Source organism: Pelophylax lessonae (genome assembly GCF_965119305.1).
Source record: "Pelophylax lessonae genome assembly, chromosome: 2".
In the NCBI taxonomy this organism is placed as follows: Eukaryota; Metazoa; Chordata; class Amphibia; order Anura; family Ranidae; genus Pelophylax; species Pelophylax lessonae.
The window spans coordinates 345,296,430-345,368,518 of NC_138769.1; the positions used below are offsets into that span (position 1 = coordinate 345,296,430).

General features: G+C 43.7%; 2 protein-coding genes across 2 annotated transcripts; one reads left to right on the forward strand and one right to left on the reverse strand.

The window, feature by feature from the left end:
• Window positions 1–9,061: 9,061 nt before the first annotated feature.
• Window positions 9,062–21,260, reverse strand: SNIP1 (Smad nuclear interacting protein 1). The gene is made up of 4 exons (XM_082246943.1): window positions 20,950–21,260; window positions 17,463–17,571; window positions 11,511–12,067; window positions 9,062–9,372 (listed from the first exon to the last, which is right to left on the reverse strand). The coding sequence occupies exons 1-4, from the start codon at window positions 21,123–21,125 to the stop codon at window positions 9,099–9,101; spliced, it is 1,116 nt and encodes a 371-aa protein (XP_082103069.1). The 5' UTR covers window positions 21,126–21,260; the 3' UTR covers window positions 9,062–9,098.
• Window positions 21,261–21,307: 47 nt separating this feature from the next.
• AIRIM (AFG2 interacting ribosome maturation factor) lies at window positions 21,308–52,613 on the forward strand. Its single transcript, XM_082248398.1, has 5 exons — window positions 21,308–21,408; window positions 36,422–36,694; window positions 44,986–45,165; window positions 49,087–49,208; window positions 52,473–52,613. The coding sequence occupies exons 2-5, from the start codon at window positions 36,423–36,425 to the stop codon at window positions 52,523–52,525; spliced, it is 627 nt and encodes a 208-aa protein (XP_082104524.1). The 5' UTR covers window positions 21,308–21,408; window position 36,422; the 3' UTR covers window positions 52,526–52,613.
• The last annotated feature ends 19,476 nt before the right edge of the window (window positions 52,614–72,089 follow it).

Sequence of the window (72,089 nt, forward strand, 5' to 3'; positions counted from 1 at the left end):
AAAAAAACGGATGAAAAATGGATGAAAAAGGAAGGAAAAAGGAAGGAAAACGGATGAAAAACTGATACATTTTGACGTGACTGAACTGATGAACTGAACGCACTGTATGTGTGAAAGAGGCCTAAGGCACCTCTCACACACTCCGTCCGTTGGACGGAGTCTGTTTTTCTCAGCGGGAGATCTCCCGCTGAGTAGCAGGAGGACAGATGTGTCTCCGCGCTGTGTGCGGAGACACAGCTGTCAGTTCCCCATGCATCTCTATGGGGGAAATCGGATTGGGATGCCATCCGATCCGCTGGACGGATGGAAAATAGGGTTTCCATCCGTCCAGATTTGACGGATCGGATGTCAGCGGACATGTCTCCGCTGCCATCCGATGCCCCATAGGAATGCATGGGGGGACCGCTCAGATCCGCCAAAAAAACGGACAGGCGGATCTGAATGGTCCGCCTGTGTGAAAGGGGCCTTAGTGTTATTCAGTCAGCTTTTACCCACAAAGTTTACATGCTTGGTAAAAGTGATTGTAAACGTTTTTTTTTATTTTCTTAAATTGATAAAGATGTAATATTTACCTGCTCTGTGCAATGGTTTTGCTTAGAGTGGCCCCGAACAGCTTCTTCTGGGATTCCCCACTGGCGCTCCCCACTCCTTCCTAATGCCCCCATAGAAAGCTGCTTGCTATGGGGGCACTCGTGCGGCTTGATCCAGAGCCGGGCTGTGTGTATTTATCAGAGATGTATAGTAACGAAGTAGAACTACTTAAGTACTGTACTTAAGTACCGAAATGCGGTATCTGTACTTTCCTAGAGTAGAATTTTTTTCTCCTACTTCTACTTTTACTTCACTACATTTTTTCGATGATTTTGATACTTCTACTCAAGTATTTTTTTTTTGTGCTGCATAGTTACTCGTTACTTTTAAAAAAATTACCACTGCCAGAACAGTAGATGGCAGGTTGCATAAAGCTCAAAAAAATGTGTATAATGTCATTTGTAAATCAGCGCATACGAAAATAAAGGCTGTGTATAATAAAAGCTGCTATACCAAATCTTTCCAATAAAAAGAAAATATGAAACAAACAAATAAATGGTGCTACAGCGCTTAAAGTGCATCAAGAAACTACTAACAAACACAGGTTAATCATTTGAATAAATCATTTGAAATAATAAAAACAATATGATGTTCATACTTTTGACTTCTTTCTTTAATAACTACATAACACAGTACTTGTACTTCTACTTTCAGTACTTGAGTAGAATTTTTTTTTCAAAACTACTGGTACTTTTTACTTTTAGTACTTAAGTAGCAAATTTTTTGAAAAAACTACTTGCAATACTTAAGTAAAAAAAATGTTGAATACTTTAGTACTTCTACTTAAGTAACTTTTTCTGCGAGCACTTCCACTTCTACTCAAGTAATTTTTTGATCGAGCACTTGTACTTTTACTCAAGTAGAAATTTCGAGTACTTTATACAAGTCTGGTTAAACGGCACGTAAAGCACAGAAATATACAAGTCTGGTATTTATTGACAAACACAAGCGCGACTCAGCCCCACAGCAGCTTCTGATCAGAAAGGGGGCTGTCCACTTAAAATACATTTGACATAAACTTAAAACACATTTCACATGATCATAAAAGGGTCTGCTTTAATAATCCAAAGTTAAAAAAAAAAAACCCTTTTTAGAAAATAATCACCGCTCTAGGTTGGTTTTCACCTGTATCACCTCCACTGCACGCCTTCAGGTGCTTGCCCTGTTCATCACAAGCTTGACAGTAGAAGAGAAAAATCTGGTCGACCGCACATCCAATATTATCACCTTTATTTAGACCAGGGGTGCTCAAACCGTGGCCCTCCAGCTGTTGCGGAACTTCAAGTCCCATGAGCCATTGCAAGCCTGACAGGTACAAGCATGCCTCCCAAAGGCAAAGGCAGACACATGATAGGACTTGTAGTTCCTCAACAGCTGGAGGGCCACATGTTGAGCACCTATGATTTAGAAATATTCAATGAAGATTCTCTGCACTACAGCCATGGCCAAAGGTTTTGGGAATTACACAAATCCTAATTATCACAAAGCCTGCTGCTTCAGTTTTATGATGGCAATTTGCATATACTCCAGAATGTTATGAAGGGTGATTAGATGAATTGCAATTAAAATACAAACATTTCTCTTTGCCATGAAAATTAATGTAACCCTTTAAAAAAAAAAAATTCCACTGCACTTGTGAAGTAGGGCTCAGCCCCCAGGAAAGTCCAGCAAGTGCCTGATGAAGGGGCACGCATGCCTCGAACACTAGCACCACCCCGCTTCCACCGGATGTGATGAGGGAGAAGCTGTGACGACGACAGGACACCAGGAAGTGCCAGAAGCCACTGACACAGCCAGGACCCAGGGCTCTCTACACCTCTCCTGCCTCCCCTGCAGTGGATCGGATGATTTGCAGTAAAGCCTACTTTCCTATCACTCATGTGAGTGCATTACCTTTTATGCCAATAAAGGATTGTTTTAATACTACACTCAGGTGGGCGCTGCTCTGTTCTCTCTCTTTTATTTATCTACCATGCACAGAGTCCCCTCCTAACTCTGATAGAGCCGGCGGCCACCCAGCCATCCATCTCTACATAGACTCTACTCCATGGACTTTTGTATCTGTATATACACCTGAAACATTTATCATTATTGTGTTTTTTATCAATATTTTTTGATTCCCTAAATCTGCTTTTATATCTATTGTTTACATTCGTTTTTATATTTTTCCCCTCACACTGTGGGTTTAATAGCGCTGGTCCAGCATCTGTCATATATTTCGGTGCCAGGACTTCGCCTACAGTTGGTTCAGCTGCAGGACCGGGGCACCACCAGTGCAGAGCTTGCTCAGGAATGGCAGCAGGCAGGTGTGATTTCATCTGGACGCACAGTGTGGTGAAGCCGTTTGGAGGATAGCCTGCTGTCAAGAAGGCCAGCAAAGAGACCACTTTTCTCTAGGAAAAACATCCAGGATAGACTGATTTTCTACAAAAGTTACAGAGATTAGACTGCTGAGGACTGGGGTAAAGTAATTTTGTCTGATGAATCCCCTTTCTGATTGTGTGGGGCATCTGGAAAAAACCTTGTCCAGAGAAGAAAAGGTGAGTAATACCATCAGCCCCGTCATGCCAACAGTAAAACACCCTGAGACTATTTATGTGTGGGGTTCCTTCTCAGCCAAGGGAGTGGGCTTACTCACAATTTTGCCTAAGAACATCGCCATGAATAAAGAAAGGTACAAAAACCTCCTCCGCGAGTAACTTCTCCCAATTATCCAAGAACAGTTTGGTGATGAGCAATGCCTTTTCCAGCATGATGGAGCACCTTCCCATAAGGCAAAAGTAATAACTAAGTGGCTTGGGGAACAAAACATTGACATTTTGGGTCCATGGCCAGGAAACTCCCTAGACCTTAATCCCATTGAGAATTTGTGGTCAATCCTCAAGAGGCAGGTGAACAAACAAAAAACCCCACACATTTTGACAAAGTCCAAGCATCGATTATGCAAGAATGGGCCATCATCAGTCAGTCAGGATGTGGCCCACTAGCTGATTGACAGTATGCCAGGGTGAATTGCAGAGGTCTTGAAAAAGAAGGATCAACACTGCAAATATTGACTGTTTGCATAAACTTTAGGAAATTGTCAATAAAAGCTTTTGACACTTATGAAATGCTTGTAATTATACTTCAGTATACCATAGTAACATCTGACAAGCAGCAGACTGTGAAAATTAAAGTTTGCGCAGCGCTTTACAATATGAGGGAAGACAATACAGTTACAATACAATTCAATACAGGAGGATTTAGAGGGCCCTGCTCGTTAGAGCTTTTAAATGTGATTTCATCCATGACAGTTTTCAAATCATGCTGGGTTTTCTACCGTGTTTCCCCGAAAATAAGACAGGGTCTTATATTAATATAGATAAATTAAAGATAGACAGCGCAGTGCTTGTGCTGTGTCATTTAGCCCTCTCTATGTTCTAAAAACCTGTAATAAAAAAATAAAATGTTAAAAAAAAAAAGTTCTCTCCCCCTCTCAGCTCAGAAGTCAGCAATTATGACATTCTGCAATCCCAAAAATAAACCTTGGATAAAGTCATTGTAAAATTGTGTAATCTATTTTGTAAAAAGATTATGTAATGTGCAGTGTGTCTCCTTTTGTAATTTTATTGTGGAAAATACCTTATTTACAGCACTGCTGGGCACTCATGTGACCCTCCGGAGCTCTACTTTCCATCTCCGAATACTGCAGATGGAGGGGCTGAGATCAAGGATTTCAATAGGGCTTATTTTCAGGGTAGGACTTATATTGCAGCCATCTCTGAAAATCATGCTAGGTCTTATTTTTGGGGTATGGCTTATTTTCAGGGAAACAGGGTACTAGAAATAGCATGTGTATCGGCAATTTGTTTGTAACCTGGTTAATTGCCCTAGTGCTGCTAGGAGAGAAAGGTGTGTGCTATTCAGCTTAGTGTGTCATTGGCTGTCATTAATTAGACCTGCCACCAACAACTGAAACATACATTCTACTGATAGATACATTTTACAATAATAAAACCTATTAATCTACCAGAAAGCATTTCTACCTTACTGTAAAACAAGTAAAGCTTTATTATGGTCCCTGGTGTCAAACAAATTATTAAGGGGTTAGTTCAACTTTACCAAAAAAAAACTGCCTATGCAGATACTGGATGTCTGTAGATATCACAGGAGTGAACTTTCAAACTGAGCTCAGAGCTACTACATCAGGGAAGAGAAAGCGCATGTGAGGGGAGTTGAATCAGAGTAAGATCTTACCCCTGTGATGGTAAACAGTATTAGACCTCACTTAAGCGGAGTACAAACCGGGCAAATGTGGGGAAACGACAGGCAGTTAAGAAAAAAAAAAAAAAGAATGACTGACGTTCAGCCCATGTGTATATCGGTCTGTCGGACATGCGTGCTGGAAGACCAGCATCTGACCAACTCCCGATCAGCGCTCTCAGCCAATGGCTCAGCAGGGGAGTTCGCTGAACAAACCGAGCATGGTTAGTATAGCAGCTCTGACTGGAACAGACAGTTTTTTAAAAAAAAACTAGTAGTGTGTACCCAGCTTTAGCGACACCCTGGGAGTTTTCAGTTCAGGCTTCATCTTCATGAGATACATAAATGGCCTACACCTATAGCAAGGACATTATTCAATTTTGGTTGAAGCTGCAGTTTGTTTTCATCTGCAGACATCCCTAACAGCATAGGCAGTTTATTTTTTTTTTTTTAGAAAAGATAAATTACCCTTTAACCACTTCTGGACAGGAAGGATTTTTCCCCTTAATGACCAGGCCATTTTTTATGATTTGGCACTGCGTTATTTTAACGAAAATTTGCACAGTCGTGCAACACTGTACCGAAATAAAATTGATGTCCTTTTTTCCCCACAAATGGAGCTTTCTTTTCACATGTGCCATTTTTATTGTTTGCGCTATAAACAAAAAAAAAAAAAAAGAGCAACAATTCCGGAAAAAAAAAAAATACAATATTTTTCACATTCTGTTATATAACATTCCCAAAAAAAAATTTAAAAATCAAATGTTTTTTCATCCCTTTAGGCCAATTTGTATTCTGCTACATATTTTTGCGCAAAAGTGATCGCGTTTACAAACTAGGGAAAGATTTGTAATTTTTTTATTAGTAATGGCTGCAATCTGCGATTTTTAGCAGGATTGCGACATTGCAGCAGACAGATTGGAGCCCTAACTGACCTTTTTGACACTTATGGGGGGGGCCAGTGAATTACTACAGTAATCAGTACTAAAAATATATCCTATATAGAAGGATCACAGGCGCTCTGTTATCATTTCAGAGAAGAACAGTCAGCTGTGTTTACAACAGCTTACCGCTCTTCTCTCTCAGCGGAGAGCGATCGTGAGTGGCCAGCGACAGTCGGTGCATCGGCATCCCCGCTGCCTGATGGGGATGGAAGCGCGCCACCGGCGGCACGCACTTGCCCCCCAGCACTACGCGCGCGACCGACGTAGTACTACGTCTGTTTGCGCAGCCTGGTAGGCTGTCGGCAAGTGGTTAAGGATACCATTAGATAAGTGCTTGCATACATGGAATTTGGGAACTGCAATGCAGGCGAAAATGGTGTTTTCGCCATTCTGCCTATAAAGAGTGCTGATTATGGCCCACGGAAATGCACACAATTTTCTCACGATTTTACCATGCCTATCTATGGTGTTTTTCATAGGTCATGCGACTCAAAAACTGCATAAAAAATATAACATGGGTGTGTTATTGCTTTATTTTCAATGCATTTCAACAGGGAGGTGCATTTTTGGTGCAGCAAGCTAAATTTTTAACACCACAATGGAAGCATGGACCAGTGTGAAGACATAAATGGAATTTAAAGGGCTTGCGCTTTTCTTTTTTTTTTTTTTTCCATTCACTAATTGCAAGTGTTAATAAGTGTTTTAAATGGCACAGCGGTTAAAATCTGAACAGAAATACATTTCATTTAAGGCCAGGCTCAAATATTGGTGAATCTTAAAGTGGAAGTTCAGCCAAAACTTAATGTTAAAACGTACTCTCAGCCACATTCTAAACCTAATCTATCTAGCCCTGCAGGGGAGGAAAAAAAAAAAAAAAAAAGTATACATACCCATTCTGAAGCCAATCCAGTCTAGTCTCCAGCAGAGGCTGCTGTGTAGAGAGACAGCCAACAATGGCTGTAAAAATGCCTGGGAAGTAACATCACAAACTGTAGCTGCCGCTAACAGCTCAGCGAGGGACTTGACTGGAGGGATGCAGGAAAGGTAAGTATAGCGATCTTTTTTTTTTTTTTACAGGGCTAGATATATTAGGCTTAGAATGTGGCTGCAAGTAGGTTTTGCTGAGCTTCCACTTTAACAAGGGAGCAAATATAAAACTAACAGACTGCAAACAATAATTTAGGACCAAATATTCAAATATAGACTTGCTCAGTCTGTTTGCTTCCTATCAGATGATCAGTAATTGTTTGCCGGTTCAGCCATTAGTTACATCCAGCTGTGCTTTTGCCCCCAATCTTTTTGTTCCACCTTGGTTTTGGTGGATCTTTATTTATTTATAATTTAGGTTTATTGTTTTGATATATTGCTCTTATGGAAGCTGCAGCTGATCCATGCATGCGTTTGTTTTTAATAACCACGTGGTCACTTCTTGTAGTGGTGAGGTGGAAGGTTTATACTTTTTTATTAAAACTGTATGTTCCTTTTGATTCAATAAAATTTGTACCATTTTTTATCAGGAACACTTTGGTTTCTGTGGTTTTTCCGTTAACCTTTATTATATTGAAAATTTCTCTTAATTGTCCTATTTTTTTTGTATGCAAATATTCAGATTGCTGCAGAAGGCCAGCTATAACTGGTTCTCTTTAGACAGCTGTTTTAATGTGAACTTGTTCAATATATGTCCTGCTTAAGGGCTGCTTCACACTAGATGCAGTTCAGTGTTAATCTGCATCAAAAAAAGTGGATTTTTAATGCAAATTCATGTACATGTAACTGATTCAGAAATCATTAGTTAGGAGCATCTTAAATCCAGCAGCGATAGCTTTGAGTGTAGGAACCATGGGATAAAAATAATTTAAAACCCAGAGCTCTCCTTTGCATTATTTATAATACCATTTATTATATTGCAGCTTATCCATTTTTAGATGGGGTAGCTGAATTTGTTTTCTTTTTTTTTTTAGGGTTTCGTTCCGTTATTTTCACCACATGATCAAAAGAACAAGCTCTCTTGCAAGTATAGCAGTTAGAGTGTGGGGCATGGGCTTGCTGGATGAACACAGACTGTTACTAAATAGGAGGAACACAGGAACTCTGTGTTCATTACTGACAGACCAGCAGTCTGCCATGTTTACAATGGCAGACCGCCGTTCTGTCTCCACAGGAGTGATCGCAGGTGCCTGGCGGACATCGCCGCCGCCGAACCTGCTGATTGGCTCCCCCTGTGGCCAATCAGCGCGTGCACGCCCCCACTAGCTGTCTAACTATGGCAGCTGGTCAGCAAGTGGTTAACTGCAGTGAGAGCTGGAGTTTGACTACAATTTGTCAATGTATCTAAATCTGCTAGTTCATCTAACACTCCCCTCCCCCAGACTGACAATGCTGCTGTCCAAACAAAGGTCCTAAGGAAACAAGACAGTCAACATCTAATAATCTGTAAGCTGCAATATATTGCATTTTTGGTTATAGGTTTGAGAGCCCATTCACACAGGGGTGACACGACTTCCCGGGGCGACCTGTGAAGTCGCGGTGCACAGCACGACATGCACGGACTTCATATCATTGAAGTCAATGCAAGTTGCCCCAAAGTAGTACAGGACCCTTTTTCTAAGTTGGAGCGACTTGCGTCGCTCCTATTAGAACGGTTCCTATGCTAATCAATGGCAGGCGACCCACGGTGACTTGTCAGGCGACCAAGTCGCGCTAGTGTGAATGGGGACTAATACCACTTTAATCCTTGTTTGTGAACTTTTCTGTTGTATGTTGGGATCCTCTACACCAAAGATAAACAGTTCTTTACCAAAACACCATCAATTCACGATCTCAATTTTTTTTTGTGTGTGTGTGTGTGTGTAGATATAAAAAAAAAAAAAATATATATATATATATATATATATATATATATATATATATATATAAAAATAAACATTTATCCATGGATATATTCGCTTAAACAAAATCTTGACTCAGACAGCATTAGCATCATAACCACAAATAAAGAAGTCAAAGCACCTTCTTATAACCACAGTGGTTACAATGGTTTTGTTTAATAAAGTGTCCATTTTTTTTTTCTTTAAATAAAAGACATATTTCAAAAATGCTGAAAACAACACAACGCAATTTTTTATCTGAATGAAAACTTATATACATCTATATTGTCTTTTAGAGACATTAAAATCAATTTCTTTACAATATTCTCAGAGGTTTTTCAGGGTGTCAACACGACAGTTTACCGTTTCAGTTTATTATGAAAAGGAAAAAAAAAAAATTTTTTTTAGAGTAAACAGTTTTTTTTTTTGTTCTGGTGTCTCAATTCGCAGCTCACTAGCTGTCAATACCTTCGTCTTCTTCAACTTCATCCTCATCCTCCTCATTTTGTGGTTTGTCCACTTCTGATGTATCTGAAAACTCATGCAAAACAACATACTCCCTGCTGCTAAATCCAAATTTCAGAACATCTTTTTCTTTTAGCTCATAGTAACGTTGTGCCTCAATTCTCTGGTTGTTTAAGTAAGTGCCATTTCCTGATCCTAGGTCAATGATGTAAGGCCTGACTCTTCTTCCTGGGGTGCCATTGGAACGCGTAAACGCAACCACCCTAAAGAGAAAAAAAAAGAAACATTTAGCTTTCATTTTCTCCTTTTCAATAGAAGTCTTCTCAAATCAATTTTTCTGACTAAAAACAAATATAGGAGGGGAGTATAGGCGCTGTGTTAACCCCTGGACAAAATTAGCAGTTAACCCATGCAGGCACAACCCCACTGCTCAGCTGGTATAAAAACAATAGCCAACAATAGAATTACAGTAAATTTAGTTTAGTTTTTTTTCATTGTATATAAATTTAGCCAAAAAAAAAAAAAAAAAAGAGGCCATTTACAAATGCAACCTACTTAGAGTAGAACTAAAGGCAATTTAATATAATTTATATTTGTTATACACACACACACACACAGATGGCTTGCTCCCTGTGTGATTATGCATAGCGGGCACCATGGACTCGATGTCCGTCGACACCCTTCGATCGCTCACTATGCGTTTCGTCAGATGACTTCCTCATAGGATGTTGCCGGCAGCATCCTATGAGGAAGTCATCTATGACGAAACATGTCAGTATCAGTACCATGGCATTTGGCATCTAAACTTTATTCCTATTGTTTTGTGCGGTTTCCCATGGATGTCTATATGTATAGATGTCATATACAGGGTATATGTAACCTGTTTTAAATAAATCTTTTAAGCGGTTTTACACTATGTTCATGTCATTTGGCTTATCTTCACATGTGAATGTCTGATTGGGAGATCCAGCCATCCCTTGCTCTGGACTACATGGCTATTTGGTTGAACATCCGGTGACACAGCTTCTGTTGGGGAGACCCATGGTGAACATGTAGCCTTTATGACCCATTTGCTGTATAATATTCTAGGTCTACAGTTTCTGGTGACACATTCAACTTTTATTCTGGTGGCGTGGGGATCTACCCACATTTCTGATTACATCATCAGTTTGGACAGTTCACCTTTATTGTTTTCACTCGAGACTTGTTTTATTATGGAATTTTTTCACTATATTTTATAGTTCCTTTTTGGACTTCTTACATGTTCACTAGTGCTGCACTTTATTTGTATACACAGTTGACTGCCCGTGAGGTTAACCCCCTTTTCCAGCCAGTGTCATTATTAAAGTGGCAAATTTTTTTAGCACTGATCACATTATTAGTGTCACTGGTTCCCAAAAGTGTCAGTTAGCATCCGATTTGTCTGCCGCAATATCACAGTTTTGCAATAAATTGCTGATCACCACCATTACTAGTAAAATAAAAATAAATAAAAAATAAATAACTTTTGCGCAAACCAAACAATATCATTGGGATTTTTTTTACTGAAAATATGTAGCAGACCACATTTTGGCCTACATTTATGAAGAGATTTGATTTTTTACAATTTTTTTTATTGGACAGGTTTTTATAGCAGAAAGTAAAAATTGTATTTTATTTTTTTTTCTAAAATCGAGTTAATTTTTGTTCATAGCACAAAAAAAAAAAAAAAAAAAAAAAAAAAAAACGCAGAGATGATCAAATACCACCAAATGAAAGCTCTATTTGTGGGGAAAAAAATGATAGAAAATTTGTTTGTGTACAGCGCTACACAACCGCGCAATTGTCAGTTAAAGTAATGAAATGCCTTATCGAAAAAAAAAAAAAAATGGCCTGTTCATGAAGAGGGTAAATCTTCCGTAGGTCAAGTGATTAAGGAATGCCAAATACTGGTTTTACATGACACAAACCAGATATATGCACATTTGAATTGTTCCTATCCGAATGCATCTTGATCACCACCCGTGTCAGATGTCGATTAAAAAAGAAAAAAAAAAAAATCAGATTTACTTCATTAGTTGCTAACAGCATAACTGCTTCCAGCTCAGTTTGAATTAAAGACACTGACAAAATGGTAGCATGTGTCAAAAAAAGAATTGCTAGTAGCCAAACTGTTTTGCAGAGGAATAAAAGAAATGCAACAACGCTATGCAAGTTCAGCTTAGTCTACGGAGGGAATAATATGCAAAGCATAAAATGTGTAACCAAATTAAAGGCAATATTCATCCTGTAATTCTAACAATAATTTAATATGGATTCTGACAGCAAAGAGGGAAAAAACTCAATGTTTCCTTAGGCTTGTATCACAAAGACATTTGAAAAAAACAAAACTTAATAAAAGCAATCAGAACTCTATTCTCACCGATACTGAAGCACAGCATGTTGCTTGGAGCAAGAAGGATGATCAATTGGTATATCAGCAATACGCCTCTGCCTACCCAGGAGGTATGCACTCTGACGATGAATGTACATGACTGGAAGGGCTTCATCATTTTTAAATGGGTACAGGCGCCACCGTTTCTTAGGAACACGAGCTTCTGGTGGTTCGCTGTATTTTATAACAACTCCTCGGAAAGTATTTGTATCTTCAAGTAATGCCCCGGAAAGTCCAAAGTTTGGTTTTTCTTTTTCTTTAGCTTGCTCTTTATTATCATCAGTATTATCGGCTTCTGGATTTTCAATCTCTCCTCCCTGCTCTTGCCTCTGGCGTCTTTCCCTCCTCCTTTCATTGTGGAACTCCCTTTCCGCCCGCTGCTCTCTTAAATGTTGGTCTTCACGATCCCTTTCCCTATGCCTCGAGTGGTTGTGATGACCCCTGATGCCTGCTTGGTCTCTGTGAGTGTTTCTTCTGTCATCTTTCTCCAACCTCTCTCTGGGTTGCTTGTCATCATGAGTTCTGCGAGTGTGCTTTTCTTTTTCCTTTCAGAATAAAAATAAAAATATCTAAATTGGTTAAAAATTATTTTGTCAGACAAAATTTAAACAAAATAGTTTGAATGATATGGAAACAGTAATTATTAGTTAACTAAGAGTGGCACCAACATAACATCTTCAGCGAAGGCCTAATACACATGGATGTAGGGGCCTGTACAGTGAGGAGTTTGTTCATGTACCTGGCACTGTCCAGAGCACGGTCCAATCAGGTCCATCTAAAAAACGGACAGGCATACCTGTGAAAGGGGACTAAGATGCCTCATTCATGCTGTAAGGGCCCCTGCGCTTTACAGAAGGACAGATACATTTGCAATGGATTTTGTAAATACTGGTAAAAGTGTTTTGTACTGCGGCCTTTACATTCACAGTACAAGTAGAGAGCACAAGAAGTTATTAACCAAAACCATCTGCGGACAAGGCCTGTACCTTTAAAATCACAGTGGAGTAAATTAAAGGTCGAGTTCACTTGATTGAGTGCGATGCATACTAGCTCATTATGTGTTGTCTTTCAGGTGGTTTTTTTTTTTTTTTTTTTAATTCTGAGGTTTACAACCTCTTTAAAAGGCATACTTTTTTTTTTTTTTAACCTTGCTATAGGGGCACTGCTTTTTTTGCTTTTTTAGTTCAATAGACTTCAATAGAGAAGCATGTAGTGTGTTTTTGCCACAATTTGCATTTTTATTCTGCCCAACAAATTGGGCAAAAAAGAAAAAAAAAAAAAAAGCATAAAAAAAAATGCTAAACACAAATCACATATGCAAAACGCACGGCAGAAACGGTTTAAAAGCAAACTGCATAAGTGTGAACTGAGTCTTATGATGGCCATATACGTATCAATTTTCATACGAATATTCATACAAATCTTTGTATATTTACTTGCTTTTACCATTCAGTTTTAAAATGAATGTAATTTCTGACTGAAAATCCCTTTGACCAAGAAGTTTCCTATTCTGCTCCTTTGAATTTTCCCATCACTGTGGTCGAGAACGAACATCGATTTGACCCCACTAACGATTAGAAAATCGAATGAACAGCCTTAAAATTAAAATTTTTTTTGAAGGAAGACATTGTATTTGTATGGCCAGCATAAGTGACAGCAGGTGCAGGTTTCTTTTATCAAGCCACCCGCCTATGACCAGGGAGTCTGTCAAATATATTACAGTTTTGTCTAAACATCGGCAAGTATTTAATTATTTTTTTTCTTTAAATAAAAAAATTTGATCTTCAAGTCTGATGATATTTACCAGACTCAACCTCTAATAGTATTATACACTATCTCCCTTTGGTCTGTTATTCTCAGAGTGGATTAGAGATTTTGCTCCCTAACCATATAGGAGGTTATTTAGATTTACACTGCATATAGATATTTAAGAATAAAATTGCCTTTTTTAAACTTTACATATTAACTAAATTATACACCACACTTTTTTTAAAGGTTATTATCTGATTAATCAGAACAATAAAATCGGCCAACTAATCAATTATGAAAATAGTCATTAGTTGCAGCCCTATCTGTCACACCATGGTCTTTGTATACCCAGACTAGCGTGCTGATCACCATCTCCATCGGGAGCTTCTCATCACTATACGAGCTTCTTATTTTACATGTGAGTGGTCACTTGTCGTTTGCTATATTATGGTCCATTAAAATACTACACTTACAGGCGTTTTTCTGTATTTTTCATGCACTAGCTTAACAGAGTCCACTCATACTCTTGAAAAGACCTTTTGCCCCAAGTGTTCATACTTCATTGGTCGCTTCCCCTATCAAAAAAAGACTACATATTGTCCTCAGTGACACTTTTACGAACTCATTTGACTGGCCCTTTATTATACATTAAATGGTTTCTATCCCGTGTTCCTGCAACTTTTGTTAGGAAGAAGGTTTGAGGGGGAGGGGCTAAAAATTATAGAGGACACTCTCTTCAGAAATAGTAAGATGAATGGGCTTGTCTAATATTTCATGCCATTATTGGTAGAACGGCGACAGACCTTTCCTCGATGCTGGTCCTAATGTCATTTGGTGTTGTCACTGGCAGGTTCTGTAAAAGTGAAAAGCAAGACCTTTTAGGGCTCATATACACTATAGCTTCTAAACTGGAGTTTAGGAGCTTTTGGCATTTTTTTGCCAAAGCTCCTCAACTCCAAAAAAAAGTCTGTGGGGTTTATTTACTAAACTTAGAGAGAGTGAAAAATTGAGTCACAATTCTGCATAGAAACCAATAGGCTTCCAAGTGTTATTGCCAAAGCCTAATTGGACTAGCTGAGGTTAGAAGCTGATTGGTTTCTTTGCAGAAATGTGACTAATTTTGCACTTTCTAGCTTTAGTAAATAAACCCCTATGTGTCCATGTACATACAGGCTTTTACAAGAGTTTAGAAGCTGCTGTGGTTAGAGGGCGCTTCAACCTCCCTCTCCTGAATGCAGAAGAACTGCATTCAGGATAGGAATGTTTTCACTGCTGGCCGCAAAACTCAGCAAGATCGCACCCTAGTCTGTGTGTACATGAGCCCTCAAACTTTGCTTTTTAAAAAGGACCACTTCTTTGGCTCTCAAATCCTTGGCAATATTGTTTTTGTAACCTCTGAAAAAAAATAAAATAAAATACAAATCTGGCTACGTACCCATTTATTTCCATCTCATTAGGAAGGTAGCCACTATTTCTATCTGTATAGTACCAACCAAATCTTGGTTGGTAAAAGTGCTTTCTCAGCTTTTGAATACAATCATTAGAAAACTGCTTTGCATGATATGAAAACAATTTCTCGTTACAATTACCGCAATGCTTTTTAGGGGGGACTAGACCTGGGTGTTTGTGCAGAAGGTGGGGTGGAAAAAGCCTGGGCTGAAGTTTTTACACATGTGCCCTGTAACCAATAGGACAGGGAGTGAGGAAGGCACCCAGCAGAAGTGATAACTAGCTGGATGGGGAAGGCACCCGGCAGAAGTGACAGCTAACCATAGGGGGTGGTGAAGGCACTCGGCAGAAGTGACAGCTGGCCAGAGGGGAGGAAGGAGCAGTGACAGCTGGCGGGCAAGAACCCAGCAGAAGTGACAGCTGGCCGGAGGGGAGGAAGGAGCAGTGACAGCTGGTGGGCAAGAACCCGGCAGAAGTGACAGCTGGCTGGAGGGGAGGAGGAAGACATCTAGAAGAAATGACAGCTGGCCGGAGGGGAGGAGGGGGCAGAGAAGGCTCCCTGTAGAAGGGACAGCTGCCCGGCAGAGAGGGAAAGGGGAACCCCACCGCCCCCCCCCCCCCCGACAACTAAAATATCATCAGTGGTTAAGGACACAGCGGCCCTGATCCTTTAAGAGATAATGGCTGGCATTTGTTTGTTTACATTTCAGCTGTCAGCAGGGGAATCCCACTGACAGCTGAAAGAACCAATTCTGAAGGTATCGGTTTCTGGTATCAGGGCACAAGTACTGATACTCGTGAAATTTCTTAGTATCGGCACCGATACCGATAATGGTATCAGTGCAACCCTGGTAAAAACTGCAGACCACCCAAAGGTTGAACTCACCCAGCAGCAGATTTGATTCTGAACACAGTACTTAGTTCTGCTTGCTGTCCTCTGCCTCTCCTTCCATGGTCAGGACAGGTCCATTACTCCCTATGCTGTATGAACTCAGAATTGTTCCAGCACCAAAAGCATCATCCAGATCCACTGAAAATTATGCCATTGACATCCCAAATTAAGGCCTGGGCTGCACACCAATCCTCAGACTCACTCCTTCAAACTTATGCCCAAAATACTGGTGGAAAACACTGGCATTGCCATTGAGAACACCACTGCTGGTCATTAACATAGCCCCCCAAGAAAGGAGGAGGACAGGGCTAACGAGCCTGGTGCTTCAGAAGGTGGCCCCTCCAAAATCCTTTGCCAAAATCCTGGAAAGAAAGAAATAAGGTCCTACCCTCTGGCTAGGCAGATATGCACCGAGAGGGGAAATGCTGAAAGCCATTCTGTCAGGAAAACAAACAGTTGCGCTGCTCCTGGACACAATCTGAACAGGGGTCGGGAGGAGGAGGCAATCACCTCATGTTGCTGTCCAGGAAGATGAACATTGCATATAATTAGTGGTTTAAACAGAACACCTACAGTCATGTGACAGCACCTAAACACCCCCCCCCCCTACAGGAGCCTAGTAGGATGCTGACATTTGGAATATCCCACCCACTTGAATACATTTGGATACCAGGTCCAAGAAAAGAAAGTTGCATGGTGATAGTCTACCAATATGGCAGCTTGTTTTAGCCACACAGCACTGTAATAGGTAAAGACATGAGTCCAGGCAAATAAAAGTAACTGTTTTGCCCACTGTAAGTACTATAGCATTTACACTATTTATACTTATTTGAGGGATAAAATTACCTGCATCTAGAGCGGTGTTCGTAAACTAAAATTTTCTCAACCAAGTACTAATTTCCTACTGAACACAGCATTTTCACCACAGTGTTAAATACAGACATAAAATGATTTGGGAGAAGAACTGCTTATCTGACAGGACTGCAAGCATGAAACAGGTGCATGTTTTCTAACACTACCTCTGTTAGGAATGCCATAAAGACTCTCCTTAAAGCATTTGGAGTAGTGTCCAAAAATGTATTAAAATTACTATAGATCACACATGCTCAGATCCAGGGCATAACTACAACCTAAAACACTGGTAACCATTAAACAAATAGAAGTTAGCTTTCAATGACAATATCATACAATTACTGATTTCCCAAGTCTATGTTTGAGCACTGAATCTAAGCCCTCAAATGCAAGAACAGAAGAAAAAAAAAAAAAAAGATGACATTTTCCTATAAAACTTAGGGTCCCAATTTCCAAAAGCAGCCCTTCACAAAGTTTCTGTAAAAGAGCTACAGGAGGTTACTGTAAATGTGTCATTTACAGTAACCATCATGATGCTCCTTTGCAACGTACAGCCCCAAGAAAATATTACGGTGAATATTAATGGAATATAATACCCAGCAGATTACTGCTCATCACAGCTGAAATAGCTCATGGGGCATAAAGGGACTGAAGTAGATGGCCTACTGAACCACTGTGCTGACTGTTGTGTTCAACAGGGATGTATCTCACTTATTTACACTTGCCTCCCTCAACCCTCACGACTCACACTTCCTTGTTGGAAGGAGTACCATTGCTACATAATATATATCACCCCAGTGATCACACAAAGTTTTAAGGGCTAGCTTTACACATACCAAAATTACTACATTTGCTTTTACAAAAACACAACTATCACTAAACCAGTGTGGAAAGTGTGTAGTTGTAAATAAAAAAATAACTGTATACATTTTTAGTTCAAGATACACTGTTTTCCCCTTCTACAAGTTTTAATACAGGCCCCTTCATGCTGAATTTACCTGCTTTATTTTTACTGGAACAGGAGGTGGACTTCTACTATCACTTCTGTTTCTCCTCCTTGGAGACTTGCTTCTCCTGACATAACTCTTTTTCTTTTTTATTGGTGACCTAAATATAAAAATAAGATTTAGAATAAAAAAGGATCCCAAATGCCATGAACCCTAAAATACTGACAAGGCAAGCCATAGGTATGATTTATTTTGTAATAATTGTTGCAGGCTCTTCTTCCAGATCCTTGCCCATACCATGGTATAAGCTTTTGGTTAGACCGCTGGAGGAAATGTCAATGGACTACGAATCTCCACACTTAAGTTACACTGACAACTACAAGTCCCTCTGCCACTGTGTACGCTGAGACTTTTAGTTTATTCAATCACAGATCTTTGTGAATGAATGATGTGCAGGCTGCATGCTGTCAGAAAGGAAGAAGGGGGGGGGGGGGGTGGATATGTTTCAGCCAGCCTAGCACCAGGTTACATCCTGAATATAGGTGCAACATGTTCTAAAATCAGAGTCAGCCTTAAACTAAACAAGCTGAAGCGAACAGCTAACTGGTTACTATACATAACTGTTCCAGATTCTGTATGCTTCAGTTTTAGTAAAATTCGCCTAAAGTTTGCATACAGTCTGCTCATCTTTATACACGGTGTGGCGAAGCAGCACCACTGCCACCACTACACACTCTCCACCACTTACTAGATGTTAACCTTATAACTGACAGCTCTAGTAACCAGTGAAGAGGACAATGTGCACAGCCTGATTAAGAAGCTATAGGACAAGCCCCCATCACGTCCGCTCTCTCCTTGCGATTGACAGCTGGCAGTTGGCAGATTCCACAGTTTCCAAAAAGGAAGTGACTGCTCTGGGTCTTCGAAATGGCAACCTCCAGCAGGAAGAAACAGGAGCAACGCTGGCGGAAATTTACAGCGCACTCTTTTTGGTATCAAATTATACATGTGGAATGTATGTTCCAAAGAACATTAAAGGGGTTGTAAAGGCAGAAGATATTTTTTTATCTTAATCTATTCTATGCAATAAGATAAAAAAAAAACCTTCTGTGTGCAGCAGTCCCCCTATTACTTACCTGAGCCCATCTTTATCTAGTGATGTTGCAGGAGTGTCTCAGCTGCCCGAGACGCCCCTCCTTATTGGATCAGACAGCAGCGCGATTGGCTCCCACTGTTGTCAATTAAAGTGCCTCAGCCAATCAGGAGGGGGGGGGGGGGGCAGGGCCCAGATGCAGCTCCATGTCTGAATAGACACCGGGTGCTGTGACCCAGCTGGGGTGCCCCCACAGCAAGCTGCTTGTTGTGGGGGCATTTAACAGGAGGAAGGGGCCAGGAGCAAATTAGAGGGAGAAGAGAAGGACCCGGGCCACTCTGTGCAAAACCAACTGCACAGGGCAGGTAAGTAGAACATGTTTGTAATATTTTTATTATAAAATGAAACTTTAGAAATCACTTTAAAAAAAATAAAAGAACAGGTTTATAATAACCTGCTCTGTAATGGCACAAAACCTCCCCTCTACCGAGCTGGTGCTTATAAATCTTCCTCTCCATCAAGTGCCCCCATTGAAAGCTGATATCTATGGGAGGTACTTGTGTGGGCTCGTTCCCAATCTGCATCCAATTGATACAGACATCAGCCCCATTCCCCTTGTCACAGGGGTTGATCGACAGGAATCAACCCCAACCAATGGCTCCTGCTGCCCCTGCAATGCCTGTGATACCAGGAAGAGAGCTGCTGCAGACGGATCAAACGAGGGCTCAAGTAAAAGGGGAAGGGGGATACTGATGCCTAGACAGCTTTTACCTTTATGCAAGGAATGCATTAAGGTAAAAAAAATATTTTGAGCCACTTTTTTTTTTTATCAAACTGTTATGGGTAAAGTTCCCCTTTAACCACCGGAGGATTTTGCTGTCTTACGTCCAGGCCACTTTTTGCGATTCGGCGCTGTGCGACTTTAACTGACAATTGCACGGCCGTGCGATGCCGTACCCAAACAGAATTTACGTCCTTTTTTCCCACAAACAGAGCTTTCTTTTGATGGTATTTGATCACCTGTGCGATTTTTACTTTTTGTGCTATAAACAAAAAAATAGCGTTTAATTTGAAAAACAACAATATTTTTAACATTTATATGAAATTCCCCCCCCCAAAAAATGTAAAAATCAAATTTTTTTTTAAATTTTTGGCCAATTTGTTTTCTGCTACCTATGCTTGGTAAAAAAAAAAAAAAAAAAATCACAATAAGCGTATTTTGATTGGTTTGCACAAAAGTTATTGCGTTTACTAAGGGAAAGATTTCTGTCATTTTTGGTGTTTTTTTTAAAAAAAAAGTAATGGTGGCAATCTGCGATTTTTTTTGCGGGACTGAGACATTGCGGCGGACAGATCGGACCCTTGACTGACATTTTTGACACTTTTGGGAGTACCAGTGACATTACTACAGTAATCAGTGCTATATATATGCACTGTTACTGTAAAAATTACACTGGCAGGGAAGGGGTTAACTTTATTGGAGAGGGAGAGGTTAATGTATGCCTGGTGCTTACTAACGTGTGTGGGGGGGAGGTGACTGAGTGACACAGGGAAAGATCGCATGTTCAGCTATGCTGAATCCTGCAATCTGTCACTGTTTGTCACTTAGGAGATCCGCCTGCTTTGTTTACACAAGCGGGCGGATCTCCAAACTCAATTCCCCGACGTTCGGGGAAGAGCGGCGGCGATCGCCGCCGCTGCTCCCCTGGCCCAACTCCCGCTGTGACTGAAAACAGCGGGAGCGCCGCCTACAAGGGGAGTCCAGCGACGTAGGTCTACATCGCTGGACGGAATCGAGCAACTTTGCCGCAGTACGGTCAACGTGACCGGTCGGCAAGTGGTTAAAGAGGTTCTTCACTCAAAAAATAAAGTCAACAGCTAAATACTGTAGCTGCTGACTTTTAATAGACAATTCCCTATCCAGGGATCCAGCGCTGTCCTCACTCAAGTCGATTCTTCGGCCGTCTTGAGGTCCAGACTCCGGCATGTTTACTTTGGGAAGGTGGTTGTGTCGCTCTTTGCGGCTTCACGTCACACTGCACTATGCGAATGGTCCTGCAGCCTTCTGGGTTCTATGATGTATCCCAAAAGGCTGCTTAGGGGGTAAACATCCCCTTGTACTGCTAAGGCGATCTGACCAGAAGTGGAAGAGGGTACCTGTCAAAGCCAGGTGTCCGCTCCCTCCTCCTTCACAAAAACAACCTGCCAAAACTTGGAGAAAAGGAGGCAGATGAGTAGAACTTCTCCTTTGGGTGAAGTTTCCCTTTAAGTAACGGTATTCTTTGTATGCGTGGGGTCTAAATCATAGTTATGGTTTACATCCTTTGTTGAAGAATGGTTTAGGTTTACCGTTTGTGTCTAACCTTCCGAGCCCTGAACATTCCGCGATGGTGTAATACTACAGACAAGTAGCCTTGGTGTGATAAGCTCCTGTTACAGTCTCACCTGCTCCTCCCCCGGTGCTGTGGTTGGGGGGATTCTTCTCCGCTGCTCCCCGAGCTGGAACTCCGCCGTGCCCGGTGAGGCCTAGGCGGGCTCACCCTCTCCTTCTTTACCGAGACCGTCTCCGGGCTGTGCGGCCTCCTCTTCCTGTGCCTCTCCTCCTCCTTCAGCTCTTTCATAGCTCTTTTACAATCCCGGGAACACTTCTAATAAGACCACTAAACGCTTTCTCAGATACCAAGCGAACTCCACAAACGGCTTGGCCTCCGGAAGCGGCAAAGCATGCCGGGGAGTGACGCAATCTTAGAGCAGACAACAACTTCCGGGTGTGCGCAAGGCACGGAGGTGATCATGTGACCCGCGCAGGGCGGAAGTCCTTGTGTCAGGTGACTTATTTTCTGTACGACGATCAGCGTGAAGGTGTTGTGAGTGAGGCTGGAATGTGTGGAGCATCTGTTGCATGTGAGTTGGGGAAATGGAATTAGGGTTGCCACCTCATCCCTTTAAACCACGACACATATTAATTAAACAGGTTCTGAGGCTAATATAATGCACACGAGGCACCAAGTGAGTTTAATTACCATCTTACTCAGCCAGAGTCTGTGTAATTATAATGTGTCCAGGTTTTTTTTTTCTTTTAAATTTTATTGGAATTTTAATTTAACCGGTTGCCGACCGCCGCACGACTATATACTGCGGCGGTCAGCCCCGGTGTTGTAAAATTTTGTCGGACCCGTGAAAAAATCGGACCTCGTCACTTCCGGTGATAGAGCATCACAAAACAGCGGGTGGGAGTCGTCCGTGCGCTTGCGCAGAAGACATTTTTCGAGGTTTGGCAAAATTATAACTATGTGTTATAAGTTTACCAAACCAGGATAATGTCTTATGCGCATGCGCACTTGAGACTCCCATCACCGGAAGTGACGAGGTCCAATTTTTTCACGGGTCCGAGAAAATTTTAGAACACCGGCCAGGCAGAGTGACGTATGGATACGTCACTCGCCTGTCACTGACTTGAGAGCCAATTGCGGGCGGGCACGCGCCCGCCGCGGCTCGTTCACAGACAAGTCAGTGCGTGTGACCGGCGGACTCGATGTCCGCCGGTCACACTACGATCGCTCCGGGGAAGGGAGAAAGGTGGAGCGGCTCCCCTGTGTAAAAATGAAGATCAGACGGTTCTACTATGTAGGACCGTTGATCTTTGTTTTTACACCAATACCCATGTCCTTATACAGTTAGAATCACGCCCCTAGGACACACTTAACCCCTCCCTCTCCAATAAAGTTAACCCCTTCCCTGCCAGTGTCATTTTACAGTAACAGTGCATATATATAGCACTGATTACTGCAGTAATGTCACTGGTAACCCCAAAAGTGTCAAAAATGTCAGTCAAGGGTCCGATCTGTCCGCCGCAATGTCGCAGTACCGAAAAAAAAATTGCAGATCGCCGCCATTACGCGTTAAAAAAAAAAAACACCAAAAATGACAAAGATCTTTCCCTTTGTTAGTAAACGCGATAACTTTTGCGCAAACCAATCAGAATACGCTTTTTGCGATTTTTTTTTTTTTACCAAACATATGTAGCATAAAACAAATTGGCCGAAAATGTTAAAAAATTTAGATTTTTACATTTTTTTGGGGGAATTTCATATAGAAAAATGTGAAAAATATTGTTATTTTTTGCAAAATTGACGCTCTTTTTTTGTTTATAGCGCATGATCAAAAAATCGCACAGGTGATCAAATACCACCAAAAGAAAGCTCTGTTTGTGGGAAAAAAAGGACGTCAAATTCGTTTAGGTACAACGTCGCACGACCGCGCAACTGTCCGTTAAAGTCACGCAGTAAAAAATCGCAAAAAACCCCCTGGTCTTTTAGCAGCCAAATCCTCCGGGGCTTAAGTGGTTAACAATTTCAACAATAAAATCTGCTTTCAGATTATGTGTCCTGGTTTAAAAGGATGAGGTGGCAACTCTAACTGGAATAGATGTGTAGGTTTATTAGATAGCAGTGGTGGAGCGTTGTACCATGTTAGCTAGTGCAGAAAGTTTGGATATGCTTTATTGGCACAAATTCTAATTTAAAGCAGAGTTCCACCCAAAAGTGGAACTTCCGCTCTTTTGTTACCCCCCCCCCCCCTGGTGCCACATTTGGCACCTTTCTGGGGGAGGGGGGAACAGTTACCTGGTTCTGACAGGTACCCTTTCCCTCGGAAGCTTGGCCCCCCTCCTCCGCCGCCGAGCCAGTAGGAATGCTCAGCGCGTTTCGCGCATGCACAGTAGGGACCCGCCCGTGAAACCGCAAAGCTTCACTGCCGGTGTTTAGTGAAAAAAACCTACCCGTGAGAAATGCCTACCCTCGTCACTTCCGGTTCACCTACGTCAGCACCTAAGTCATTGAACAGCTGAGGGCCTGACAAGTGCGCATGCTCGGAGGGTATGGATTTATCACAGTAGTGTGCGTAACGATACACTTGCGGCGGTTACATTAAAACAGCTCGGCTGCAACATGAGTCATCTCCGCTCCTTACCCTGTCACTTCCCTGATCTCGGCTAATAAATATAAAAGCGGATCACGGAGCCGAGATCTCCGTCATTTACATGTCATACACCCGCCACCGCTTTTATATTTATTAGCCGAGATCAGGGATGTGACAGGGATAGGAGCGGAGATGACTCATGTTGCAGAGGAGCTGTTTTAATTTACCCGCCGCAAATGTAACGTTACACACACTACCGTGATAAATCCATACCATCCGAGCATGCGCACTTGTCAGTTCCTCTGCTGTTCAATGATGTATCCGCGGCTTTGAGCATGCGCACTGCTACGCTGCTCAGATGTTTCTGACAGGAAGTGACAAGGGTAGGCATTTCTCATGGGGTAGGTTATTCTCACGGAACACCGGGTTCCCTTACCGGCAACAGTGGCGGCAGCACCCGACATCCGATGGAAACATCAGCTGTGGTGCCGACATCGCTGGACTCCAGGACAGGTAAGTGTCCTAATAATAAAAGTCAGCAGCTACAGTATGTGTAGCGGCTGACTTTTAATTTTTGGAGGGGGTGGTGGTACTCTGCTTTAACCACTTCTGGACTGTAAGGATTTACCCCCTTAATGACCAGGCCTTGTTTTTTGCGATTCGCCAATGTGTTATTTTAACTGACAATTGCGCGGTCGTGCGACACTGTACTGAAATAAAATTGATGTCCTTTTTTCCCCACAAATAGAGATTTATTTTGCTGGTATTTGATCACCTCTGCAATTTTTATTTTTTGCACTATAAACAAAAAAAAAAATTCTGAAAAAAAAAAACAATATTTTTTACATTCTGCTATATAACATTCCAAAAAAAAAAAATTCATCCTTTTAGACCAATTTGTTTTCTGCTACATATTTTTGGTAAAAAAAATCGCAATAAGCGTATTCTGATAAGTTTGCACAAAAGTTATCGCGTCTACAAACTAGGGTAAAGATTTATGTCATATTTATTTATTTTTTTTTACTAGTAATGGTGGCGATCTGCAATTTTTAGCGGGACTGCAACATTGCGGCGGACAGATCGGACCCCTAACTGGCATTTTTGACACTTTTGACGAGTGACATTACTACAGTAATGAGTGCTAAAAATATGCACTGTTACTGTAATAATGACAATGGCAGGGAAGGGGTTAACACCAGGGGCGATCAAAGGGTTAAGTGTGAGCCTAGGGGAGTGTTTTCTAACTGTATGGGGGTTGGGCTTTTGAAATGATCATAGAGACCTGTGATCCTATATAGGAGGATCACAGGCGCTCTGTGATCATTTCGGAGAGAACAACGGTCAGCTGTGTTTATAACAGCTGCCAGTCCTTCTCTCTCTCTCTGCGGGGAGCGATCGTGCACCCGAGCCAATCTGCAGCAGTAAAATTGTGGCGGGCAGTCGGCAAGTGGTTTACCAGGGTTAGTTCTAAAAGAACAACTTATACGTTGCCCCAAACTTGTGCCGCGTTTTTGGCGGTACAGAAGTCCCATTATGTATGTAATCAAAGGGATTTGTATATATACACTCATACAGCTGCAGCTTTAGCCAGTTATTGATTGATTTGTAGAGGCTGGGGCTGCGTTACTGTATGATCTACCTCTTGGGCTACTTTCACACTGGCCGTTTAGACTGGCGCAAATGCATTTAGGTGTGACTGCCAGCCCCGTTCACTGTAAGGACAGGTCGCTGGCAGCTGTGAATATTTGCGGCTGCCCTCACAGCCAGTAATTGCCTGCCGTGATCAGTGGCTGTGCAGAAAGCTGCGAATAGCTGTGGTCACCAGCGTGTCATTACAGTGGTTGCTGTGCAGTATGGTCTTGGTAAAATTGGCGCAGTAGTGGTGCATCAATCTCAGCACATCACATTTTTTTTTTTTAATGAACTGTATTGAGATGTCACACAGACATCTCCTAAAGTTCAATTGCTGGCTGTGCGGTGTGAGGCAGTGGATGGCCTTACACTGCGCTCCACTGAAAAAATGTACTGCTCACAGTGCATTTTTTTAGTGCACACCAACGCAGTACAGTGGTGTGAACAGGGCAGATAGACAAGGCATTTTGGCTCACACTGGAGTGCCATGGGATCCAACTTGTGAGAGCACAAGTCGCATGACATGTCAAATTAAATGCTGTCCCAACTGATCTGACTTTAGAAAAGGTTCCTGCACTAATTTGGTCCAACTTTGATAGGACTTCAATGCTGTAGAGTGTAAAAAGCCACATTAAAGGAGATGTACAGCCAAAGCTCGTTTGGCTGTTTATCTCATATGGATTAAAGCAGTGCAACTTGTTTTGCACTCATGTGACCTGTTTTTAGCAGAGAGAGTACTGAAGTCCACTCTCTGCTGACGTCACAGATGTCAGTCCAGACACCGCGTCATCACCAGGTTGGATCGGAAGTCACACGACTTTCATGTAGGAGCAGTGTGAAACTGGGCTTACTCCTGAAATGAGAAATGTGCCTGAATTTCCACTGTGTGGCCCTCTTGTGACTGTGTACAAGAGTTTTAAAATGACATGCCTATGTAAGGCCCCATTCACACAACCATAAAATAATGCATTTACAACCCTTTTTTTTTCTTATTTATGGATCTAAATGCAGCTCTAAGGTCCTTTCACACGGGCGTTCCATATGTCCATTTTTCCTCCCATCCGGATGAAAACCGGACATATTGCATGTCTATGGGATTGCGGATGTTGGTGGATGACCATCCGCTGACATCCGTTTTGCGTCCATTCCGTTCAGTTCCGTTTTTTGAGACGGAAGAGAACCCTATTTTTCTTCCGTTTAAAAAACGGAACGGACGCAAAAACGGATGTCAGCGGTGTCATCCGCTAACGTCCGCAATCCCATAGACATACATTATGTCAGTCATTTTCATCTGCAAATGGACGGGAACATACGGAACAGACCCTACAAAAGTGTCATCCGTGTCCTTTTAAAAAAAGAAGTGCCTGAGTGTGAAAGGACCCTAATTGTTTTCAATGAAGGTATTCACACAGGTGCATAAAAATGGTGTCAGATCCATAACACAATTCAAAAATCTGCATTTGAGGACATGCATATACACGTATAGCTGAGGTGTAACTAGATCCTTCATGGCCCTGGTCCAAGAAACCATGAAGGGCCCCCATGACCGCTGGGGCCCTTTCCTCTGAACCCGGGGCCCTTTTCTCCCTTCCAAGATTTCTTTACTTTTCTGTGACTTTGGTGCGAACTGAGTGCCATAGACTGCAATGTTAAATCACAGAAGTTGCAAGGAAATCACAAGCAAGTTGCACACATTTGGGGTCGCAACTGTGTGAATCGAGCCCATGTTGTGCAGCTGCCGTCTTGGGGCCCGCCACAGTGGTGGAAGGTCAGAGCCCAGTCACTAGTGCAACCTTTGCAACCCTGGTTGTTCTGCCACTGATGTATACCATTGAAAAAACTAACAGGACATTTGTTACGTATTTAAAAAAAATGATTTATCTACTGATCATTATGCAGGAACTTTTGTTCCTTGTCTTAATGGCCAGTACATTTTTTACTTTTGTGTTATGGCTGTGTGAATCGTACCTAAAGCTGGATACACACTATCCAACTTTTGTGGTTAGATTTCCTTCAGATTTACCTTTTCTATGTAGTGCAAGGGCCTGTCTGACTGCATACAAATTGAAAGTGTTTAGGTTTGACCTCATATTATATGGTTTTGGTAAATCTAAAGGAAAAAATCTAAAGACAATTGTATAGTGTGTATGGCCCATAAGACTATCTGGTCACTGAGTGACATGATTTCAGTGCAGAATAAACAGGGTTTTAGCCTGTTACAACAAGTGGAAAGATAAGAGATACATTGTTCAGATCAACAGGTAATAAAACTTTTACATGGCAGAGTAGAGCTGCACGATTTTGGATAAAATGAGAATCACAATTTTTTTACTTGGCATAAAGATCACAATTCTCGGTGTAACATCATCTTTAACATTATACAAAAAAAAAAAAATGGGCTAACATTACAGTTTAGTTAGTTTTTTCTTTTAAAGTGTATTTTTCCCCAAAAAAATTGTGTTTGAAAGACCGCTACGCAAATACAGTGTGACATAAAATGTTGCAATGATCGCCATTTTATTCTCTGGGTCTCTGCTAAAAAAAAAAAAATATATATAATATTTGGGGGGTTCTAAGCAAATAATGTTTGGGGGTTCTAAGCAATTTTCTAGCAAAAAATACAGTTTTTAACTTGTAAGCAAAAAGTGTCAGAAAAAGGCTTAGGGTCCTTTCACACGAACGATCCGATCAGATCCGCCTGTCAGTTTTTTAGGCGGATGTGATCGGATGCTCCATTCATCCCTATGGGGCAGCCGATGTCAGCAGAGACATGTCCGCTGACACCCGCTGCCATCAGCATCCGATCCGGTCCGTGAAATCCGGACGGATGGAAACCCTATTTCTCTTACGTCCTCCGACAGTCGCCGCCCACTTCATATTCATCACCAATGGGGGTTATGTCCTTTATTCCGTAGGAGTAGCTAGGCAATAGAATATGTTAGTACAAAGACTTTTAACATATCCCACCCCCAGGGGGTGGTCCCCTCAGTACATAACCCTCCACTTCCTGTATCCAACTCAGTTTCATTTGTCTAGCTGTCAGGAGTAGCTGGAAGTTTCTGTGCTGGGGCACCTTGTCTCAGCTCTCTTTCCTTTCTTTGGATTTTATTTCAGTTTTTTCTCTCTTTCTTGTTAGCTGTTATTTTACCAGCGTTAGTTAGTTCTTCGGAAGAAGAGGATCATGCGGGCTGCGTCTCGGGCTGACCCCCCTGGTAGCAGGCTGTGGGTCAGTGGCTTCTCAGCCCGCCATCGAGCGTTCAGTCAGGTATCGCTCCTGAGTTATCTGAACGACCCATCCCTGTTCCGTGCAGGGATGCTAGGTGAGGTGGCTACCTCACTGGTCGCTGTGCGGTTTCTCAACCCACCTTCTGATGCGTCCTGGATGCGACTCTCCCTGCCTCATGTGCAGTGGTTTGTTCGCCTGTGCGGGTCCCCCACGCCATTTAAGAGGTAAGTGCATTTATGTGGGGACCTGTCTGTCTGGGGGGTGTCAGTCTGGGACTGTGTACCTTGCCCTGTGTTCACACTATTACGTTTTCCCTATCTCTCACATTGCATGCTGTGGGCTGCAGGAGGGGGGGCTGGCTGCACTCTGTGTCAGTTTTCTGTCTGTGTGAACGGCTGTGTGCTGTGGGGCTTGAGTTCTCATGCTTGGGGCGCATTACAGCACCGCTGCGGCGGTTTACCATGTTCCTTTTTTGGGCAGATGGTGTGTTTTACTTCTCCCTCATGGGGTGTGGGAGCGGCGTTTTCGGCGCCAAACGGCGCCATTTTGGCTGCGATCGCTCCGGCCGCATGTTTTACATGCATGGCGGCCATTTTCTTGTAGCCTTCATAGGCTTTCATAGAGCGCCCTGTATGCCAGCATTTCCTTTCCTTCAGGAGCACCGCAGGCAGCAGCAGCAGCACCGATCTCTCCAGGTTCATTTATTTTTATTCCCTGTATCCTGCCTTGGTATACTTGTCCCTGTGGGGGTCCCTTGTGTGGGATGCCTAGTGTGAGTGGGCTACGATCGCAGCGCTCTCTTAAAGGGGCGGTCACCCTTTTATTTTTGATGCTACAAGGGCATGGATTCTCAGGAATACTAGTTTCCTGCCAATTTAGTGGGAAGCCAGGGGACTGCGGTTTCCCCCCCCCGGGGGGGGATTTGGCTGCGATTGTGGCTAGCCTTGCGACTCAGATGCAAATGCTGGTGGTTGCTCAATCCTCTAAAGGGCCCAGAGTTTTCAATTTCCTCTGTTTCAGAGGGTGATGGTACTGGGGCTGCTGTGGCAGAGATCTCCTTATCGGGGTCTCGTTCCTCCCTGGACCTTATAGGGTCAGAAATGGAGGCTGAGGTAGAGGGGGTTGATAATTCTCCCCCTGGCTCGTCTGAAGAGCTTGCACTCATGGATGAATTGGTTGCTTCTATCAAGCAAACTCTGCGTTTGGAGGAGGAAACATGTCCTCCAGCTGCCTTGGCGGCTTATGGGACGCAGAAAAGGCGCAAATCATCGCAGATGTTTCCATGCACTGATGATTTTCAGCGCGCTGTGAAAGAACGATGGCGTAATATACGCAAACCTTTTGCTGTACCAAGTAGGTTTAAGCTGCGCTATCCTTTTACGCCCGCTACTGATGGGCGTTGGTGTGTCCCACCTCCGGTGGACCATGCGTTAGCAGTTTTGAACAAGTCCACTGCGATTCCTGCTGAAGACTCCCCGGTGTTCCGGGATGCCACGGACAAGAGGATGGAGTCCCTTGCCCGTCGTACCTATTCTATTATGGGTTCTATGTTAAAAGCTTTAATTGCTTCACTTATGGCGGCCCAGGCGGTCGCGAGCTGGACGCAGGTGCTTAGGCGTGTCCTGGTGGCTGATTCTGCCCCCCAGGCGACTTTGGATATGGTGGATCAAATCCACCAGGGTGTCATGTATTTGTGTGATGCGGACCTGGATATGGTTCCGTTGGCTGCACGTGTACACAGTGTGGCGGTGTTATCTTGCCGCCTGGTTTGGTTGAAGTGTTGGTCTGTGGATCAATCTTCACGTAAGACCTTGGCCAATCTGCCCTTTGATAGATCTCGCCTTTTTGGCGAATCCCTGGATGCCCTAATTAAAGGGGTCACGGGGGGTAAGAGCACGCTCTTACCTCAATCCCACAAGACTGAGACGGCTCCTGGGAAAAAAGAATGCTTTCTTTCGGCCCCCTCAGGGGTCCTTTCATGCCTTTCGGTCACACTTTGGGGCAAGCTGTCCAAGGGTCAAGGCTCCCGCAAGAAGCCGTGGGCAGGTAAGCAAAAGTCCGGCCAATCCGGTTCTGCGGCCCACAACAGTGCGGCCTGATGGGGCGCCCTCGCCCAATTCACAGGAAATCGTTCGATCTGGCTACTAGATCGAGTTTCTCTCTCGGCCGGAGAGCAGATTTTTTCCCTCAAGTCTTCTCTTATCCCCGGAGCGTTTGCGGGACCTGCATCTAGCGGTGCAGGACCTGAGGGCTCAGGGAGTGGTGGTCCCGGTGCCTCATCGGGACAGATTTCGAGGGTTCTATTCCAATCTGCTCACCGTGCCCAGGAAGGAGGGCTAGGTGCGTCCGATTCTGGACTTGAAGGCGCTGCACCGCTTTGTGCGGGTGCGCAAGTTCTGCATGGCATCCCTGCGGTCGGTGGTGGCTGCCCTGGTTCCGGGGGAGTTCATGGCTTCCATCGACTTGAAGGATGCGTATCTTCACATCCCGATTTTCGAGGGTCACCAGAGGTACCTTCGATTCGCCATAGCGGAAGATCATTACCAATTTGTGGCGTTGCCTTTTGGTCTCGCCTCGGCTCCGAGGGTGTTCACCAAAGTGCTGGCACCGGTTCTGGCTTTGTTGAGGGCCCAGGGCATTTCGGTTCTGGGGTATCTGGACGATATTCTGGTTCGGTCTGCGACCAGCCAGAGTCTGGAGAAGGATCTGTCCGTCACGTTGCAGACTATGCAGGAGTTTGGTTGGACGATCAATTTTCCAAAGTCGACATTGTGCCCATCGGTTCGGTTTTCTTACCTGGGTATGATTCTGGACTCTGTCCAGGCGAAGGTCTTCCTGCCGGAAGAAAAACTCGCAGCTCTTCAGGAGGCAGTCAGGTCCCTCAGGAACGTTCCATCTTCGTCCATTAGGACGTGCATGCGGTGTCTGGGATTGATGGTCTCGGCTTTCGAGGCGATTCCCTTCGCCCAGTTTCACACACGGGATCTCCAAGCGGAGATATTGTCCAAGTGGGATGGGCGTCCGCAGTCTCTGGATCTCCAGATGTCATTGAGTTCTCGGACCAGAAGGGCTCTTCTGTGGTGGCTTCAATCCCCCTCTGTATCGGGGGGCGAGTCTTTTCGTCCCCTTTCGTGGACGGTGATCACCACGGACGCCAGCCTGTCGGGCTGGGGTGGTGTTCTGGGCGTTCTGTCCGCCCAGGGTGTTTGGTCGACGGAGGAATCCTCCCTTCCGATCAACGTTCTGGAACTGCGAGCGATACTCCTCTGTCTTCGTCGTTGGACGGACAATCTTCACGGCTACCCGGTTCGGGTGCAGACAGACAATGCCACGGCGGTGGCTTACATCAATCACCAAGGGGGCACCAGGAGTGCCCGGGCGGCTCGAGACGTGGCCGCGATTCTGTCTTGGGCCGAGACGCATGTCCCGGCAATATCGGCAGTTCACATTCCGGGGGAGGAAGTTTGGCAGGCGGATTATCTGAGCCGCCAGACCCTGGACCAGGGGGAATGGTCCCTTCACCCGGCTGTCTTCCAGATGTTGTGCGCGAGGTGGGGTCTTCCGGAGGTAGACCTGTTCGCGTCTCGTCTGAACAACAAAGTACCACGGTTCATGGCAAGGACACGCGATCCTCGGGCAGACGCGTCGGACGCGTTGGTTGCCCCGTGGCATCAGCACCAACTGATGTATGCGTTCCCACCGATTCAATTGCTGTCCAGGTTCCTTCGCGGAACCGACCACGGTGATTCTTGTGGCACCGGACTGGCCTCGCCGGTCCTGGTACGCAGACCTCGTATATCTGGCAATCGACGCCCCGTGGCGTCTGCCTCTTCGAGAAGATCTTCTGTCGCAAGGACCGATCTTCCATCCTGCTTTACAGTCGCTGGTCTTGACGGCCTGGCTGTTAAATCCGAGGTCCTGAAGAACAGGGGTCTTTCCCCTGAGTTCATTCACACCTTAATAAATGCGAGGAAGTCTTCCTCGGGGAAGGTTTCTTACCGTACTTGGAAGGCGTATTTTGCCTGGTGCGAATCCAGGGGTTTCTCTCCTGACACTTATTCGGTGTCTAGGGTGTTGCCCTTCCTTCAGACGGGTGTTGACCAGCGTCTGGCGCTGGCCACGATCAAGGGTCAGGTGTCTGCTTTGGCCGTTCTTTTTCAACGGCCTGTGGCATCTGATTCTTTGGTTGGCACTTTTGTGCGGGGGATACGTCATCTGATCCCTCCTAGGAGGGACCCTCTTCCCCCTTGGGACTTGAATCTAGTTCTATCAGTATTGCAGCGTGCTCCTTTTGAAAGGTTCAGGGAGATCTCGCTGTCTTTGTTATCCAAGAAGGTCGCCTTTTTGGTGGCTATCACCTCGACTCGTCGAGTGTCGGGGCTGGCAGCCTTGTCCTGCAAGTCTCCGTGTCTGGTTGTGCATTTGGACAAGGTGGTCTTGCGACCTAACCCTTCTTTTCTTCCAAAAAGGGTTTCGGACTTTCATCTCAATGTGGACATTGTCAAACCTTCGCTTTGCGCGAAGCCAAAGCTTCCGACGGAGGTGTTGCTTCACTCCTTGGATGTTGTCCGGGCGATTAGAGTCTATCTCAAATCGACTGAGTCTTCTCGCAAGTCGGATGCCTTGTTTGTCCTTCCGGGAGGTCCTCGGAAGGGCATGGCGGCGTCAGCTTCTACAATCGCCAAATGGATCTGACGGACCATTGATCAGGCCTATGCTTTGAGGGGGAAAGTTCCCCCTGTACCTGTGAAGGCGCACTCTACCAGATCTCTGAGTACGTCTTGGGCCTGTCGTCATGGGGCCTCTGTGGCCCAGGTGTGTGAGGCGGCGACTTGTCGACTGTACACACTTTCACGATATTCTACAGAGTAGATGTTCAGGCATCGGCTGATGCTTCCTTTGGCCGCAAGGTTCTTAGTGCGGCAGTTTCCTAGAGCCCTTGTTACGGGTTCTTTGGCTTTTTGGGATTTTTGTTTTTTCCCTGGGTTTTCTTGCTCCTGTTGAGCGAGTGTTTTGTTCTTATGCCCAACTGGTTTCCTTCCTTTGGTAAGGTTCCTTTCTCTGATGGGGAGACGGCGTTGCCTTGGGCGCGGCTGAGTTCTTCCCACCCCTCATATTTACACTGCTTTGGGACATCCCCATTGGTGATGAATATGAAGTGGGCGGCGACTGTCGGAGGACGTAAGAGAAAACGGAATTTTTGTAAAATCTTACCTGTAAAATTCCTTTCTCTGAGTCCTCCGACAGTCGCCGCCCCCGCCCCTCTTTTGGGGTTTTGATGTACTCTCTACTGCTATTCCACTGAAACTGAGTTGGATACAGGAAGTGGAGGGGGTGGGATATGTTAAAAGTCTTTGTACTAACATATTCTATTGCCTAGCTACTCCTACGGAATAAAGGACATAACCCCCATTGGTGATGAATATGAAGTGGGCGGCGACTGTCGGAGGACTCAGAGAAAGGAATTTTACAGGTAAGATTTTACAAAAATTCCGTTTTTCCATCTATCCAGGGGATCCAATCGGACAGGTGGTCCGCTCTCATCCGATTCCCCATAGAGAGCAGCGGGGCTCTGACACCTCCCTATCTGCACACAGAGTGGAGAGGGAGCTGTCACCTGCCTGCTCAGCAGGGATCTGTGTATCGATCCCCCGCTGAGCAGCACGGAGTCTGCTGACGGAGCGGAGCGTGTGAAAGGAGCCTTAAGCCCCGTACACACGTACCGAATGTCGGCCGAACGATCGGCCGTCTTTTGTCCGGTGCTGTCCTGTCGGTTGAAAAGTGATAAAGACTGCACACGAATTTTGTCGGCCAACAACAGCCGACAGCAGAAGTGATGTCATGTGATGGTTAACTTTCCGTGTGTTTTTTCTTCTCTGAGCATGCCCAGTCTTGCTAATCTGCTGTTTGTCGGCCGATTTCTGTACTGACTGACGAACAATCGGCCGTTCTGGTGACGGCCAACAAATATTTTAAAGTCTGCACGACATATTCTGTTTGGCCGAAAATGCGCTGTCGGCTGTCGGAAGCATCATACTAACAAGCCTACAATCGGCCGATCGGTCGGCGGCCGAATATTTACGGCCGACAATCGGTACGTGTGTACGGGGCTTTAGTCTTTAAGATGATAAACTGCCCTTACTTACAGATGGAAGTTCATTCCTTTGATCCTAGCCCCGGTTCACATTACTGCGATCACGGAGATCGCATGTAATTCGGAGCGCACTGCTCCTAAATTACATGCTATCTCATGTGCAGCGCAAATTTCAGAGATACACTTTGTATGGCTGAATTCCTACCGCATCCTCACTAAACACGCACATGACCCTTTTTTTTATCCGCAGCAGAATTGGATCGCATGGTGGTTCACACTAGTGCGATCTGATTCTGTGCGAACTTGCAGGTCGCAATGCGATATGCGATTGCAACTGGGGGTGTGGTTAACTTTTAATTGACACCCCCTGCATATCGCATATGGCAGTGCGAACTGCCAGGGGTGCGGATGCGATGCGGGATCACGCTGCATATTTGCAGCGTTCCCGCATCGCACAAATGTGAACCGGGACTAAAAGAAGAAATTATACATTGTAAATTATAAAAATATAAAAAGAAAATATAAAAAATAAAAAAATATTGTGTTTATAGTTATCTCACAGCCTTAATAATGTTGGTAAACATTTGCAGGAGGCTCTTTTTTTTTTTTTTTTTTTTGTTCTTGACAGCTGTGAGTGAGCAGAGAACAGCTCTGCTCTGTATGAATCGAGGAAATGCCGTTTTAAGATTGTGGGGGGGGGGGGGGGGTGAATCGAGATCGTTATTTTTTAATGATTAATCGTGCAGCTCTATGGCAGAGTAAGAAAAATAAAAACTGCTGTTTCAATGTGCGTGTCAGACTGTATCATATATCTCCTTTTGATTTTGCTCATAGTTCCACTTTAAAGACGTTTAAACATGGGGGCAAGGTGCTTTGAGGTGGGGGTGCAGAGCTCCCCCTGCCCCAAAGCACCAACACCCCCCCATGTTGAGGGCATGTGGCCTGGTATGGTCCAGGGGGGGTGGGGCCGGTTGCTCGTCCCCCTCCCCCTTCCTGCCCTGCTGCATGCTCGGATAAGGGTCTGGTATGTATTTTGGGGGGGACACCACACCGTTTTTTTGGCGTGGGGCTACCCTCAAATTCCATACCAGACCCGAAGGGCCTGGGGGGGACCCCCACAGTTTTTTCCCATTTTTGGCGCCTTCCATTCAAATCAATAGGCTCCCATAGGGAACCATTGATTTTGAATGGAAGAAAAAAAAACTTATAACATGGCTGAACGTACTTCATCACGTTCGGTCCCGTTTTTGCGTTTGAAACGCCGGGAAACACACGTTCGAACGCAAATAATTACGTTCCAAAAAACGTCCCTGAACTCAACTGCCTGCAAATGACTGTAAACGACCCTGTGTACATGGACAGATAAGATAACATAGAGGTGGGTTCAGGGGCTTCTGAAAAAAACGCCCAACTGCTCTTAAACGGCCGTTTACAGCGTCCTGTGTACATGGAGTCTAAAGCTGGATACACACTATCCAACTTTTGTGGTTAGATTTCCTTCAGATTTACCTTTTCTATGTAGTGAAGGGCCTGCCAGATTGCATACAAATTGAAAGTGTTTAGGTTTGACCTCATATTATATGGTTTTGGTAAATCTAAAGGAAAAAGTCTTCAGAAAATCTTATACGTAGTGTGTATGGCCCATTACTCTGGGAATTACAAAAAAAAAGAAACTAGCCTTGCAGTAGGACCCCTGCAATGCAAGGGTTAAATGCTCATTGACTCTAGGGGTTGAGGAGTAAGATGTAGTACCCTATTCTTTGCTCCATCGTTCTTTTCCACTCAGGGGCATCCCTTACGATCTTCACTGACAATATAGGGTTATTCGTTGTGCATTGTATTTTATGAGGTTGTTGTGTGAACGTCAGCTGGACTGTGTTATAGAAGTGATTTTGAGGGACCAGTTACACAGATGAGGGGAGCTTGCAATATGTGGGCTGGAAAACACACAACCTATCAAAGAACGCACATAACTTTTTTTTTTTTTTTTAACAATTGCTTTTTCACTAATGTTATATTAAAATGTTTTTTTTTTCTTTTTGCAGCATGTCAGAGGTTGCAGCATTGGTTTCTGTTCAGCAGTCCCTCAGACGATGCTTTGACATTCTAGAAAAGCAGCACAAGGAATGGAAACTTGCCATAACAGAATGTAACTCCTTAGTTGTTACCTTGAGTAACCTGGCAGAGCAGCTGCAGGCTTGCAATAAAGTTACGTTTGAAAAGACCCCTTTAAACATATTCAGTGATGTACAGGATCGTCTTTACTTTAAACTTGAGGCTGCTATGGATCTTACCTTGGAAAAGCTGAATGATAAGATGTAAGTTGGAAATGTCTTTATGTTTATCACTGTATAGCTGTATTTATTAAAATCCTAGCAAGTGTGTGCAGTGCTGTTTTTGAACAACAGAAGAGGCAATTATAGCTTAAGCTACAGTCTAATAGTGAATCTCTTGATTTTGCCTAGCAGCAAGGTTAATGCCTCATGCAAATTGCAACTCCTCTACATGTCTTTCTCCTGGCAGAAGAAAGCAATGTTAAAAAAGTACCTAAAGCAATGTTTTTTCAAATGCGTTTAGGGACATTAAGGCCCCTTTCACACATGGGAGTCCGTCGGCGGACTCAGTTTTTCTCAGCGGGGGATCGATCCACCGATCCCCGCTGAACAGGCGGATGGCAGCTCTGTTTCCGCGCTGTGTGCGGAGACAGAGCTTTCAGGTCCCCCGCTGTTCTCTATGGGGGAATCGGATGAGAACGTATTGCCTGTCCATTCTCATCCGATCCGCTGAACAGAAGGAAAATAGGGTTTTAATCTGTCCAGATTTGACGGACCGGATCGGATGTCGCCGCTGACATCCGATGCCCCATAGAGATGCATGGGGCATCCGTTCAGATCCGCCTGAAAAACTGACAGGCGGATCTGAACAGTCCGCTAGTGTGAAAGGGGCCTAAGATGCATTAGGGTGCATCAAACGTTTTAGCATTTATTAATTTAATTAGCCAGGCTATTCATTTATTGTGCCTTATGAAATGATTATACGCCCAAGCACGCTTACGTGTGTTTAGGTGCTTTGGTTGTTTCTTTGTGTCAAAACTTTCCTCTCCTGAATGCTCTGGCCTTGTTTTTTTTTCTACCTGTAAACACTTATGTGTGACTGGCACAAAGGCTAACGGTGGGGGCGGGGGGTTTAGAGAAAGGGAAAAAAAGTCAAAACGCACTTCCCTGTTCACCTTCCAATTTCACATCCAATCGCATGCCAAATCGGAGCATATTGCCGGCAACAGCACCATCCAAATCAGTGCGGCGCTGCACCAATTCCCAAAAGTAATTCCTGCACCACTTTTGGCGACTTTGGAGGCGATTTTAATAGACATATAAACATGCAAAATATTTCTGCGCTATCCCTCAATAAAAAAAGTGCATTCAAATTATAGTGCATGATTAAATATCTGAAAACAGTGTAAAAATCATCTATGTATAATAAATTAATTAGTAATGTGAGTCCATCTTTTCTTTTAAATATATATATATATATATATATATATATATATATATATATATATATACAATCCATCAATAAATGATTCAATGTCTGTGAAAAAAAGGGGTGCAGTCTCATATACCAGAAACTCTTCAGGAATAGTCTGATCACCACAGTGCCCTTTACCCCACCTATGTGTGTCTTCTCACCTGCTTGAATGGACCTCACTAATTAAAAAGGAGGTCTATATGCACTTTGCAGTGTTATAAGTGGCACTGCTCCCACTGGCCGTACACTCCAAATCTGTGGCTCTCAGCAGCTCTCAAGGTGGGATCAATCATATAGGAGGCAAGAGGAAAGAACCATAGTGCAAATTGATTTCAAAAGTAAAAAACGAGCGCTTCACAATACAATCCCCTGCATACACAGCTCCACCTAGTCCCAGCATGATTATGTCACCGCCCACCTCACGCGAAGCACCTAATGGGCTTTCTCAAAAGTTCAGGCTAGGTCTGCTGCGACATGGCCCCATTGGACGGGGCTGGCCTGCGAGTTAAACACCTCGCAAGGTCACATACGACCTGGGTTTCAGCCTGAGTCACAGCATTCCTCCTGGCTGACAGCCTCCCCATTTAGATGGCGAGGGGTTCTATCTGGAGCAGTGCCCACCTGGTTCCTAGTATGGTGAGTAGCTGTCCCCCCTCTCACCCTGGAGGGTTTTGAGGTAGATGTGTGCCCCTCCTTGGCACAATCGGACCCCGGGTTCCCCTCCCTCCTGTCAGGCACCCCCCTTTACATCTGTCCCCTATCCCCCCCTGCACACATGCTGGGGCTGTGTGGGTGGTCTGGTCCACCTCCTGGGGTGGCGGTAGGGCGTCGTGCTGGCGATAGGGGCCGGGGGTGGGTGCCGCTGGCGACCGGACGATCGGCTGTGCGGGGGAGGGGGGGGGTTGTACCTGGTGGGGGCTCCTGCCTGGGTCTGTTCTTGAGGCCTAGGGATCCCTCCAGCCATTTTGTTGTAGCCTCTGTATTCCTATGCATGGCAGCCATGTTTGTGTAGTCATTTTGCGGTGATTTGCTATTAAAAATAGCGGTGGCCATGACAGTGGAACCCTTTGGGCAGTGATTTCTGCGGTGGGAGCCCCTCCTCATCCCCTGTTGCTTACTCCTGAATCTTTTCACTTCCTGATCACCGCGTGTGGAGTGCAGATTATCCTGGTGGCTGCAGGTGCCTGTTTCTGCTGGGTCGTGAGTCTGGTGGGGTTCCCTCCCTCTCCTTCAGGGTTTTTACTGAAACCTGTTCCCAGGAAGGAAGACGAGGTGCATCCAATCCTGGACCTCAAGGCGCTGAACTGCTTTGTGCAGGTGCTGAAGTTCAGGATGGAGTCCATTCGCACGGTGGTGGCATCCCTGCATCAATGATTTTCTTGCCTCTATCGACATCAAGGATGCTTACCTTCACATTCCAGTATGTGCCGGTCATCAGCGCTTCCTCCACTTTGCCGTGGGAGAGGAGCATTATCAGTTTATGGCATTACCCTTTGTTCTCGCCTCTGCTCCCCAGGTCTTCATAAAAGTGTTATCCCCAGTGCTAGCGTTGTTACGCCAAAGGGGAATCATGGTACTGGGCTACTTGGATGACCTCCTTCTGCGAGCGGAGTCCCCTACTGCTCTGGTGGAAAACCTGGAAATTGCCATACAAACTTGGAGGAAGTTTGGCTAGATTCTGAATTTTCAGAAGCCTGCTCTGATTCCATCCTTTGGACAAATTTTAGACATTACAGACTGCAATTTGTCTCCTGCTGTCCAGCAGATGGTCATCCCTCTGGACTTGCATGTGGATGCTAGGCCTGATGGTGTCTACCTTTTGAGGCGGTTCCATTTGCACAGTTCCATACGAGGTCCCTGCAAAGGGAGATTCTGGCCAAATGAGACAAGACTCCGCAGTCTCTTGAAATCAGATCCGGCCGAGCCGGTGAACGAAGGATTCCCTGATATGGTGGCTTCATCCTCCGGCGCTTCGGCTGGGTAAATCCTTCCTCCCCTTGTAGTGGACAGTGATCTCCACAGATGTCAGCTTGCCCGGATGGCTTGGGAGGTAGCCGGCATTCTAAGGTGGGCAGAATAATTTGTTCCAGCCCTCCATACCGTATACGTTCCCGAGGTGGAAAACTGGAAGGCGGATAACCCCAGTCGGCTGGTGGTGGACCAAGGGGAGTGGTCCCTTCATCCTCATGTGTTTAATCAGTTGTGTCTCCGTAGGGGCATCCCCGAGGTGGATCTGTTGGTGTCTTGGCTCAACAGAAAGGTGCAGAGGTTTATGGCTCAGTCACAGGATCCTCTGGCAGATGCCACAGACACGCTGGTGGCCCCGTGGGATCAGTATCGTCTGATTAATACCTTCCCTCTTCTTAAGCTTCTGCCAAGACTTCTATGCAGAATCGAGGCAGAAGGGATTTCGGTCATCTAAGTGGCTACGGACTAGCCTCGCCAGTCTTGGTATGCTGATCTGGTGCAGCTAGTCGCCGGCGTTCTTTGGAAGTTTCCTCCCAGGGAGGATCTGCTGTCCCAAGGACTAATCTTCCATCCTGCTTTACAGTCACTGGCTTTGACAGCTTGGCTGTTGAACGCCAGGTGCTGATGGATAGAGGTTTATCTGAGTTGGTGATTCCAATGCTGTTAAAAGCTAGGAAATCTACCATCGTACATGGAAAACGTACATTGCGTGGTGTGAGCCTCTTGGGGTTCATCCTCACTCCTGCTTGGTGGCTTGGATCTTGACCTTCCTTCAACGGGGGGTTGAACAGAAATTGGCCTTGAGTATCATCAAGGACCAGGTGTCGGCTTTGGCGGTCTTCTTCCAACGACCCTTGGCCATACGCTCCCTGGTGTGTACTTTTCTTCAGGGTGTCTGACGTTTGATTCCTCCAGTGCGGCCCGTTACAGCCTTGGGACCTCAATTGGGTGCTTTCAATCCTCCAGAAGTCTCCTTTTGAGAACCCCCGGGATATTCCCTTGCTTACGCTGCCTCAGAAGGTGGTATTTTTGGTGGCCATCACCAAAATGGGTGCGCAGGGTGTCTGAATTGGCGGCATTATCCTGTCGCTCATCTTACTTGGTGATTCACAGAGATAAGGTGGTTCTTCACCCCTGTCTGTCGTTCCTCCCAAACGTTGTCTCTGATTTTCATTTGAATCAAGACATTGTGTTGTTTTCCCTGTTTCCCAGGCTGAAAACATCAGAGGAAACTTGCTTTGCATGCCTTGGATGTGGTCCGGGCAATTAGGGTATACCTGGCAGCTACAGAGTCTTTTAGAAAGTTAGACTCACTATTTGTGCTCACGGATGGGCCTTGGAAAGGGTTGTCCCCTTCCTCTGTGACCATTTCCAGATGGATCCAACAGACGGCGATTCAGGCTGATTCCATCAAGGGTCAGGTTCTTCCTTTCCCTGTCAAGGCGCACTCTTCTCGGACGCTCAGTGCCTCCCATCATCAGGCATCAGTGACGCAGGTTTGCGAGGCAGCTTCCTGGTCGTCGGTGCACACTTTCACAAAGTTCTATAAAGTGGATGTGTTGGCATCTGCAAATGCTTTCTTTGGTCGCAAGGTTTTGCAGGCTGTGGTTTAGGAGGACTTGATCCTCTTTGAGGGTTTATTGTCTTTTTCAGGTTGGCTCCAGTTGTTTTGGTTAAGCTCCTGTTGCCTGGTTGGCTACTGTTTAGCCTTGGGAATTTCTTTGCTGTTCCCACCCCTTACAATTAAAACTGCTGTCGGACATCCCAATGGTTATGAAGATCAGGAGCTGTGTCCATCAATCAATGAAAGAGAACATGGGATTTTTGACTTACCTTTAAATCCATTTTTCTGATGTTCATTGACAGACAGAGCACCCACCCCTCTGTGGAGATGTATTTCTAATACAGGCGGAGAGAGTATACCCCCTGGTACTGCCCATAGGCGTAGCCAGATTCTTTTTCTGCCTAGTGTCATACTCCTGTAGGGGAGTATGACCCAATGGTTATGAAGATCAGGAGCTGTGTCAATCAATGAACATCAGAGAAAAGGATTTTACAGTAAGTCAAAAATCCAATTTTCTCAGATGTGCTGACACATTTCCTGTTAAGAGTGTGATCCATAGAAGCCTCTGTCATTTCAGGCAGGAAAGAAAAGAAAAAGAGTGCCCTAACACACTTCTGTGCCCCTCTCTGCGTATAATCTGCAATCTGTTGCAACCATTCTGTGCTCTCCTCATGTAATCTGTAAAACTGAGCTGCCCAGTGTGACAGCTCAGTCGTGAACAGTACAGGACACAGCTAGTGGATGCAGAGGCAATGGGGGCTCCTGCCTCAGCAGTACCTCCCAGTGTGTGGTACCTAGGCCAGGTGTGCCTCTTCTGCCTCGGTCTGGCCCCGATTAAACCTATCATGAGGGAAATGTATAGACTATAATTGTTGGCCTCCTAAAAATGCTAGTTTCTTTGATGTGTCTGGGTTTCATACAGTGCCTTGAAAAAGTATTCATACTCCAACCAAAATGTAAATGTATTTTCTTGGGATTTTATGTGATAGAACAACACAAAGTGGCACATAATTGAGAAGTGGAAGATAAATGGATTTCAAAATTTTGTACAAATATCTGAAAAGTGTAGCGTGTATTCAGCCCCTCTAAGTCAATACTTTGTAGAACCACCTTTCACTGCAATTACAGCTGCAAGTCTTTTTGGGTGTGTCCCTACCAGCTTGCACATCTAGAGAGTGACATTTTTGCCCATTCTTCTTTGCAAAATAGGTGAAGCTCAGTCAGATTGGATAGAGAGCATATGTGAACAGCAATTTTCAAGTCTTGCTACTAGGGATGCACCGAAATGAAAATTCTGGGCCGAAACCGAAAATGCAGGATGCCCTTGGCCGGAAACCGAAAATGACTTTTTCCCCCCAAAAAATTTAAAATAGATAGAAGAGGGGCATACACCAAAAACAGGCAGTGACGTACACCTGTCGCTGCCACCCTGTCACAGTATATGTACTGTGATGGGTTGGCAAGAGGTTAATTTAATTACCAATGGTATTTGTATTATGCAGCATGAGGGGGTTAATGTATTGCCACTGCTGGTCACTCATCTATCAGTGACTGACCAGTGGCAGTTAATTACCCCTTTGTGCTGCATTAGTGCAACCAGTATCAGTGCAACCAGTGTTAATTAACACTGATACTGGTTGCACTAATGCAGCACAAAGGGGTTAATTAACTGCCACTGGTCGTTCACTAATGCATCAGTGACCTGCAGTGTCAATACATTAACCCATCATGCTTCATAATACTAATACCATTGGTAAGCTGCCTCAGCTCTCCCCCATTAAGACGCTGGTGGCTGCTGGCTCCAAAATGTTGCATCTGAATCGCATTTAAATCACAGCTGAACAGCTGCTTTAGAAATTTGCAGTGAATACTGAGGGGACATGTGTGAACCTTGCCTAAGTGCCTTGTGAAGATTCGGTTTTTAATTGACCCTGCACTATCTATGCGCCTAGAAGTTCTGCCTCCCACTATGGACCTGCCTGGCATTTTTTTTAAATAAAGTAGATTGACAAAGTTTATTGGCAGCTAAAGCAATAGTGGGGATAAACTTGTGGTACTTTTGAGCACACTACTTTACTGCACAAGTATGTAAAGAATTGCTGCAAACAAAGTAAACTTGTCGGCAACAAGTGCACACCGAGGCTCCAAAATAAAAAAGGCTCTAGCAAAAAAACATAAAAGGACACATACCTCCCCAAAAATACATGATATCTGATTTGGGGAAGGGAAGGCAGCCCTTTAGGTGTAGAATTTGACACTGATTTTTTTGTTGCCTGACCCTCCCTCTTGCCGTGGTAATTCACCGTCATAAGACCAGTTCTCATTCACAGTCACACAGTCCCGCTGAGCTGACAGGGTAGGATCACATAGTTATATCTATAGCAGCCGTTCGCCCCGCCCAGTGTCGGGTCAGTTCCCTGTCAGCTCAGCGGGACTGTGTGTATGAGAACTGACCTGACACCGTGCGGGGGGGCGGGGCGAGCGGCCTCTATAGATATAACTATGTGATCCTTCCCTGTCAGCTCAGCGGGACTGTGTGTGAATGAGAAGGATCACATAGTTCTATCTATTAGCGGCCGCTTGCCCCGCCCTCCCGCCTGGTATGTCCCTTCATTCATGCACAGATCGTAGTAGGGACGTCATTGAGAGGCGGGCAGCCGGCCAGAGGCGGGACTTTTAAAACCTGCCCTGCACTGCGCCCTCCTCCTTCCTCACAGCGGCCATATTAATTTCGGCAATGTTAACCCATTATCGGGCGAAATGGGATAGGCTCATTTTCGGCTGATCATTTCGGTGGCCGAAATTTCAGTGCATCCCTACTTGCTGCAGATTCTCAATTGGATTTAGGTCTGGATTTTGAATGGGCCATTCTAACTCATGAATATGCTTTGATCTAAACCATTCCATTGTACCTCTGGCTGTATGTTTAGGGTCATCCTGCTGAAAGGGGAACCTCCACCCCAGTCTCAAGTCTTTTGCAGACTCTAACAGGTTTTCTTCTAAGATTTCCCTGTATTTGGCTCCATCCAATAGAGCAAACTCTATTTACTAATTAGGGGACTTATGAAGGCAATTGGTTCCACTAGATTTTAGTTAGGGGTACCAGAGTAAAGGGGGTTGAATACAAATGTATGCTAAACTTTTCAGATATTTGTAAACAATTTTGAAAATCATTTATCCTTCTACTTCACAATTATGTGCAACTTTGAAGAGGTTTCTTTCATTTTCTGCCCTGGATGTACGAAAATATTATGTATAAACGTAAATGTATTTTACTGGGATTTTATATAATAGGCTAACACAAATGTATATAGACTCCAAAAATATTTCACTGAGGGTTTATCAATTTTCTACTCTATACAAAATGTAAAATAATTTTGGGTGTTTATTCTAAAATATGGTAACATTTACAGTAACTATAAAAACTTACGGTGGAATCAATGGCGACATGTTTAAACATTAAAAATTACGGAAATAATCATTATTACTGTGAAAGTTTTAAACTGATGTGATAATAATAATAATTTTACTCTATCACTCCAATTGCAGGTGTACACTTCAAAAAGTGAGAGACACCGTAAGTCACCAGGTGGGATCCGTTCTCTATGTTTATGAGATTAATGTGGAGAAACTTGGCGTTGATGCTTCTCTCAAGCGTTCAGCTCTTAGTCCTTCTATAGCTGACATGCTAGAGTGGCTGCAAGACATTGAGAAGTATTATCGAAATCAGTATCCTTTACAACTGCTGCGCCCCCATGGTGCTAAAGGGACACAGACATAAGATAATTGTGGTGGTTGGTCTGTGGACAGACTTTATCCTTTGCGAACATCATTTGGCCAACTCTTCTGCAGAAAATAATTAATTTGCCAGATTGCATCTTCTCAGCTTACTGCTGCTGTTTTTTTTCCCCATAGATAATCTTGCACAAGAATGCCATTTTGCTCTCCCTCCTCCACAGCCATAAATACCTGTTCTGAATTTGTTTAAATTTGAAACTATTTCCCCTTGGTACTGGCTTGTGCCAAGAGAATATATTAGCTATTGCATAAGAAACCATTCTTGGGTCAATCCAGGGGCGTAACTACAGGGGTAGCAATGGCAACCGGGCCCCGTGCTCCAGGGGGCCTGTGCCGCTCTCCTGTACACCTGGATAGAAGGGGCGGCGGGGACAGCATGTAGAGAAATCACTGTCCTCCTTTTTCCTCCTGTAGCTGGAAAATGGAGGAGATTGGTTCCTCTGTATGCTGCCTCTGGGCCCTGTGTGCTCCCCTGCCCCCCCCCCCTACTTTGCTTCCCCCCCGCCTCCACTGTGCTCCCTTTCCTCTACTGTCAGTTGATGCAGGGGATGTGTCACAATAGAGAACCAGGAAGAGGTCAGTAAATATGTAATTTACCAGCTCCTTCCTTTTCTGAATGGGCAAAGTCATAGTCAGTGACATTGTAAAAAAATAAAGTAAAATGATAAAAAATAATACAAATAAAATACCAAAAAATAAAAACTACTCACACCAATGGGTGAACTTCCAGGATCGCAAAGGTCACACTGGTGACCAGGCCCTGGCATTCCATCACTGTCGGGAGGCCCCAAGATGGCAGGAAGGGAGCCCACTGCAGAACTTGTGTAAGGGTCCCTCTGCGGGACCATAATAAAGGGCCCCGCAACAAGAGTAAAGGGCCCCAGGATCAGTGGGAAAAGCCCCAGGCTTGAAGAGAAGGGCCCGGCCAGGGGTCCAGGGGGCCCTTCATGGTTTCTTGCACCGGGGCCCTGAAGTTTCTAGTTATGCCTCTGGGTCAATCTATTCTTCCTCAGAGATGGGTCAGCCAAGGGATGCTGGGGGAAATTGGGAAGGGCCCATAGATAATCGTTTCCCAGTTTCATTGTAAAAGGCTGGAACAGGCAAGGGTTATATTATGTCTATGGACTCCATGCTGTCCTCCAAATGCAGGGTGGTAAGCATTGCATCAGTAACATCCAAAATGACTCTATGTTATTCTGAGGTGATGAGATTGTGGTGCCACAGCCTCTGTTAGGACTAAATCTGAGTCAGTGAGATGATTACAGAAAACAATGGCCAGGTCTGTTTTAAGGCCATAGGAAAGACATGGCTTCGGGGTAGGCCTAGAGCCTATCAGTATCTGCAAGAATCTGGGTGAATCTGGCCACAAAGTCCTGAGTTGCAGTAGCAACCTCTGACGACAGAATTGAAGGAGATTATGATGATGTGGGCCCTATAACCATGGGGTCACCCTATTCCAAAGTGTTGATTACCTCAGAGATTACAGAGTAGATACCCCCAAAACTATTAGGAGAGTATAGGCTGAGGTCATCTATTGCTGCCAGAGTGTTACCTCTTTGCCTTTGTGTAGCATGTTGCACCCACATAGCAGTGATATGCCTATGCCTAAAAAGCAAATCAAGGCCAGAGGTACTTACAAAAATATAGGCAACTGATACGGGTCACTGTAGACTGGCAGTAGGTACAGCTGAAGAACAGAGATCTACATGGTGCTTTGCAGAGAGGGAGCGGAAGTGGGTTGGTGCTTTCTCTTCACTAAATGACGGGAAAAAGAATGCAGAGAATTGCTCCATGCAACAGATGACATCAGCGTAAAGCTGGCCGTAGCGAGAATTTTGAAAGGTGCCCAGCAATGCTAGCTTCCAGTGCCTCAGCCTGAGAAGCCTTACCCAACAGAGTCAGGGTAACATTTACCATTATACAAAGTTCTGGACAGCACCACAATGCAGAACCCAATGCTTGAAGGTGACTTCCCTAGGACACTGGGGTCCTAATACAGCACTCAAGTCAAGCTTAAAGCAGTAGTATACTAAAAAAAAAAAAAAAAAACCCTGCAAGACAAAGGCATAATGCATACTAGCTTATTATGAAACACTTACCTTAGAACGAAGCCCCGACACAGGCCCCCGGACACCGCTGTGGGAGCTGACATGATCCCTCTGTGTCTCTCCTGGGTTCGGCGACTCCGGCGCTGTGAGTCGCCGGAGCAGCGATGACGTCACTCCCGCGCACGTGCGTGGGAGTCATTTTCCGTCGCTTCCTGACAAGGAACTCTGAAGGTCCGCCGGACCTTCAGAGCGCATGCCCCGCTCGCGTCAGCGGCTGCATGCAGTGCAAATATCTCCTAAACCGTGCAGGTTTAGGAGATATTAATTCTACCTACAGGTAAGCCTTATTATAGGCTTACCTGTAGTTAAAAGTCACAAAAAGCGGTATACTACCGCTTTAAAAAGGGCTGATCTGGATAGCTGCTCAATAGGGTCCAGCTCAAGCAGTGATGTAGTGAGGAAACTTGATTTAAGTTGATGGAAGAAGAATTCAAAGAAAAAGGTTAGTAAATACTTTATTTTACTTAGATTTTATGCAGCAGAGCTGAAGACAAAGGACAATTCTAGGACAGAATTATTTTGTTTTTCAGTGTCCAGTCCTCCTGTAGGCAGCAGTGTATTTCAACAGTATCTTAACTCCTGTGTCCCTCAATGGACAATAAAGAAAGACCAGTCAGTTTATTGCATATTTGCCATGGTGTTCCATACTACTGAGAAGTAAAGTGAGTAAAATAAAGTGCAAATAAAACCCTGCTAAACTTTAGGCTGCCATCTCAGCCTGTGTTTGATGTGTAGTTGCTGTGGTGCTACACATTTAATCACCTAGGGCACCAGCCATTTGGAGACTTGACAGTTTGAGAACACACACAACTGTTACAGTTATCATTCACAGAATTCCTTGAATGTTAATGCTTTGGGAAACATTTAAAGTGGAACTAAAGTCTGCAGTACTTGCCTCTCCTTCAATGGTCTGAGGTCCCTCACCGGCATCTTCTACTGGCTTCTTGCAGTAGCCAAGCTGTGGCTGTCCTCATTGGCTGGCGTGAGATAATGTCAAAGGATCTGTGTCAGAGTGTGTCGGAGTAAAAACTGAGGTCAGCGTACATTCTAAAAAAGATTGCGAGCAGGTAGGGATGTTTTTTTTTATTGCTGAAGAGGCATTGCATGTCTTTCCTGCAATAAAGAGCCTGCCTGCTCATGGTAAATAAAAATTCCAGTATACATCCCATAGTTTGTAGGTGCTATAACTTTCATGCAAACCAATCAATTTACACTTATTGGGATTTTTTTATTTTTTTATTTTATTGGATACGTTTTATAGCAGAAAGTAGGAGGTTTTTTTTCAAAATTTTTGGTATTTTTTTGTTTATTGCACAAAAAAAAAAGTAGTGATCAAATACCACCAAAAAAAAGCTCAATTTATATGAAAAAGATTTTGATTTTGTTTGGGTACAGCGTTGCATGACTGTGCAATCGCCAGTTAAAGTAGCGGAGTGACAAATAGCAAAAAATAGCCAGATCATGAAGGGGGTAAAATCTTCCAGAGCTGAATTGGTTACATCATCTGCCCTTACTCAAGATGGCCATGGCCAGAAATTCTGGGGGGAAGGGAGGTTTAAAAGTGATTTCGAAATAAAGCATGGAGATATGGATGGGTGAATTTGATTTGAATATCAAAAAATGAAATAAATAGCGTTTTTTGTTTTTGGTGCTCATATGCAGTGTAGTTCCACTTTAAGTTTGTCCTAATTTTTAGCTCAAAACACAGTGCAATTTACAGGCAGTTTCCTGAGCCAAAATTCAGATATATCAAGAGGAAGCTTATGTTACAGTTAAAACATAATCGTTTATCAGAAATACAGAATTTGCCTCGTGTTTGGGGAGAGCTGGAAGACAAATCAGCAGCAAAGAAACAGCTGGTACAAGGTACTGTAAGAGCCGCTCAAAATATATAACTTTTTTATTTTTTTTTATTTCTTGTTTAATCTTTATACGCTGTGTCATTCTAAAAAAGTGAAAAAAAAATAAGTTTTATTTGAGGTACAAAGTGCCATAACATACAATACAATAATAAAAGGTAAACAAAACACCTGCATAGAAAAACTTTCTCATAAGATATCAGTGCAGTCTCTCAGGAGCAGTTACAATATGTGTAGTGATGAGCACATTCAGGTTAAATACGTAGGCACCAAATACTAAAACTAAAGTCCTTATTGAAAAAAAAGGGGGGGGGGGGGGGGTAGGCGTCATTGAGTGAGTTGTGATTCCAAATAAATAGGGGCCCAACAGATAGAAGACGAGACCCCATTAGAGTGTGAGGGCAGGGCAACGGGTAACTTCTTGGTAGAACATGAGATAAAAGGAGGCATCAGGGCCTTTAAACACCAAACTGCACAGGAGGATTCAGGGGGAATAACTGCAAAAGAGGTTGGAGAGGTAGGAACAAATGCAGAAAAGTAGGTACAGAGAGAAGACAATAAGGTGGGGGATTACCTATAGAGGGTGGAAGGAGGGGAAGTGGGGAAACTGAACTTTGCTTACACTGCCAGTCTGGTGGATCTAATGTTCTTTTTATTTCCTTCCAAAAAGTTTTCTACCATGGAGAAAAAATCCTGTCTGAGAATCCTTTGGTAGAAATGACTATTTCTTGACTTCTGGGGCAGTGACCTTTTCTTACAGTGGATCTGAATAGGTTTGGCTTAAAGTGGAAGTGAAGGATGGTGAGCGTGGCCAGCATTAGTCATAATGTATAAGTATATGCAGCTTTCTTGCACATATAACACATTTATCTCTGGATGTGCCCTGTGAAGTTTAACCTTCCTAGCGGTATTCCCGATTTTAGAGCCAAAAGCGGTAACCCCGAGCCACACTCGGGGTAGCGCTAGGAAGATCGCTGGATGCTAGAAGAGGTTTTACTTACCTTTTCTCTGGGATCCAGTGATGAATGCGGGCGGTATGCGGCGGCGGAGCTTCCTCCCGATCGTCTGCGAGCCCCGGCTTCCGTCTCCGGCGACGTGACGTCCTCCGGGGGGTGGAACCGGCGGCAAATTCAAATGTAAAACACACCAAACACACTGATACCATTCAAAATAAAATAAATTCACATTACATTGCCCCCCAGTGCCCTTTCCTGCAGTTTTACTGTACTTTTTATGTAAATATATATATATATATATATATATATATATATATATATATATATATATACAGTATATATATATATATATATATATATATCTATATGTATATATATATATATATGTGTGTGTGTATATATATATATATATATATATATACACACACACACGCGTATATATATATATATATATATACACATAATTCTTGTGAATGAGCAGCCCAAACCAACTGTATACATTATATATATATATATATATATATATATACGTATATATATAATAAATGTATACAGTTGGTTTGGGCTGCTCATTCACAAGAATTACATGCAAAATAATGGTACCGCTTTCAGCACCTAAAATCCAAAAGAATCATACCGCCAGGGAGGTTAAACTCCCCGCATCCATGCCATCATCGCTGTCCTGGAAATTTAGTCACAGTTGAATTCTCTGAAAGAATTGTTTTATGGCTCCTAATTGCTCTTATCAGTATCGCTGCAGAGAGGACAAACCCACACTGGGCATGTTTCAAAAGCTGTTCCATAGTTTATTACGCTGTGTTTGGGTTCTTTGCAGATAAACTTAAAAACGAGTTTCAGGGTATAAGAGAGCAAAGTTGGAACTGAGCAATAGAATACAGGAGTATAGGCAGGGCAATACCAGGGAAAACAATGTGAGAATGTGTTTACGTCAAAAAGTGGTTAGAGCGCAATTCAGTACAGTTTATGGCTGTTAGCTTGTTACACATTTCTCCTAATATTTCCATTATGTATCAACCTGGTGGCCATTCTCACTGCCCAAACTTGCTACTACCTTTTAAGGTGATTTTAAACGATCACCTTGTAAAACTGCCCATTCAGTTTAAAATAGAAATGAAAGGCAAAACATTTCTGTATAGATATAAAAAGCCCATTATAAATCCCTTTTCCCCTTTTTTATAAGTGATTACATGCCCTCTGTTCTATGCTGCATAAGAGCTAGGGGAGGAGAAAGAGAGCAGTACACTGATCTTCCCAGTGAAAGGCTGTGCAGGGAGGGGGTGACAAGTCTGATCATTGGAGGAGAACACACTGAGTTCCCAACATAGCTAGAGAACTGGCCATGGTGTGCTATCCTGCCTAGTGTGGTCAGATTTTAATAGGAAAGCAGTGGGACTGGCAGGAACACCAGGGATTTCACACAAAGGAAGCAATACATACAGAACAGGATACTTTCTCATACAAGTACATTGTACAGCAGGCTTATATCAGGAATATGAAATGTTGGGTTTACATGTTCTTTAAAGTGATTGTAAAGTCTCCTTTTTAAAAAAAGAAAAATAACAAACATGTTATACCTACCTCGTCTTGATAATTTTGCACAGAGCAGCCCCGATCCTCCTTTTCTCGGGTCCCTCTTTCCTGCTCCTGGCCCCTCCCTCCTATCGAGTGCCCCCATAGCAAGCAGCTTCCTATGGGGGCACCTGAGCTGAGTTGCAGCTCCGTGTGTCCATTCAGCGTGAAGAAAAGGAGAAAACCTTTAACCAGCTTCTGTTAAAGGGACATCGGTCCTCTAAGTGCCCACCAGTGCCTCCTGATCAGTGCCCACCAGCGCCATCTCTCTGTGCCACCTTGTCAGTGCCTATCAGTGAAGGAGAAAAATTACCTGTTTGCAAAATGTTATAACAAAATATGAAAACGTTTGTTTTGTTTTCAAAATTTTCAGTCTCTTTGTTTAGCAAAAAATAAAAAAAACAGTGGTGACTAAATACCACCAAAAGAAAGCTCTGTTTTGTGTGAAAAAAATTATAAAAATTTCATTTGGGTACAGTGTTGCATGAGCGTGCAGTTGTCATTCAAAGTGTGAGAGCGCTGAAAGCTGAAAATTGGCCTGGTCAGGAATAGGGTATAAGTGCCCAGTAAGGAAGTGGTTAATAGTCCATTGAAGATTACTTTTTTTTTTCTACATGAAGATGATACTACAGTAGTTTTCATTGATTGGTTGTTAACTGCCACTTTCTTTTTATTCTTGTTGACTTGTAAGATCTTCACATAATTACTTTCTTGTCTGTTTTCAGATACTTTGCTTAATGTGTCATTATTTTGTGAAGCTGCATGTGAAAAGTACTGACTTCATTTGGGCAAGGCGAAGATTACAAATCTCTTCAGATTATCGGCTCTTCCTGCACAAGAGGTTACATGGCAGTCTTGTGCCATCATTTTTTTGATGTAATCAGAAATCCAATTCTCTGGATGGATATTGCTACTAGTCTGTTCTGTTTCATACAGAGAGAAGAAGCCTTCATAACATAGTCAGTAAATCATCTGGTGGTAGCCCTTTGCCAGCTTCCATATGGTCAATGAGAGTTTACATGGATGTAAGGGGAAGCATTGGAAACGTGGATTAAGCAATATGTGGAATTTGGTATTGATATACAATACTTTTGTCTTTTCTTTTTCTAAATCCCAAATCCATTTTCAAAAGAATTGATGTCCAGTAAAATACTGTTTTCAGTAGTTGGAAAGCATCTCCATGTCCTTAAGGGCTGGTTCACACCAGATGTGGTGGAACTGCGTTGGGCTGCTATTCCAGCGATGCCCACCGCATGGACATGGCAAAATGCTCTATCTCCCATGCGCCCGATTCACAACACTGCCTTGTAGTGGTGTGTGGGCACGATGCATGCAGTTCCTTTCTTCAGCGCAGTGCAAGACAACCCACCAGAATGTACAGTATGTAAAGCACTATGTAAATGCTCATTGCTATGTAAATACCTGTAATAAAAGAATACTTTTGTCAGTGGCACCTTTTTGTTTTTCCCTGTATAGGTAAATTTTTTTATGCTCTATCTTCTTATTGCAAGCACAAATTACGGAGGGCATAATTTAAAAAATGTATATAAAGAATCTAAAATTATATTGACTTATGGATTTAAAGGTTACTATTTTGGCTTCAAATAACATTCATATCAGTTAGACTATATTTTCATTTTATTGTGGACTCCAGTGGGGTCAGCTCTTTTAACTTCCCTAGACATGTAAATGCATACAGTTTGAATCCTTTTGGGAAAGAGCCTGTTTAATCTCTGTATTTGGGGGATGAATTTTGTTTTTACTTCATGTAATTCCAAGATGTTTCAAATTAATAAAACTTTTATTTTTAAAACAGTATATTCTATAGACATACTGTACTTTAACAGTTAGTGAGGGTGGTAAGTACAGTTTACAAACTGACCACCAGATAGCGCTATTGCTTTGTTTTGTTTCTTTAGCTTGTTTGTCTCATAGCTCGTTTCAGATTTTACACAGAACAGATTTAACTTAAATTTTAAACAACAGTTACAGAGATGTTACATTTTAAATGATTTCAGATTAAATTGATCTACAATGAAACTGGAAAAAAGAGGTTAAGGATTTACTGTACATTTACTTCATGAGAACCTGTCACCCACAGATAGCACTGCTTGATAACAGGCAACTGTAATGTGCCTGCAAGTACCTTCTGGCTTTTTATAAAATGGCTTCAGTGACCTCGTGAATCAACTGGGATACAAACTAAGGCCAGCAAGAACTAGACGAGATTCATATCGTGTATGGGCAGGCTGAATGTACAAAGCTGATCGATCGATCTATCTATTCACTGTCTTTTCCCAGCGGGGACAGCTTCCCCTGTCCCCTGCCGGGAGAATGCAGTGTCTCGGCAGGAGGGATTCCTCTGTCAGCACCCTCTGTGGCTTGCCTTAGTGTAAAGTCAGCCTTGCAGCCCCAGTCATAAGGTTGTATACACCCTTTTATTTCCAGTGTACAAAGCATATGCATCTCTGTAGATCACACCAACCAATATCTTTTGAAGACTTAATTTTTTTGCTTTTTAAAAAAGTTAGAAAGTGAATTTTTTGGTAGGCACAGTGATTTACCATTTCTGCCGAAGTATCAATTCTGCACAAATATCGGGGCTCTTTAACATCGGCATTATCTCATCATATCTGATTCCTGCTTCTTCATAAGTAACTGCTGCCATTTTAAGCTAAACTACAAATAACAGGGCTCCACTCAAGACAGACTGCAACTGAACCTGAATTTCCCCATCCAATTCCTATTATCTCCACCCTTTATGCTCTGTTTACCTTTATGTCTCACAACGGTGTCCTCTCTCCCGCAGCCAACATAGATTACCCTCACTCTTGCCCTCTACCTTTTACTGCACTCATCACCTTCTGCTAAATCTGAACCCACATGCTGATATAACCTCCAGGTCACCGAGGCCATGTGCTGTCATGCTAATACTACTCTCATCTTACCTCCCTCCTTTTACTGCTTCTCCTAACGTTTGGGGTTATTTTCCCTTATGCTGGCCCTCCACCATCTAACTTTCACCTCCAGATTCAACACCTTCCTTCCTATGATTCAGCTGCAATCTACACAGTCTAATTTCTATTCTTCTGCTTCCAAGAACCAGCCCCTCTTCTCATGTGTTTTTTGAAATGCCTACTCTGTCTGTAAAACACTCAACTCTGTAAATTATCTTTTTATCTCAAACTCCCTTAACCTACTTGCTGTTACCTAAACCTGGCTTCAGGAATTAGACTCTGACTCTCTAGCTGCTCTCTCTCATGGCCTCCACTAGACTCACTCCCCAAGATTTAGAGAATAAAAGGGAGGTGGAGCCAGAATCCTATACCCACAAAGCACTTTTCATGTTCCTTCCACACCTCTCTGTTCCTCCCCATTTTTGAAGCTCATTGTATTAATATTTTTTTCTTCAGTTTCTCTGTGGTTTCCTGTGATGTATTAGCCTCCTAAACTGGTGTTTCACTTCCTTGACAATGTTTCTGCCTGGATACTGTTATTTCTCCTCTGAAATACCCACTATCATCCTTGATGAGTTTAAGATCCCTGTTGATAACACCCCAGCTACCTCTCAACTCTTCAACCTAACCTCTTCTGTTGACCTAATTCTATAGACACATGCTTCTACTCTGATGGCAACACTCTTCACCTTGTATTCTCCCAGTTTTGCAATCTCTGCAGGCTCTCCAAGACCCCTTTTCCTCTTTGTGATCACAACCTCATAAATGATGAACTCCCCCGTTGTTCAATACCATATTCTTTTAACCATCAATTTCCTGCAGAAACCTTTGCCTTAAAACCTTAGTCTTTTAAGACCTCTATGACAAAATCTCACCCCTGTGCTGCCCTCAACTGGCCACGCCTGTCTACGAAATCTTGCTTGAGTCTCTGGACTCACTTGCTCCCCATTCTACACCCTGAATTGGGCCCCAACCATTACAACCCTGGCATACAGACCCCACCAGAAGCCACAAAAGACATAGCTGTGTTCTTGAGCAACTATGGCATACAATTAAAGTGGTGGTAATAGGAATTTTTTATTTTTTTTCATCTTAATGCATTCTCTGCATTAAGGTAAAAAAACCCTTTTTTTTTTGTACAGCTCCCCCCAGCTCCCATCCTACGTATCTGAGCTTGATTCTTTGCTGTGCCCAAGTGTAATGGCATTGCTTTTCTCTCTCCTCGCTGTACTCTGTGAGAGCAATTGAAGCCATGGGCTTCTGCTACTGTCAATAAATTTAGTGAGCAGGGGTCGGGGTCAAGCTGCACTGTGAATGTCAATAGACACACCCAGCCTGGCTCAGAATCAAGCCTGCATATGTGCCACCATAAAAAGCAACTTTCTATAGTGCCACAAGAAGAAAAGGAGGAGCCCAGAGTGCCAGCAGGGGACCCCCACAAGAGGAGGTTCAGGGCCGCTCTGTGTAAAACCATTTTTTTTTTTGGCTGTCCATTGTCCCCAATCCTATTTGTCCTAACTCTTGAATCCCTCCTCAATCGCAACCACACAAACGTTAACATAAAAGGAATAGAGATAGCAAGACACCATTACAAACCTGCCGCATTCGCGGATGATATTTTACTTTTCTTGACCTCTCCACACACCTTAATCCTGAATTTACTGGCGGATATGCGCCTCTTCCAATTCATGTCTCATTTCAAAATCAATTTCGAGAAGTCTCACGCACTCAATATATCGTTACCTCCAGAACAGGTCAAGAGCTGTAAAAATAACTTCCCATTTCTGTGGAAAGCACATGCGATCACATATTTGGGCATTCACCCCCCTGTCAAACTCCAAGATCTTTTTGCACTTAACTATACCCCCACACTGAAAACCATTGCCCAAGATCTAAAAAAATGGACAAACCCTACCTTTTCATGGTTTGGCAGGGTGGCGATCCTTAACCACTTGCCGACCGCCGCACGACTATATACTGCGGCGGTCAGCCCCTCCTGGGCAAAGTGACGTAGGGGTAGATCACTCACCCACGAGCCTGTAGGGGGCGAGTGGGCGACGCCAGTGGCGTGCTCCTGCCCCCGCTCGTTCACTAACATCCCTGCGCGAGTGACCGGCGGGTCCGCCGGTCACTCGCGATCTCGCTCAGGAGAGGGAGAAAGGCAGACGGCTGATGTAAACACAGCCGTCTGTCATTCTCCCTTAGATCATGACAGAGGCTATGCGATCCTGCTATGTAGGATCGTATGTCTCTGTTATGATCTAACAAGCCACGCCCCTTGACAGTTAGAATCACGCCCCTAGGGAGACATTTAACCCCTTGATCACCAATAAAGTTAACCCCTTCCCTGCCAGTGTAATTTTTAAAGTAACAATGCATATTTATAGCACTGATTACTGTAGTAATGTCACTGGTACCCCCAAAAATGTCAGTCAGGGGTCCGATCTGTCCACCACAATGTCCCAGTCCTGCAAAAAAATTTGAAGATCGCCGCCATTACTAGTTTAAAAAAAAAACAATAAAAATGACATAAATCTTTCCAGTAGTTAGTAAACGTAATAACTTTTGCGCAAACCAATATACGCTTATTGCGATTTTTTTTTTTTTAAATATGTAGCAGAAAAACAAATTGGCCTAAAATGTTAAAAAAGTTTGATTTTTACTTTTTTTTTTTTTGAGAATTTCATATAAAAAAAATGGGAAAAATATTTTTTCAAAATTGTCGCTCTTTTTTTGTTTATATATCGCAAAAAGTAAAAATTGCACAGGTGATCAAATAACACCAAAGGAAAGCTCTGTTTGTGGGAAAAAAAGGATGTCAATTTCATTTGGGTACAGCGTCGCACGACTGCGCAATTGTCCGTTACAGTCACGCAGTGCCGAATCTCAACATAGGGCCTGGTCTTTGAGCAGCCAAATCCTCCGGGATTAAGTGGTAAAATGAATGTACTCCCACGCCTCCTATATCTCCTACAAACCATCCCTATTAAACTGCCGCAGACTTTCTTTCAAGCGTACCGACGTTTGTGCTCTTCCTTTCTCTGGAATCGAAAACATGCCAAACTTAGCTATGCATTCCTCACTCTGCCAAAACGGAAGGGAGGCATTGCCCTTCCTGACCTGCAGCGATACTATGGAGCATGCCAATTATCATGAATTGTAGATTGGAACATCCATCGCTCCACCAAAGATTGGGTGGACCTGGAAGATTCCTTTTCCCCCATCCGTTTAAGCTCCGCTCCTTGGTTACCTAAATCTCACACTCCCAAGATTCTCTCTGACCACCCTTTGATAGGCCCCACTTTACAGAGCTTTAGAATGGCTTGCACTAAATTTAACATATCAGAGGTCACAGGCCCTATGACCCCTTTACACGGAAATCCTGAATTCCCTTCTGGTCTTGAGGATAGACTTATAGGTATTGATGACCCTGGTTCAGATGTCAGAATCCACCATCTCCTACACTCGGGTAAGCTACTGACACTTACCCAAATACAAACTAAATGGAGTGATTCTAGAATAAATTTTTGGTTCTACATGCAAATCATACACTTAGTCGACACTCAAATCGCAAAACCACATTGCACAGACCATTGACTCCATTTAAACGGTTATGCTCAATGAATACAACTCAACGACATGTAATATCTACCGTATATAACTTGTTATGGGACAATCACCAACCTGACACAGGAAAAGCACAAGGAGTGTGGTCAAGAGACCTGAACCTAGACATATCAGCAGAACAATGGGAACACATTCACCATTGCACACCAAAAGCTCACAAAACATTTAAATCCAGGAAAGTAGTTATAAGGTTTTGTCCAGATGGTATAGAACACCTGCACTTCTACATAAGTTTAACGCAGACATCTCTGATCAATGCTGGCGTTGCAACTAGGCGACTGAATCCTTGATGCACATTTTTTGAGAACGTCCAGCCCTTCAGCCCTTCTGGTTGAAAGTGCACGAAAAAATAGTTCAGATCACCACCCACGACCTAAAGTTCAAACCTGAAGTTTACCTCTTACACTACTCTCCAACTCCGGTGAGATCTCATGCAAAATCTCTATCTAAAATTTTGATCAATGCGGCCATAATGTGTATCTAGGTATTGTGGGGCACAACCCAAACCCCCTCACTTCAAGCATGGTTCAAACGTGTAAATAAAATCGCTGAGATGGAACAATTGATAGCAACAGCTAAAGATACCACATCCAAATATATCTCCACATGGGCCACTTGGATCCATTTCCAATTAACAGATGATTACCTTTCTGCAATGTGTCCACCTTATCGATTTAATCTCCTTAACGTCCTTGCTTTCAGATTTTAAATTCATAATGAGGTAATCAGACATTTTGAAATGGTCAGGCAAAAACACCTAGATCAGATACTATGTCAGGAATCCTTACAATTCTGATAACTGAATACACAAAAAGGAAAGGAAGAATGAAACAAGGAAAGGAAAATTATTTATTTTATTTTTTTGTTTTGTTTTTCTTTCTCCCTCTATTCACCTACCCCTTCTACATTTACCTATTTACCAACCCCTTACACCTTTACAACAATACATTGCTACAAATAATCTCACCTGCTGTAGTCCCTTTCATATACGGGACAAAATAGACGTGCCTTCATTAGTACACCCTCCTATGTCATTGTCCCACCTCAACACTTTCGGAGCGTACTCTATATACTCGTTTATCTCCTCGAGTTTTGAGATGCAACTTTTGGATACGTTTTTTGCATTCCACCTGCTCAATAATTTACACCCGCTTTTTTATATACTATACAGTCTTACATGTTCTATATAATGTGTTTGTATATAACGAGTTTTTTCAGGCAATGTTATCCTTTCTCATTCCTATAGTTTTTTCTTAATACGTTTGTTCTCCCTGAATTTTAAAATTGGAACATACATATTGTGATTACGATGTATCTTTTTTTCGTATTTCAATAAAACTTATGGAAAAAAAAAAAAAAAAAGTGCCCATACTGTTTAAAATCCAAAAACACACGGTCTCACCCTGCTCTGCACATGCTCAGTTATGCTCTATTGTTAGGCACTGCTGAATTTGTAGAGGACAATCTGCTAACAGAAGCTGAATTAAAACCTTCTATCCTTTAGGGCTCATTCACACCATACGTGCATGAAAACTAATGGAAAAACTGCACAGATTTCACTTATCAGTTTTCATATGCGTTTCAGTGAGTTTTTTGGGCTTTGACATCAGTTTTCATGCGCGTCCATTATGTGCCCTGTTAAAACCAATGCTGATTTTATTTCAGTTTTTTTCCCTGCAGAAAACTGCATGCACATTGCAGAGTCCTGCTCAGAAAAATTCCACACATTGTGGTGTGAGGAGGGCACATTGAGAAACATTGTTTTCTTTGAGTCCTTCCAAAATGCGTGCCTCAAAATGGAAGTTTCTGCACCATGGTGTGAATGAAGCTTTACAGCCAAGGAAGCCATTTCTGCTTGATCCGCAGCTGCCATGGTGCTGCACATGCGGTTAGTTATGACACCAGCCATTTCATAGTTTGACATTTTGGTTGAGGAAACAAATGTGACAGTTAGCAATTCTGCCATTCCAGGAATGAAAATGTTTTTTTTTAATCGTTAAAACGATGGGTTTAGTTCCGCTTGATGATTTACTTCTGTTCAGGGGCTCTGGGCTTCAGCAAATTTGCAACCTCCAGCAAGAAGAAACAGGAGGCAATTTACAGCACAAACTAATTTCGCTAGCATAATTAATAATGTGGAATGTTTATGTTCCTTGCTAAAGAACATCATTTTTTATCAAGTTGTTATGGGTTCACCTCCTGTCAGCATGCTCCTCAGCACATGTCTCCCAGTGCTGCTTCTCCCTTTACCACTCTGCTGTATAGGGGATTGCAAAGGCCTGATCCTGGTCAGTCCAGGGTCTTACACTGCTTGCACTTAAAAAACATGCAGTTTTAACAGTTCACACAGTTATTATTTACATTTAAAACAGTGAACAATGTGCAGTATTTTCGATAGAGGACAAAAAACATAGACTTAGTTGTGTAAAGTTTTTTTGAAAAGTTACAGCACATCTAATATTTTCAATGTGACTATGATCACCATAATAACACTTTCATAGATTTGCAAACTTATTTCTACCAGATGCTTTCTGACAGCTGGTACAATATTATAAATGAAACTTTTTTTTTATGTTTCGTTCTTTTAATATAATTCTTTGTGGAAATGGAAGTCTAATGTTAAAACCAGAAGAGGATCAATCACAGCTACATATATGTATCACTCACTTTGAAGTGCTTTGAGGGCACTTTATAACCACCCCCAAATATATACTGAAGGTTTTTAATGTTAACTGCTTAGGGAATCACTAATTAAAATTGCATATTTTCACTAAAAGCTTTTTTTTGTTTAAAGTCCTTTGTTTAAACAAAGTCTGTAATGAAGTGAGTGTGAACTTGGATGCCTTGGCTGACATTTTATTTCTTTTGATTTATAAAATGTTGCTTGACGTGAATTAATTCCAGACATTACAATACAATTGTCTGTATAAAGCTGTAGCATCGCTTTGTGACACCGGCAGCATACTAACATAAGAAGGAAATAGAAGCAAATCGATGCTCATGGAAGCTTAACAATATGCATTTTGTGAGAAAAGAGGGGTTAAAAAGAAATAATGGCTTTGAGTATGTGTGCATGAACAGAATATATTATAGCTGCACGATTCTGGATAAAATGAGAATCAGGATTTTCTTTTTGATGGCGAGGAGGTTCTGTCTAGAGCAATGCCCATCTGGTTCCTGGTATGGTGAGTAGCTATCCCCCCCTCCCCTTGGAGAGTTTTGGGTGCGGGCCCCTCCCTGGGACTTTCAGACCTGTGGGTTCCCCTTGGATGTTGGTGGGTCATCTGGTACCCCCCGTGGGTTGGGATAGTGACTGGGGCTGGTGTGCGGCACAGTACTGGCAGGAGGGCACACCGCCAGAGGCTATGCTTCTCGGCTTGGGGGGGGGGGGGCTGCTATGGGGGTCCTGTGTTTTGGGGGTCCTCCTGGGTTTTGCTTACCCCTTGGACACCACATGTGGAGCAATGCTTCCTGGTGCAGACTGGTGCTACTCTGGTGCGGTAGTGAGTAAGGTGTGGTCCCTCCCTCTCTCTGCTGCAGGTTGTGGGGAGCTCTGCTTGCTGTTGACCCGTTGGTGCTACCAGCACGTTGGGGGTGTCCCTAGCAGTGCTAGACACTTTTTTGGGGTTCCCTTTTTACTGACAGAGTCTCGGGAGCTTGTTTCCCCATTCTCAGAGGCTGCAGGTCTCTCGGGGTCCCAGCCCTCTATTGATGCACTGACAGCGGTCTTGAAGTCCTTTGTTTCCTGGATGGAGGTAACCTTTGGGCAGGGGGCTAGCAGAAAGCATCCCCTGCCTTCCCCTGCCTCATCTGTCTCATCAGATCCTGAATCTGTGTCAATTACCTGGTCAGAGACCTGAGTGCTAAGAGGGCTCCCCTTGCGGTTAAGTGCAGAACACCCCTGGAGGTGGTACAGGGGATGCAGTGCCCAAAGAAGCATTGGTTGCCAATTGTTATAGTCCGCAGAGCTGAGCACTGGATGGCAGCAGGAACAGGCAGCATGCACTGAAGGGCTGGTGTCCTTAGCATACTTGGCAGCAGGGCAAGCAGGAAGCAGAACTGGAACAAGCTGGGGTCATACACGGGTAAGCTGGTAATAGCAGAGTAGGTTAGCTAAGCCGAGGTCAAACACAGTGCATCAAGCAGAAACAAGTCAGAAGTTCAAGCTAAGGGTCAGAGCCAGGAATTGAGGTGAATCAGGTCAAAGGCAATTCGGGTCGGTAGTAGGAGCTCCAAAATCAGAATACACAAGGCATAGAAAACACAGGGGGCTGGCGATCATCCAGCAATTAGTGGTTGCTGCTGGCTTTAAATAGGCCACTGGGTGCCAGGAACTGTCACACATTGCGTGCGCTTTGGCGTACTGGCACATATAACTTCTTTACCATTCTCGTTCGTGTACGCATGGTCATTATCATTGGCGAATTTCTGTTCGCCAATGCACTATTCTAATAGCTATTGACAGAAATGCCAGTTCTTCTGTGGATTGTTCTCTGACAATCTGACTCGACCTTTGCGGATGTGGCCCACCCTGCGGGGTCTGCAGGCACGCTTCCGGATTTATCAGATAGTGAGGATGATTCCTCCACACCTGAAGCTGCGCATGAGAAGTCGCTATTTGACGCACTGATTGCATCTGTGCGGGAAACTTTAAAAATGGAGGAGGCAGCTGGTCCTCTTTGGCACTCACAAGCTGTCTTGCAGGGCGAATGTGTTTCCTTATTCCTCCTATTTTGACAGATTTGTCTATAAAGAGTGGGAGCGTCCAAAATGTCCCTTTGTGGTTCCTAGACGCTTTGCAGTGAGGTACCCCTTTGAGGAGTCTCTTCTCAAGAAGTTGACTGTTCCACCAGTGGTGGACCCCCCAGTTTCCAGCTTGAACAAGGCAACCATGATTTCGGTAGAGCAATCTCTGGCTTTTAAAGATCCAGCTCACAGGAAGGCGGAATCTGTGGCCCGCAATATGTTCACGGTTGCTGGTTCGGCACTTAGGCCAGTCCTGACCATTGCTCTAAGGTCACAAACTCTAACCGAGTGGGCTAAACTTTTGTGCTGTGACCTGGAGGGTGAGCAGATTCCCCCTGCCTTTGCTGAATTGGTGGACCAGTTGGTCCAGAAGCTTACGTTTTTCTGTGATACCTCTTTAGACATGGCTCCCTTTATTTCTAGGCTGTCTGTTTTGGCAGTAATGCTAAGGCGTGTATTGTGGCTTAAGTGTTGGTATGCAGACCAGACTTCTAAAAAAGCTCTGACTGATTTACCTTTCAGGGCGATCGTCTGTTTGGGGCTACCCTGGATGACATCATTATGAGTCTCACAGGGGGAGAAAAGTACTTTTCTTCCACAGTCTGGGAAGGGGTAAAGAACCTTGTCGTAAAGGTGGCTTTTTTTCAGCTCAAAGAAGTTTTTTTCCTTCAGGGTCTACTGACAAGGGTTCAAAACCTTTCAAGTCCTCCTCAGGAGGTTCCAAGCGGCCCTGGTCTGGGAATTTGAGTGCAGGATTCTTTAAACCCAAGGACAAAGCATCTTCAGCAACAAGGTGCGCCCTCACCTGTGCCTGGGATGGGGGAACATCTTCGCTGGTTTCAGGGCCCATGGACCTCCTTTGTAAATGACAAGTGGGTGCATGAAGTGATACTGTCTGGTTACAAGATAGAGTTTCACTCTTGCCCTCTAGAAAGGTATCTGGGTCTGACTCTGGATTCAACTCTAGCCAGAGTGTTTCTCCCTCTGGACATACCCCAGAAGTTTCATGCTGTGATTCATCTACTGCTGTCTAGAAAATGGTCTTCCCTCTGGACCTGCATGCGGGTGCTGGGCCTGATGGTTTCTATCTTCAAGGCGATCCCGTTTGCACAGTTCCATACAGAGTCCCTTCTCAAGGAGATCCTGGTGAAGTGGGACAACTGTCCAATGCCTCTGGACATTTAGATTTGGCTGAGCCAGGAAACCAGGGGGTCCCTGGTCTGGTGGCTTGGCTCTTCGGCAGGGCAAATCCTTTCTCCCCTTGTATTGGACAGTGGTCACCACGGATGCCAGTCTATCCGAGTGGGGAGGCATCCTGGGACTGAGCTCTGCTCAGGGTTGTTGGATGCTGGAAGAGTCCAGACTACCGATCAATGTCTTGGAACTTCAGGTGATCAGGCTGTGCCTGGATCACTGGACAGGTCATCCCTGGGGGCTTTCCCGGTGGGGAACCAGTCAGACAACGCCACAACGTTGGCTTATGTCAATCACCAGGGCGATACAAAGAGTGTGTTGGCAGCCTTGGAAGTAGCCGGCATTCTCTGTTGGGCTTGGTTCCGGCCCTCTCCGCTGTACACTTTCCGGGAGTGGAGAAATGTCAGGTGGACTATCTCTCAGTCGGCGTTCGTTGGACCAAGGAGAGTGGTCCCTTCATCCGGTTGTATTTGATCAGATATGTCTCCGGTGGGGCACCCCGAGGTGGATCTGTTGGTGTCCCGGTTCAACAGAAAGGTACTGAGGTTTGTGGCAAGGTCACAGGACCCTCTAGCGGATGCCACAGATGCTCTGGGGGCCCCGTGAGGCCAGTATCTTCTGATTAACGCCTTCCCTCCTCTCAAGCTTCTGTCGCCGCTTTTGTGCAGGATCGAGGCTTAGGAGATTCTGGTCCTATTAGTGGCCCAAACTGACCTCATCAGTCTTGGTACGCCGACCTAGTGCAACTGGTTGCTGATGTCCCTTGGAGGCTGCCTCTCAGGGAGGATCTACTGTCCCAAGGGCCGATCTTCCATCCTACTTTACAGTCGCTGCCTTTGACGACCTGGCTGTTGAAAGCCAGGTGTTGAAGGATAGAGGTTTGCCTAGGTAATTTTTTTTGTTAATGACAAACATACCATATACCACAGGGAACCCTCACCTCACTATTTTATTGCCAGTGTGGTATTTTATTGTTGGCAAGCACCATTATCAAGACAGGAAAAAACATCTCCCCACTGTGAATATAAAAATAAAAAATGGGCAGTGCAAGAAAACTTATTACTGCAAGAATGGGGAGGATAAAGTGTCCTTTAAAGAGTCATTAGAACTGCATCACATATACTGTATGTTCTTGAATAAATAAATTAAGCAATTTTTTTTTTTTTTTTACTTTCAATCATTTTTTATTGAAATTTCAGAAAATTTACAGTTTACATTGTGTAGACATTTTACAGAACTGGAACATGTAACAAATTTATCGTATTCAAAAGAGAAACATGAGGAACAAAAGAAACCGAAGAAACAAAGGAACAAATGAACTAGTGGTTGGGGTTATATTATATAACCAAATAACACAATATCCTTAGGTAAATTGTCAAAAATTAAGCAATTTAATGCAACAAATGCATAGGATCATTTAATTATTCCTGTGTAATTTTTTTTAATGGACATTTTACTATTTATTTTAAAGGAATTGTAAAGGCAGAAGGTTTTTTTTTATCTTAACCACTTGCCGACTGCCGTCAGTATATTTACTGCGGCAGTCAGCCCCTCCTGGGCAAAGCGACGTAGTACTACGTCGCCCGCTGGAGAGGGAGAAAGGCAGACGGCTGATGTAAACAAAGCCGTCTGTCATTCTCCCTGATGTAAAGGCAGAAACTATACGATCCTGCTATGTAGGATCGTATGTCTCTGTGGTTACATCACTAGCCACGCCTCCCCACAGTTAGAAACACGCCCCTAGGGATACATTTAACCCCTTGATCACTAATAAAGTTAACTCCTTTCCTGCCAGTGTCATTTTGACAGTAACAGTGTATATTTATAGCACTGATTACTGTAGTAATGTCACTGGTACCCCCAAAAGTGTGAAAAATGTCAGTCAAGGGTCCAATCTGTCCGCCACAATGTCGCAGTCCGGCAAAAAAAATTGCAGATCACCGCCATTACTAGTTAAAAAAAAAAACAATAAAAATGACATAAATCTTTCCCGTAGTTAGTAAGCGCAATAACTTTTGTGCAAGCCAATCAAAATACTCTTATTGCGATTTTTTTTTACCAAAAATATGTAGCAGAAAACAAATTGGCCTAAAATGTTAAAAGAAAATTTGATTTATATAAAAAATGTGAAAAATATTGTTATTTTTTTAAAATTGTCGTTATTTTTTTGTTTATATCGCAAAAAATAAAAATCGCACAGGTGATTAAATACCACCAAAAGAAAGCTCTGTTTGTGGGGGAAAAAAAAGGACGTTAATTCCCTTTAGGTACAGAGTCGCACGACCGTGCAATTGTCCGATAAAATCACACAGTGCCGAATCGCAAAATAGGGCCTGGTCTTTGAGCAGCCAAATCCTCTGGGGCTTAAGTGGTTAATGCATTAGGATAAAAAGCTTTCTGTATGCAGCAGCCCCCCTCAGCCACCCTAATACTTACCTGTGATCCATCTCTGTCCAGCAATGTCCAGGAGTCCCTCAGCCATCCGAAACTCTCCCTCCTGATTGACTGGGACACACAGCGGCACCATTCGCTGTCGATCAAAGTCAGTTAGCCAATCAGAAGAGAGAGAGGGGGTGGGGCCTAAGGGCAGCTACTTGTCTGAATGGACACACAGAGCTGAAGCTCGGCTCGGGTGCCCCCATAGCAAGGTAGGGGCTAGAAACAGCGAAGAAGGACCCGAGATAAGGAGGATCTGGGCTGCCCTGTGCAAAACCACTGCACAGAGGAGGTAAGTATAACATGTTTGTTATTTAAAAAAAATAAAATAAATAGCGAGACTTTACAATCCCTTTAAGTGAATTCCAGGTGCATTTTATATGGGCTGTCCATGGTGCTGATGGCATGGGAAATTTTATTTTTTTTAATATTTTTCTTTGGAATAACAACTTTTGTACAGCTAGTTTGATCTCCACCCCCTCCCTAACTTAAAACATTACAAATCACTAGCCAATTTTAGGATCCAGGCACCTCTGCAAAACAGCACAACCACATCCATAAATCCCAACTCCATGCATAACCACCCCTGCCCCCCACCTCATAGTAGAGCCCCAACACACAGCTAGGTTTAAATGCTTGTTAATCCTAGGGCAGGGGGGCTCAACCTTATGAAGAGCACAGGCCACTTAATTGATTTGCTATCCGGTCGTGAGCCATAATGAAATGAAATGGTTCAGAATTTTGAATTTTATTTTTTGAATAATGCATAATGAAGGTTTTAAGCACTTGCTGATCAGCCGCCGTAGTTATACTGCGGCAGGTCGGCTCCGTCCCGCAAAATGACGTACCTGTCGTTTCATGGGACTGCTAGTAGGGGCACACGCACGCGCCAATTGGCTACAGGGTAGCCAATCAGCAGGTCCAGCAGCTGCAATCGGCAGACTGCTGTTCTGTCAGTAATGAACACAGGGAATCCTGTGTTCCTCCTATTTAGGAACACAAGTCTCTGTGTTCATTCAGCAAGCCCATCCTCCACACAGCTAGAAAGCACCCCCTAGGGACACATTTAACCCTTTGATTGCTCCTGGGGTTAACCTCTTCCCTGTCACTGTCATTAGTACAGTAACAGTGCATATTTTTTGCACTGATTACTGTAGTAATGTCACTGGTCTCCTCAAAAGTGTCAAAAATGTCAGTTAGGGGTCCAATCTGTCCACTGCAATGTCACAGTCCCGCTAAAAATCGCTGATCGCCGCCATTACTAGTAAAAAAAAATAATAAAAAATGGCATAAATCTTTCCCCTAGTTTGTAGATGCGATTACTTTTGCGCAAACCAATCAATATACACTTATTGGGAATTTGTTTACCAAAAATATATAGCAGAATACATATTGGCCTAAAATTATGGAAAAAAATGAAATTTTTATAAATCGGATTACCAATAATCCTATTCTCATGCTCAGGTGTGACCAGCCAAAAAAGCTCTGAACCAGTGTTGCAGCCTTCATTATATCATGGTCTTTGCAGCCATCCCTTGATTTGCCAAAACAACAGACCAGGGAGGCACATGCCCTAGTGATACAATAAACTTTATTAGGCAAAGATGTATGGGTGCCACTAGATGTAGTCCACTCGGCTAAAGGCTTCTCTCTCTGCATCTGTGTATTAGTAAAGAAAGAGAGGAGCACGAAGCTGGCCGCAGTATAGGTTTGTGTATGACAGCCACCGGGATTATGGAGGACCAGCAAACATTCAGTAGAGGCGCATGCACCTGAAGTAGGCTGTGCGGGTTGCCATAGGTTTGAGGTCGCTGGCCACATTAGAAGGCTCCGTGAGCTGAATTTGGCCCCTGGGCCAAGTGTTGAGCATGCCTGTCCTAAGGGGTAGAACCAAAGGCAACATTACTTACCTGACTCCCTGCTCCAGCAGGATCTATTGCTGCTCAAGTCTGTGGGTGGCACTTCGGCATCATCTTGTACAAATGTCACAAATAAATCATGCCTTTTAGGAACAGCCACCAATCACTGCATAACCATGGCACTCTGTGTTGTACACTCTTAGAAATTTCCATAGAAATGTGTTCCTACCATGAAAAGAATTGTTGATTGTGTATTGCCCACAGAACAAAGGTTCCCAGTACTCCTGTGATTACAGAAGGCTAATATTAGTGCAGATCAGGTATCTACACTCATTTTGTTATATTTTGCATTTGTTTAGGTAATAAATGACTGCATAAATTGTTTATATATGTCTGTCTGGCATTTAGTAAGTGGTTGTAACTCTGAAATTAAAAATGAACAAAACATATCATTCTACAGTGTGTACATGCCCCAATCTAAAGCAACTGGTGTAATTTCAATCTGCTTTCACCTTCCTCTGCTATCTGCATGAGTCATTTCTGATAGTTTAGCTTTATGCCAACCCCAGGCATTCCCGGTAGACGGTGCTGCACCATCTGTGAGACTGTAGAGGAAATGTGTCCATTCCCTCCACTTAGCTCCCTGCTGTGCATTGAGTGACATGAGAACCCCAATCACTGCCTCTTGCGGCTAAAAAATGCTGTCTGAATTCAGTACTTTGAATGACTATATAGGAGATAGGGCTGCAGACAAAACAGATACAACTTATGTAGGAGGACTTGTTTCATCTGTGTATATATATATCTGAGGCTAGTCACTTCAGTAAGTGTATGTAAGGGTTTACAACCACTCTAAAACTAGAACTATAGGCAAAAAAAAGGCATAAACAAAACTGACCCATCAGATTTTGTTTTTGCCATATGTGTCCTATTGGGGAGATTTCCCTTCACTTTCTGTCCCATAGCCTAACAGGAAGTGAAAGAAGATCCCTGCAAATATAGGGAATTCCTTGGGGAACCCTAGGACACCAGAACTAGTGTCCCCATTGGAAGATTTCCCCTCTATTACTTTCCTGGGGACAACCAGACCAATAAAAACTGATAAGCGTTCTAGTCCTACTGCACTTTATCCAAAACGAAAAGAAAAAAACTGCCTTTAGTTATACTTCAAGCAAATTGATTTCACATGTATAGCAAAAAAAACATTAAAGAAACAACACACACTGCTGAAACATGTACAAAAATCTGCTAAAAGATTTATATAATAATGCTGTATGGCTTCATAGCATAAGGAGAGTGACTGGAAACACTTTTTAGGTTCCACATTTCAACAAAAGCTCTCTGTTGTTTTCCTGTATCCTGCCTCTTCTTTGGGATTCCGCACTGATGATTAGGGATGAGCTTGGAACCAGGTGGACATGGAGTTCAGCCCAAACTAAAGTCATTCACAATTCAGGAAAACCATGGTTTGGGCAACCAATTACCAATCATGCACTTCCTGTCCTTTGAACTGTGTCTGCAGCACATTACTTCATACTAGTCTAATCCAGTTTCAGTACACCAAAGCACTGCATCCTCATCTGTCATATCTAAGAAAGTTAGGCAATCCCCTGTATCCATCATCCATGTATGTCTGGTTAACCTAAAGAAAGAGGCAGAGGTTCTTTACATAGAGCTAGTAAGGGGAGAGCAGAGTCTGCATCCAAGACAAAGCAGTGGTTGGGCTGCAACTTCAAGAAGCAGAGCACGTTTGCCTTTTCTTTCTGGCATTTAGTAGTAAGGGCATCAAGACAATGGAGATAAGGTCTAGAATACTGTATTATTATTTCCCTTAGCACTTCCTCTTTCATTTGGGAGTTTATTGTTGTATAGGAACAGCCTCTCTGAAGTGGTTTAACTCAACTAATAAGGCAGTCATGCACATTATTAGATGTTAACAATCGGCGATATTGGTGCCTCTTATGTATTAACTGCCATTTCCTTTTGGCAGTGGGCATGCTATATCACCACAACCCTTGGTCATGGAGTTACTTTCCAAGCTTTCCTTACCCTCCTCCTTCTCCCGCAGAACAGTGCATCTTTCTCAGAAGCTGCAAACATGTCCTATTTTTCCTCCTCCTCGACAGCTAATCCCACTGTTGCTCCAAAAACTGGCATGGAGGACTCAGCTGAAATATTTAATCACAGCATTAGTCACTTGATGCAGGAAAATGCTCAAGAATTCTTGCTATTGGATGTTGAAAAAGAGAGCGACAGAAGCATAGAGGAAGGGGAAAACAGGCAGGGAGCCTGTTGGCCTAGGTGGGCTTGAGTGATGAGGGTGGGAATGATAATATGGAAGAACATACCTGGATTCAAGAGATTGTAAAGTTGGAAAGTGAAGGAGAGACACAACAATAAAGAGGCTGGATTTAACCAGGGGCAGAGGCAGCTTAAAGAGGATTGAAGGGAAAAGGCATCCTATTCCTCTGGATGCCACTGCCCCATGGGTGCAGGCCATTGCTTTTCCCCAGACCACTCCACATAGCTCAGCATTCTGGGCTTTTTTTTTAACAAATATGTTGACAGCACTATGATGATTTAAAGTCACATTATTCTTCACCAAAAAACTCTGTGGAAACAGCATAAAATGGCCCACAGTTGTCCTCGCTTCTCCATGGTGAGTTGGCAGCTTAGTGTAATGTTCCGGTACTTTGGTACCCTAAATTACACTTTCCACAAGTGTATGCGCCCCACCATTTACTTTTGGAAAGGTGCACATACACCTTTAAGACTGGAGCTGTCATCACCCAGCGCCGGACTAGATGGCTATTTAAAGCGCCGGTTCTCACTCACATGTGTTCGTTCAAACACCCTTACCTGGATGCTAACCTTGCTTGAAGCTTCCATGCTTGCAAGCTCACCTCGCTGACGGAACCTCGCTGCGCTGATCCCTGTATCCCGCTACTGGATCATCCGCCTCTCCTGAACCACCCTTCGGCTGTATCGCTAATAGTGCTAAGTACCCCGCAGGGGAATTCTCTATAAACTTATACTAAGCTTACACTATCTAGCTCTGCATAGTAAAGACTGTTTATCACATCTGCATAACTAGATTGCTAGCTCTTGAGGCTACTGCTACTTTCCTGCACTGGGTTGATCACTCTTGTATGTCCACCTGCTACTCTGTCATCTACTACCATACATGACTGCTAAACCTTCCTGCATCCATCTGCTACTGTCTCACCTTCAAGTGTCTATCACCTACCACCTTCACTCAACCTATCCCTCAAACCCTCATCATTGTGTTACCACATACATAAAGTCACACTAGGAACCAGCTTGCTAATTGTGTGTATTTACTGGCTGAAATAAGACCTTCCACACATGATGAGTCATTGAGGTTGGGAATGGTATCTCAGCATATCTCTTACATGACTACTGACGTGGAACTATTTCTGCAGCTGAAAATCCACACCATATAAGAAACGCAGAAGCGTTACACTTAGTCACCTCTACCCTGTTGTTTTGTAGCTAATATGCC

What these genes read in the sequence shown, in the direction of transcription:
- SNIP1 (XM_082246943.1), bottom strand. Translation starts at nt 21,125, where the DNA reads ATGAAAGAGCTGAAGGAGGAGGAGAGGCACAGGAAGAGGAGGCCGCAC. An exon ending in CAGCACCGGGGGAGGAGCAG is followed by an intron (nt 17,572 to 20,949) that starts GTGAGACTGTAA and finishes TTTTATATTTAG; the next exon opens with GTCACCAATAAAAAAGAAAA. An exon ending in CATGCTGTGCTTCAGTATCG is followed by an intron (nt 9,373 to 11,510) that starts GTGAGAATAGAG and finishes TTTTCTCTTTAG; the next exon opens with GGTGGTTGCGTTTACGCGTT.
- AIRIM (XM_082248398.1), top strand. Translation starts at nt 36,423, where the DNA reads ATGTCAGAGGTTGCAGCATTGGTTTCTGTTCAGCAGTCCCTCAGACGA. An exon ending in GAAAAGCTGAATGATAAGAT is followed by an intron (nt 36,695 to 44,985) that starts GTAAGTTGGAAA and finishes CTCCAATTGCAG; the next exon opens with GTGTACACTTCAAAAAGTGA. An exon ending in AAAGAAACAGCTGGTACAAG is followed by an intron (nt 49,209 to 52,472) that starts GTACTGTAAGAG and finishes GTCTGTTTTCAG; the next exon opens with ATACTTTGCTTAATGTGTCA.